This window comes from Myxocyprinus asiaticus, chromosome 22, assembly GCF_019703515.2.
Source record: "Myxocyprinus asiaticus isolate MX2 ecotype Aquarium Trade chromosome 22, UBuf_Myxa_2, whole genome shotgun sequence".
Classification (NCBI taxonomy): domain Eukaryota; kingdom Metazoa; phylum Chordata; class Actinopteri; order Cypriniformes; family Catostomidae; genus Myxocyprinus; species Myxocyprinus asiaticus.
Genome location: NC_059365.1, coordinates 21,710,704 through 21,771,651, shown reverse-complemented (window position 1 = coordinate 21,771,651; position 60,948 = coordinate 21,710,704). Strand labels below are relative to the sequence as shown.

Genomic DNA, 60,948 nt, shown 5'->3' with positions numbered 1-60,948 from the left:
CAGATACTGAGAGTCTTAATTTATTCATTCATTTTTAGTCTCTTCTCTTATAGCACTGATATACTGTTCACATAATAGCACCACACATGTTTTATTAGTAGATTTATATTTAGAGTTCGGTTTGCAAACGTGACAAGGGACTTTTATATCATGTATTCGATCTCTGGCTTCACACTGATAAGTTTACCCATGAGTCTCTGCTGTGCTGCGGCTCATTCAAACATGGAGGAGGATGAGAGAAGAAAGTCGGAAAGTGAGCCCCGGTCAGACAGTCATCAGCCGGCACTTCCACACACATCTGACCAGCAAACCACAAACGAGATCTGCGGTCAAAACTCAGACACTGACGAAGAAGATCTCGAAACAAAACTGGACATCAGTTCGGATAGGTTTGACCCACTGCTTGCCTTGTATTCCCCACAAGTGCCTTTACCTTACCCGAACATCAAGTGCTTTAACAACATCGCCGAATACGAGAGCTTTATGAAAGGTGGTCGAGGCAGGGCCAAACCTGAAAATGTGGAGAAAAGATTAAGAAAAGCACAGAAAGGTAAACCAGACCTGGAGAGGATAGAGAGACTGAAGAAACTCATGGTGAACAACCCGGTTGAGGAGGGAGAGGGCAGCGGGGTGAAACGACGTCCTCGACAGCGAAGAGTTCCCAAAAATGTGCTTACAAGAATGCCACGTATGTTTAACTCTTTATTCAGTCCAAATTTGTGTGTTAGGTCTTTTAAAGGGACAGTTCACCCAAAAATGAAAATTCTCCCAACACTTTACTCACCCTCACGTTGTTCCAAACCCAGATTTTCTTCTGTGGAACACAAATGTAAACATTAAGAATGTTAACGCTGCTGTTTATTATTATTATTATTAAATGAAAATGTTTAATCAAAACAGTGTTTAAACAAATTAATATCTAAAACTTTAATCAAATGAAAATATGAAAATAAAATTAAAAAATTGCAATTTTGTTTTTGGTATACTTTCAAAAGAAGGAGGTGCAACACTCACTCTTTAAGCAAAAATAGAGCTACAGTTTTATTTGATTAAAAATACACAACATTTTGGTCATTTGACATCAAGAGGAATTTACACAAACAGCATTTTAAAAAACTTTCCCAATTACAAACCGGTGTGTCCCTCTAATTGGAGGAGTGTCTTTGAAATAGCTGGATAATCCGCTCTCCCACTTCAGCGTCTAGTGACCAACAATTTAGTTTTTGGTCAAAATGCTGCACAACAGAGCTTCACGGTATAAATTCAGTACACCTGTTTTTGTTATATTGCTTACATATAATAATAATAATAATAATAATAATAATAATTTATTATTATAAATAATGAAATGAATAAATAATGATTATAATTAAACAATTTATTATTAAATTATTGTTATTAGTAGTGTTATTGCTATTACTTTGCAAATTACATTTTTCTATACAGTAGTAATTTTTTTTCTGTCACAGTGTCTTTAATTCCACAAATCCAGTTAAACAGATTTATTTTTTGTGTTTTAGTTTTATATTTTAGTGTTTTTGATGGTAGTTTTTAATAAGCTCCGCATTCCAAATGAAATACTCAAGAGCTGAAATCTCACTGGAGAAGGAATTCACAGCTGCTCAAACACTAAACACACTGGTGTGTGTGTGTGTGTGTGTGTGTGTGTGTGTGTGTGTGTGTGTGTGTGTGTGTGTGTGTGTGTGTGAAGTATGACCAGACAGATAGCAGAGTGGCACCTCTTGTTCATTCATGAAGTGCGCAGCGCATGCAGACTGTATATTACTTACTTAAATGATATTCCTCTGCTGTTTAAAGTTCAAACTTGGCCATATCAAGATTTTAATTTGATTGTCAAATTTTCAATGGTTTCATCTAAAAAAGATCACATCCTTTAAAATTTTGCTAATAGCACTTTACTGGAGTATGGTGCTGAAATTATTAACAAGATGATATCTTACCGTTTTAAAATTGAGTTTTGCAATATTTTGTTAGTACCGGTTTACTGTGCAACCCTAGTTTGGAACATGGTGAGTAAATGAGGACAAAATATTAATTTTTTTGGGTGAACTATCCCTTTAAGTAATAGGTGACCCAAGAATTGCATCTAGGTAGGCAGCTCATTAGGTTTTGAGACATGACATACTTCTTTTGCAGTGCTTGCAGGCAGTCCATTAGGGGAGCTCAACAGGTGTGTCCAGGAGAAAATCAGAGTCAAAGTTCACATCCGAACATTTAAAGGGCTCCGGGGAGTTTGTTCTGGCTTTGTGGTGGCATTTGATAAGTTCTGGAACCTGGTAAATAAAGCAAACTTACTTATGACCATGACTTATAACCATTTCTTATCATCAGTATTTAAATGTTTATTCTCTCTTTTATTCTACTGCTCCTTTTGGTGCCAGGCAATGGTGGATGTGGATGAAACGTACAGGGAGCCCCTATTGGGACAGGCTCTCTACCATGAGAAAGCACTTACTGTCACAAGGGTAACCTTTCTTTCACTTCATTTAAGTTAAAACATGTTCATACAATAATGTTATTTATTTTTGTTCTTTTAGTCTTTAGATAAATTAATATAGGTCTAATCTTAAGATATAGTATAAACATTTAGGTTATTCAAAAAAAACAAAACTTTTTTTTGTCACTCACTTTGTGTTTTATTGTATTTTTGCTTTTAAAGATTGATTCTTTGCTCAAAAATGTTATTGTAATTAGAATGATTTTTAAATTGATTTGCTGTTTCTCTCACAGTTGTTTGAAAAGCTTAAAGTGCAAGAGACTGTTGCTCTCAGTGCGGTTGAGAGAAAGGCAGAGGAGAACCCTTCAAAGCCAGACCACCATGGTAGCGCGTCTCAATATCACTCCAGAGAAAGAACCAGGAGAAGCACTGACCCCACATATACCCAGGAAAGATCCACTCTCTCCAGGAAAAGCCAGTTAGTCAAGAGTACATCAAAAGTGACACAAAAATCTGATATCAAGCCTAAGGTGGAGTACGGAAGAGTACACACACGTCATGTCAATCAGCTTTTTGTACGAGGGGAAAATGTTCTTCTCGTAAATATGCAAAAGGACTAAAGGCTTCTTGGATAAAATGTTAGTCATCTTTTTAGTGAGCATCCAGAAAGGATTTACAATGAGGTCTATTTCTGTATCATATTGATATGTATATCATCAGGTGGCAAGAATATATCTGAGTAAATAAACTATTTTTAATTGTGATTGTTGATTGTGTTTCTACTCAACACACGCACCATTTGTTTTCTTCAAATTACCACTAGGGGGGAGTAAGACACCAATACTTACTTGCATTCTCTCTCTCTCTCTCTCTCTCTCCTGTACATTTTACTGTTCTGTCCAGTGGAAAATGGCAATGTGATTACTACAAATATTCTCTTCACTCTTGTTAAAATAACAGTAAATCTATTAGTCCCACTGAAACTCTATGGCATCCGTCACTAAACACACTTTTTTTTTATTTATTTTTTTTTAATGTCAGACCGTTTAAACTGAAATATTGGGGGGAGGGATCTGTTAGCAATTTCCCTTTTTCTTTTTCCATGTTAAAAATGACAATTAGGTCTCAATGGATTTCATAAAGCTTTATAAATCAGATAATCAAACTTTTTTTAAAGTTGGGAAATGCATGTGGCACTTTGTCTTGACATTTGGTTTAACAATTATTCTCCTTATTTAATATATTAGTCATAAATGCATTATTTACAGTTTAAAGAACCAATTTATATTCTCTTCAAATAGAGGTCTCACTGGGTTATACACAGTCACACATCCATATACTGTATAATGCTATATATATATATATATATACATCACACACACACACACACACACACACACACACACACACAGTACTGTGCAAAAGTTTTAGGCACTTAAGATGTTTCACAAAAACATTTGTCTTAAGATGGTTATTTATATCTTCAACTTTAGTGTGTCAATAGGAAAAATAAATTTTAGACTCCCAAACATTCCTTTTGCAAATAGAAAAGATTAGAATAGAAGAAACAGATGGCATTGCCCCCACAGAACATTGAGTCAGTCTGGGATTACATAAATGGAAGCAACTGAGACAGCCTAAACAGACAGAAGAACTGTGGCCAATTCTCCAAGAAGCTTGGAACATCCTATCTGCCAACAACCAAGAAAAACTGTGTCCAGGTGTACCTAGGAGAATTGGGGCTGTTTTAAAACAAATATTGATTTAGCTTTTTTATGTTTACTGGACTTTGTATGATGATAATTGATAAAGGAAAACTATTTATGTAATTATTTTTGAAGACATCCTCACTATGCAACATATTTCACAAGTGCCAAAAACTTTTGCACAGTACTGTGTGTGTGTGTGTGTGTATATATATAATTTTTTTTTTTTAATTATTTCTACACTTTCTCTACACTTTTTCTTACACCTTCCACAATTCTTAATAAAATTAGAGTACAGATACTTATGATTTAGTTAAACATGAACTGCTATTCAAATCGCTGTAGTTGTGTTTGTCTTTAAATATTTATATGGTGAAAATGAAATCCAACATTATAACATGCAAATTAATGAGAGGTGAAAAAGGTGAGAAAGTCATAGCAGGTATTCTAGATATACTGTATATTTGTTGTTGATTTGTTGGTTGTATTTAATGCTTTTTTGTTGCATTTTAAGCTTTTAAAGTGTTCAAGCTTAAAGTAACCCTTTCAAGTGATTTTAATAAGGAAAACGTAGAACATTTTACCAAACTATTTGGGCAAATTAGTTTAAAGGCAAGTAAAAAAAGAAACGTTCTCTCACTTTCAACTGCTTTTATTTTCAGCAAACTTAACGTGTGTAACAAGGAAGGACACCGGGAACTGGATTCTTCAAACAGAGGTAGGGAATTTTTAATTGACCACTTCTCTGTTTTACAGCTTTACAATAACTCATCAGCTTCACAATAAAGTTCTCGACCCAGTCTCTCTCTCCCTATCTGGCGCTGGCATGGTCCTTTTATGCCGCTCTCCCTAATCTCACTACAATTAGAGACAGGTGTTAGTCATAATTTGGCTCAGGTGTATGCACCCTTACCACTCTCTCTCTCCCTCGACGGACACTCGACCACGCCCCCGCTGCCACATATCCCCACCGCCCGACTCAGTCCAGGGAGACATCCGGACTGCCTACCACTTCCCCACCATTTCTGGACAGGAAGCTGGCGACAGCCATCTGCGCTCCCATTCTGTGGACCACCTTGAATTTAAAGGGCTGGAGTGCCAGATACCACCGGGTGATCTGTGTGTTGGTATTCTTCATGCAGTGGAGCCATTGGAGTTGGGCAGAGAGTGAAGGCCCGCCCCAGCAGGTAGTAACAGAGAATGAGGACTGCCCACTTGATGGCCAGACACTCCTTTCCTACAATGCTGTACTTTGTTTCCCTCAAGGAGAGCTTGCGGCTGATGTACAGCACTGGGCGCTCCTCCCCCTCCACCACCTGCGAGAGTACAGCCCTCAGTCCCCTGTCTGAAGCGTCCATCTGCAATACAAAAGGGAGAGAGAAATTAGGTGCATGTAAAAGCGCCCCCCCGCAAAGTGCGGCTTTAACCTGCGTAAATGCCTGTTAGCACTGCTCCGTCCACTGGACCGGGTCTGGAGCTCCCTTTTTAGTGAGATCAGTCAGCGGACTGGTGATGTCTGAATAGTTTGGCATAAATCTCCTATAATAGCCAGCCAGCCCCAGGAACTGTCTCACCTCCTTTTTGGTCTTGGGTCTCGGACAGGTCGCAATCGTTGCCGTCTTGTCAATTTGGGGACGCACCTGCCCGTAGCCCAAGTGGAACCCCAGATACCGTACCTCAACCCACCAAATCGCACACTTCTTAGGGTTTGCTGTGAGCATAGCCCATCGCAGTGACCTCAGATCCGCCCTCAGATGTTGCATATGCCGCTGTCAATCATTGCTATAAATGATGATGTCATCCAAATAGACAGCGGCGTAAGCCGAATGCGGTCTGAGGATTCGGTCCATGAGGCGCTGAAACGTGGCAGGGGCCCCAAACAAACTGAATAGAAGTGTCACAAATTGGTGTAATCCGAACGGAGTGGAGAAAGCCATTTTTTCATGGGAAATTGGTGTCAAGGGGATCTGCCAATAACCCTTTGTCAAATCCAGTGTCAAGTAAAAACGAGTAGTGCCCAACCGATCGAGCAACTCATCAATATGAGGCATTGGGTAGGCATCAAATTTAGACACCGCGTTGATTTTTCTGTAATCCACACAGAACTGTACAGACCTGTCGCTCTTAGGCACCAGAACAACCGGGCTGGACTAGCCGCTGTGGGATTCCTCTATTACTCCCTTATCGAGCATTGCATCCAATTCTTCCTGAACTATTTTTTTTTTTATGTTCGGGTAATCGGTAGGGACGGGTACGTACCACCACCCCCAGCTCGGTTTTGATGTGGTGTTGGATGAGGTTCGTGCGACCCGGTAGAGTGGAAAACACATCTGAGAATTCTTGTTGTAGTTTGGCAACCTCTGCGAGATGGTACGGTGAGAGGTGGTCTCCACAAGTGACCTGATTGTGTTTTGTGTTTACCTCCGGCCCGAGCTCTGCCCTCTCCGGAACTACCATAGCCAATGTCATAGGGGCCGCCTCCCTCCATAATTTCAGGAGGTTAAGGTGATAAATTTGACATGTGCCCCCTCTATCGGTTCGCTTTACCTCATAATCGAGACCCTCCACTCGTAGTGTGACCTCAAAGTGTCCTTGCCACTTGGCGAGTAATATGGAGCTCGATGTGGGGAGTAATACAAGTACCTTATCTCCCGGTGCAAATTCCCTTAGCCGAGTTCCCGTTATACAGTCGGCTCTGTCGTTCTTGAGCTTGGAGCAAATTCTTCTGTGTTAGTTGCCCCAGGGTGTGGAGTTTTGCTCTAAGATCAAGAATGTATTGAATTTCATTCTTACTGTTTGAAGGTCCCTCCTCCCAAGCTTGCGTATGACATCAAGCACGCCGTGCGGGCACCGCCCATATAGCATATAGAATGGGGGAAACCCCGTGGAGGCTTGCAGGACCTCTCGTACTGCAAATAATAGGGGATCAAGCCATTTGTCCCAATTCCTAGCATCCTCATGCACAAACTTACAAATCATATTCTTAAGGGTTTTATTAAATCGCTCCACCAGGCCATCTGTCTGTGGATGGTAAATGCTGGTGCATAAAGCTTGCATAGTGTCCGTGACATAAAGGTTGTGCCCTGATCGGTGAGGATTTCTTTCGGAATCCCCACCCGGGAGATTATTTTGAAGAGTGCCTCCACAACACTGCATGCTGAGATGTTGTGCAGAGGCACTGCTTCCGTATATTGCGTTTCATAGTCCACTAGGACAAATACAAAGCGATGTCCACGTGCTGACCGCTCTAATGGCCCAACAAGGTCCATGCCAATTCTCTCAAAGGGGACCTCGATCAGCGGAATGGGGCACAAAGGTGCTTTTGGGGTGGCCGGTGGATTCACCAACTGACATTCACGGCATGCTGCACACCACCTGTGAACATCGCCGCCAATGCCCGGCCAGTAAAAACAGGCTATTAGTCGGTTCAGTGTCTTTCTTTCCTCTAAGTGACCCACCATCGGATTATAATGAGTGTAGTATTAAGCGCTGGGTTGTATCTTCCTTTGTTTGAGCATCCTGCGTCACTCTATACAACCGCTCATTTATAATTGCGAAATAGGGATATGAAAGTGCGACATTAGACTGGAGTTGTTGACCATCGATCACTCTCACTTGGTCAAAGGCGTGCTTGAGGGTTTCGTCTCGCAACTGCTCCAAAGGGAAATCCCCTTTGGGAAATCCCCCAAGGATGGGAGGGGCTGCAGCCTCTCTCCCCCTCACATCATCCTGACATGGAGCTGACGAAGATGGCCCCGGCTCCGCCTCCCCTGCCAGAGCATCGCACATTTCACATCTCATCGCTTTTGTGCAGGACCCATCCACGCATATTCCCTTTAATACATTTCTAAATTCAGGCCAATTAGTCCCCAAAACCAGCGGATGGGTGAGGCAGGAACTAACCACGGCCTCCACTCTATGTTTTGTTCCCCGGAATTTAATCACAAGTGTCACCACAGGGTAGTTGTGAATATCCCCATGCACACACTTCACCCTCACCTTTTTAGCTGTGCCCAAAGCCTCGTGTTGAACCAAGCATTGGTGGATAGTGGTCTGGTTACAACCTGTGTCCACCAAGGCTTGATGTGTACTCCCCTTGATTCTTACCAGTATCCTGTACCCTCCAGCCCGATCGGGGGCAGCCTGTGGTGCGTCGGGGATCCGGACTACAGTTCCCAGCTCCATTACAGGACACTGATCCCGGAAGTGTTCTGGATCCCCGCAGTGCCAGCAGGCCGGCCCAGGCACTACACTCGCACTTGTGGGGGCATGTACATCCGCCTGAGGGGGAGAGTGGGTAGACCCTGAAGTCGCCGGGAAAGGGCAAGTGAGGAGCCAGCTTCGGCGGTGGGTTTCCACGCCTCCGGGGTGAAGGAACAGGGCCTGGGGAGAGGACAGAGTGAGAGGGGAGTTGGAAGAGACGGGAGAAAACACAGGGGAGGGGAGAAAGAGAGGGAGGGCTCTCCGCACTTGGGCACGCTGCCATATGGTCCTCCGGCAGCTGAACCGCTTCCTCCAGCGATGCGGGGTGATGGCATTGGACCCACTCCACCGTCCCTTCTGGAAGCCGACGGATCAGCTGTTCCAGCACCACTTGGTCGACCACTCCCTCAACGTCGTGGTCCCCCACCCACAGCCATTTCTGGCAGGCATCACGGAGCCGCTGAGAAAAGGCAAACGGGTGACCGGCCCCTTCCAACTTCATCGAGCGGAACAGTTGACGGTATTGCTCTGGGCTCCGACCGACCCGCTGCAGGATGGTCTTCCTCAGATCACCGTAGACCAGGAGATTAGCCTCCGGCAGATGTTGTGCTGCAAGCTGGGCTTCCCCAGACAGCAGAGAGATAAGCTGGGCCGCCCACTGAGCATGCGGCCAGCCCCAGATTTCAGTGGTTCGCTCAAATATGTCAAGGAAGGCCTCAGGGTCATCTTCCGTCCCCATCTTCAACAGCGTGGGTGGGGGCAGGGGGCTGCTGTTGTCCGGGGTCGCTGCCGGGGCTTTCTCCTGGGTGAGGAGGCTCCGAATGACCTGCCGGTCTTCTGCCTGAACTCTAAGGACCTCATGGAAGCAGCGTTCCTGATTTTGACGGAGTTCAAGCAGAGCCTGTTGGTGGGTGTGATGTAGGTCGGCGAGGGACTTGATGATGTCGGTCAATGGGAAAGACTCCATGGGGCGTACAGTCTTCAAATCAGATCCCGGGTTTCGGAACCAGTGTAACAAGGAAGGACACCGGGAACTGGATTCTTCAAACAGAGGTAGGGAACTTTTAATTTGACCACTTCTCTGGTTTACAGCTTCACAATAACTCATCAGCTTTACAATAACTCATCAACTTCACAATAAAGTTCTCGACCCAGTCTCTCTCTCCCAATCTGGCACTGGCATGGTCCTTTTATGCCACTCTCCCCAATCTCACTACAATTAGAGACAGGTGTTAGTCATAATTTGGCTCAGGTGTATGCACCCTTACCGCTCTCTCCCTCCCTCGACGGACGCTCGACCACGCCCCTACTGCCACAATGTGTAAATATTTGTATGAACATAAAAGATTCAACAACTAAGACATAAACTGAACAAGTTTCACAGACTAACAGAAATGGAATAATGTGTCCCTGAACAAAGGGGGGGTCAAAATCAAAAGTAACAGTCAGTATCTGGTGTGGCCAGCAGTTGCATTAAGTACTGCAGTGCATCTCCTCCTCATGGCCTGCACCGGATTTGCCATTTCTTGCTGTGAGATGTTACCCCACTCTTCCACCAAGGCACTTGCAAGTTCCCAGACATTTCTGGGGGGAATGGCCCTAGCCCTCACCCTCCAATCCAACAGGTCCCAGACGTGCTCAATGGGATTGAGATCCAGGCTCTTCACTGGCCATGGCAGAACACTGACATTCCTGTCTTGCCGGAAATCACGCACAGAACAAGCAGTATGGCTGGTGGCATTGTCATGCTGGAGGGTCATGTCAAGATGAGCCTGCAGGAAGGGTACTACATGGAGGAGGATGTCTTCCCTGTAACGCACAGCGTTGAGATTGCCTGCAATGACAACAAGCTCAGTCCGATGATGCTGTGACACACCACCCCAGACCATGACAGACCCTCCACCTCCAAATCGATTCCGCTCCAGAGTACAGGCCTCGGTGTAATGCTCATTCCTTCGACGATAAACGCGAGTCCGACCATCACCCCTGGTGAGACAAAACTGCGACTCGTCAGTGAAGAGCACTTTTTGCCAGTCCTGTCTGGTCCAGCAAAGGTGGGTTTGTGCCCGTAGGCGACGTTGTTGCCAGTGATGTCTGGTAAGGACCTGCTTTACAACAGGCCTACAAGCCCTCAGTCCAGCCTCTCTCAGCCTATTGTGGACAGTCTGAGCACTGATGGAGGGATTGTGCATTCCCGGTGTAACTCGGGCAGTTGTTGTTGCCATCCTGTACCTGTCCCGCAGGTGTGATATTCGGATGTACCGATCCTGTGCAGGTGTTGTTACACATGGTCTGCCACTGCGAGGACAATCAGCTGTTATTCCTGTCTCCCTGTAGCGCTGTCTTAGGCGTCTCACAGTATGGACATTGCAATTTATTGCCCTGGCCACATCTGCAGTCCTCATGCCTCCATGCAGCATGCCTAAGGCATGTTCACGCAGATGAGCAGGGACCCTGGGCATCTTTCTTTTGGTGTTTTTCAGAGTCAGTAGAAAGGTCTCTTTAGTGTCCTAAGTTTCTATAACTGTGACCTTAATTGCCTACTGTCTGTAAGCTGTTAGTGTCTTAACGACTGTTCCACAGGTACATGTTCATTAATTGTTTATGGTTCATTGAACAAGCATGGACAACATTGTTTAAACCCTTTACAGTAAATATCTTTAAAGTTATTTGGATTTTTACAAAATTATCTTTAAAATACAGTGTCTTGAAAAAGGGACATTTCTTTTTTTGCAGAGTTTATTTTGAATCTCTGAATTAGTTTGCTTTTCAACACTAGTAAAGACTCCTTTCTACAATACTAGAAATTTAAAATGTCTTTCTAAGTTGGTTCTAAACAACCAACATGGTGTCTTCTTAGGAGGACATTCTCAATTACTTGTCTTTTCTTTGTAACCATGCATGCTTAAACCACTAATTACGTGCAAAAGTCCTGCGTTTTGTTGCATATTCATAAAATGACCAGCTTGCAATAGCTATGAGAATGCATGTGTCCAGATGGAAGATTTCCTAAGATAGTGTCTCCTCTCAATAGCCACAGCAGGCTAAGAGCACACACATAGTATGTTACAGAATATCTAGAATGATTAGGTTCTTAAAAAAATAAATAAATGGACAACACAGACACTGGAACAGTTGCCAGTGCCCTTTTTCTTCATTAAGCACAAGTTCCTTATTAGCCAAAAGAGACTTATTCATTTTACACCAATAAAAAAAGTTGAGTGAAGGATCCAGTGCAAATAGGACATGTGGCTGTACTGCTTTCATCCTATTAATGCATGCAAATGTTTAGAGTCAGGTCCAAGGAGGTCTATGAAAACTGACAATATGAGATTGATTAGAATAGATAAAAGCAAGCATCACAGTGACAATGGAAATCAACTCTTTATTGTCATTCATAAAAGATCATAAGTACAATCAAGTCATTGTATGAAATTGAAAACATATTAAACATTCTCAATGGAAGAATTTTTTGTTGCTTGCTGTATATTTGCATAAACATATAGTGTTTCCAGTAACACTCCCTCAACCTTAACCACTCAATAGTTGAGATCCTAACAGACTTGACTACAAAAATCTAAATAAACCCTTCAGAAAAGAAAAAAGACAGGAAGAATTTGGTCATTCTGCATGTAAAAAGCCTCAGAATGCGAGGGGGAGGTTTAGTAAGCGTCAGTGCACACTGTGGATAGAAAGAGATGATCTTGACAATACAGTGATGGTCCTCTGGATACGGAATCAAACTCTGAATGACACAGTGTTACCTGGGCATTTCAAATTCACTGGTTTCAGCACATAGCCTCACCCTATACACTCAGCATGAGCAGACCTGCATAAAAATACGAACCCATATTAGGTTCAAAAAGTAGTCGTCCAAACTCTTCAATATAAAGTAACCATGCAAAAACATAAAAAAAGTGTGCATATATGTACGTCACTGGATACATATTTTCTTTAACAGTACCTTTAATAAATACTGTACTTTTTATTTTCTCTTGGAAGAAAAATTCAGGGAAAAAAGGCAACAGACTGGCAGGAACCATGTGTTCTAAAGGCATTGCAAAATCACATCCCCTGTCTTAGACAGACTTGCAAATCAGATATCCAAGAAAGGCCACAATGGTTTTAATTTGGAATTGTCATTCTATCATCTTGATGTTCAAGTAATTCATTTCACTTGAGAGAATGATTATTTGCATAAAAACCATAATCAAATACAAAACGACAAGTGATCACAGGGTGTACTCCACTGAAAAATCCTCATGTTCATAATTTGTTAATAATCTTGTAACTCAATAACTTATTGCCTACGTGCAAAAATATTTACAGGTTATTTTAAGGCATAGAGGCAAGCTCATTCTATGAATTCATAATTATGATCTGTCAACAGCATTAGGAACCCAAACACTTGTTGGGTTCATTTAAGAACATTAAGTTGTGTGAGTGGGTAAAGTCTATACAGTCAACTGTAGCAATTCATTGTCATCACATTCCTTAATGCACTTCTACAGATAGAATTGTTGTTACACTTAAAGCAAAATCCCAATGCCATAGAAATGTGAGCTGTGCAGATGCAATGACTGACATGATTTTCAGAACAAACCAGCCACCCTCAATAGGGCTCCATGGTACAGCTGATCAGAAGAACATAGAAAATAATATAATCATCCAGTTGTACATCATTTGATATAAGTATTTCCTGTGTGTCTTTATTAGGCATCTTTCAAGTAGTCTTTGTCTTGTATCTCCTTCATAGCTTCTTCATGGTCATACCTCCAGAAGGACTGTTCACTTAACTCTCTCTGCAATTCATTTCCCAAAGTTGGCAAAATCTGCAAAGGCATCTTGCTTAGGTTGCCCCACTGCAGGGCTCATCCCCATGACTGGCATTCCCGTACCCATGCCCATGTTTCCTGGCATTCCCATGGCAACTGTAGACATGTTCATATTCATTCCCATCATACCCTGGTTGAGTGGCATTCCTCCTATGGGTGGCATGCCCATAGCATTACCTGCCATGGCAGGCTGCATTCCCATGTTCATTCCTCCCATCATGGCATTGGCGGGTGGTCTGACCATTGTCGGGGTGGCTTGCATGCCCAGGTTCATTCCAGTGAAGCCTTGAGTTATCATATTGACTGGGGTCTGAACTCCTATTGCAAAATAAAGAGAGAAACACTTGTTTTTTATTATGAAGAAGGAAGAAATTGCGTAAGTAGGATTGAATCAAGTGCTCACGAAAGATATGCGTCTTAAGATGTTTTTTGAAAATAGTTAGAGAATCAGCTGCTTGGGTGGAGTTCGGAAGGTCGTTCCACCATCGAGGAACGGTGGAAGTGAAAGTCAGAGAAGGTGATTTTGTGCCTCTGTGAGATGGCACCATGAGGCACCGTTCGCAAGTTTCTGGAGGGCAAATAGACTTGTTAGTGAGTGTAGATAGGGGGACGCTCTCATGCACATTGAAAACCAAATGCGCCACCCTGTCTGGATTAATTGCAGAGGTTTGATTGTACAAGCAGGATAGTCCTGCCAGAAGAGCATTGCAATGGTCATGTCTAGATATGACAAGAGCTTGGACAAGTAGTTGTGTAGCATGATCAGATAGGAAAGGTCTGATCTAACTTATGTTGTACAGTGCAAATCTGCATGATCGGGCTGTCCTTGCAATGTGGTCTGTGAAGTTTAACTGGTCATCAAGCACAACCCCAAGATTTCTGCTTGTCCTGGATGGTGTGATTGTTGACGAATCTAGCTGAATGAAGTTATTTTGTATAGCTGGGCTTGCTGGAACAAAAAGAAGTTCAGTCTTAATTTGTCTTTTGAAATTAATGTAATCAGCTCTAAGCAGTCTTTAGAAAACAGACAGAAGATAATTTATAATGTTATACATTTATAAAGTCAAATTGAAAGTGTTAAATAAAATAAAAAATGGCAATCTAACTGATTACATGATATGCTGATTAAGAAAATTAAACAGAATTAAATATCATTATTTGCTGAATTAGGCCCCCAAATAAAGATAATTCTATATATAATAAAAAAAGTGATATGTATATATAATAATAATAAAAAATAAAAATAAATAGACCTTACGTTATTGTGGCAGATGAGTTCTCAATACCCAAAACTACTGATTATAATAGAAAATGTGTTTTTAGAAGTCAATATATTGTTTGGTTTATTCTCATATTAAATTTGCTAGTTAAATGTAGTAAAAAAAATAAATTAAAAATAAATCTAAAGAGCCCTGCGCTCTGCTCCGTCCAGCAGTCTTTGAACAGCTGTCGATTTGTTGCCTGTACTATGCGTTACTGTAGGAGTTGTTCTGACTGCAACTCGCAAAAACATGGAGGTGGTACTTTCTTGAATTGCTCTAATGGCAGAAATACAATCAGGGAGCATGATTAATTGTGTTAATGTTTTTTTTAATAGGTTATTTCTTTATTTAATCTCACTGAATTAATGTGTTAATTCGACAGCCTTACTGTATTATATTTAACATATTTATTCACATGCATTAACATGTTAATTGCCCTAGTAAAATATTACAATTAAAAAAAGAAATGAGAGGTTTTAAATTCTGATACTTATGGTCTTGATTTTGAAGAAATTTCTTTGATTTCTTCCTTAACATCCAGATTTAATGAACTTCAAATCTGCATCCATGCTTACCATGTTGCTGCATCATGTTGAGTGTGGGCTGAGAGGGTTTGGGTGGCTGCATGCCTGGGCCAAGATAGTCCAGGCTTATGTCTATGTTAGTATTAGACCAAGTGGAAGGCACAGAGGCTTTGGGATTAGGTTTCTGTGCCATTGGTTGCTGGGGCACCAGTGGGACCCCCATAGTCTGCAGTGGCTGCAAAAACCAAAGGAAAAACAATTCAGTTTGTACATCTACAACCAAACATATGAGATTGTACATCTGTGTATTAACAACTTTGTTACAATGATACTGTTTTGCTACAGTTCAAGCATGATAAAATTCTACAATGGCAATAAATGCTTGCCAATGGCAGAATGACACAAGTCAAAGAAGATGAAAGGCATTATTATTTCTCCAGAACATTCCACTGTGGTCATCAAGATTTAGGGTTATCAAGACTCTTGATTTATAAAAGACAGAAATATTGGATGAAAGGCATTGTCTTCTACTAAAATTATTTCAGCATGTTCAAATGCATCTCAAGCCCCTCTACTTATACCATGCTTTTATCTTAAGCCAAACAAAACTTGCCATTTTAAAGTAGGTCAGGATTTTAGCATGCAAATATTATCTTTGTGCAAGGCTTTGGTTTCAATTTAATGGTTTTCAAACTTAAACTTGTTCCTCCTCATTCTGCCATTCTGTGATGGGCGTCCCTAGGGGACACGGCTTGATGTGTAATGCGGAGGGGGTGGGTGGAAAATTGTGCCGATGCTGCGCGTTCACCCTTTCTCGTTTCACTTTCATGTTGCCTGCACTCTAAACCGCTGGCTCTGAACCTCGGCCAGAATTGTCTTTTCTTGCATAAATGGTGTTTAGTGTACAGTTCCACTTAGATGAGCTGTATTAAGTACTCCACAGATGGACAATCTGAATGAAAACCACATAATCTATTTAAAACACAGGCCATACATTGCTGCTTCATTTCTATTCTTTATTGTCTTTTAAATACAATATTGAGGCACAGGAATATGCTAAATTTAAAGTATATATAATAATGATATATAAGGAATTGCAACAGCACTAATTTTTAAGTTATGCTAAAACGATTTATAGTTAAATGGCTCTGCAAAACGGTCACACTAAAGTTTGACTCATTGATCATGCTTTTGCCGGACTGTAATGGGTTATTGGCTATAAAATAGGACAACTCTTCCATATGCCCCGCCCCAACTTCCTCAATGGTTTCAATAAGAAATATGGAAATAGGAAAGAAATTGCTTTCATCAAAGCCTTTCATGGGGTCTTAAAGTAGAAGAATATGTAGTAATAAGCACTCATTCTTTATAAATCTATAAGTAGATGTATAAAGAACATGCAGCCATGCTCATACACAGACTGAGGGAAAACTAATAAAGACAGTAGACACCTGTGATTTGGATGTTGGTAGGCCAGTGTTCTGTGTGGTTGTCATGGAGAAGTTCATGCTTTGGGAGGAGCTGATGCTAGTGGTCTGGGAGGAGCCCATGAGGTCAAAGAGGTCAGTGGATGGTACTGCGGAAGCAGAGGCAGGAGCAGAGTTGGCCTGTAGACCTGAAAAAAGGTCTATCCCTGCAGGTTTGACAGGCTGGGCTGCAGGCACGGCTGGCTGGGCAGTAGAAAAAGCATTCCAATCGTCAAAGTCTCCATTGCCACTAGATGCTGGGGCTGAGGAAAGACAAAAGGCTTCAATTAAAGTGCAAAGAGCAGCCCAAACTGTTGTCCTGTAAACAAAAGTGATGGAGAGTACAGGTAACACAGAAAGAAACTATAATAGTCATGAGGCCTTTTGATCAAAAGGATACTTTGTGCTTTAACTGCACAAAAGGCACAAACTGGCTTCATTTCAGGCTCTTTCATCGACCAGACCAAGTAATTGATGTGCATTTGATTCAAATGAGCTATAAAAAGTCACAGAATCATAAGAGAAATGGTTATGAAACCATCACGACTCTGAAGACATGCTGCATAAATATCAAAAGAATCTCAAACTCTGTCACTCCAACTCAGTCCCAGAAAAGTGAAGTGGCATGTCACACCCATCAAGAGCTGAAATGTGTCTGTGCTCATTAGCTTTTAAGCACAGCACCCTGCCATATGGCCTCCCTCCCTCTGACTATTTAAGAGTTTTCTGCATGGAGTTTTTCATAAACAGGCAGCTGAGGATGTCCTCTGGTCTAGCAGAAAATACAAACAGCCTTCTGTTATATTTCCCAAATTAATATTCCAATTCTAATATCTATATAAAAACACAGATCACCACTTCCTTATGCTTCAATTTAATTTAAATTTAAATTACCAAGTTTCTTTTTTTTATCACTTATTTTTGGCAACTGTAAAAATCTAGATTTTTCTATTGGTTCTGCAATGTTTCAAATAATAGAAGTTACTACATATGAGAAGAGGTAAAAGTGAAGTGTTTCAGGTTTGAATTTTGACCTGGTGGTATTTTGAGAGGTTACATAAACATACCGGTTGTTGATGGAAGAGTGGCTGCAGCTGCAGGAGAAGAGAAATCAGCAAAACCTCCAATCAGATCAGAGCTTAAGCCTAAAAACAGGGAAAACAGAGAGAGAGAGAGAGAGAGAGAGAGAGAGAGAGAGCGAGCGAGAGAGAGATTCACAAATTTGACAACCTAGATTGGCCAAGCATATTGTTCAAATATGTCCTCAGAAAAAGACAAAAATTCAGAACACTGGCACTCAATTCCAAAATCCAGTGTGCTGCTTACGTAGGCAGCATTTTAAACATTTGACGTGAAGTGTAGCCTAGTAAGAAAAACTATATAACAAAATTAACAGAAATTTCAGTGAGTCTTTATTTTTTCAACCTGTTTCTGGACTTCATACCTCTTTTTTTGTGTACTTCAGTTGTAATAGGATATCAGTCTTATGACTGTGAGTGAATACATACACGTTCAACGCATGCGCACTACTACTGCTTTGTGATACTCTTTTAGTACAGTCAACGACAGGCATGTACATAGACAATGCGAACAGACAGGGACTGTCCGTGTGTCGGAAAAGGATATATCTGCAGGCCAAGCTCCAAACCGCCAACAAAGACATATAGAGCCCCTAACCCAACCCTTACCCTAACCGTGGGTGGGGTGTAGCCTCCTTTTAGAGTGGGCCCAACCCCATTGAGGAGTAACCCTTCCCCCATCTGGCGTTTTCCCACCCTCTTTTGTAGTTTCTGCCCTCGTTTGGAGATCTCCGGGCTGCAGCAATACATACTTGGAGTGTAGAGAAAATCTGGGCCGCGAGCAGACTGTGCTGATGACAAAATTCGTGTCACACATACTATGCATGTTCCAATCAGCAACACAGACAACTGAAGTGTACTTTGGCCTTTAGAGTGTCTGTGTTTGGGCTAATTCAAAGTAGTTTATGTGGTTTTCATTCAAAATCTGGTGAATTGCTCCTCCGGTTCCGAGTTCAATACATCTTATAAGCAAACCGAACTATCGGGCATCTACATCTGGCATGTAGTTTGTGTGTTGTGCTCACATATTAAGTCTATGACAGCTGAAAACAGCAGTGCTTCATCAGCCAGCGAGTGCAAAGTGTGTGTTACACAACAGAGCACCACTTACATATACAAGCACACTGCGCATGCAGACAATGTATTTATTTATTAAACACAGCCTTTTGAGATTTACAAAGATATTGTATGTCTTCAACAGAGTTTAAATAAAATGCACAAGTCATAGGACTACTTGAATGGTGCTTGACAGTAACGACCATGACTTACACAGAGTAACGAATTTGGATCGGGCTCGACAGACCAGTACCCGATCTGGTTAAAAACATCAATATCAGAGCTGATACCTATCCAGGTCGGATTGGATATTGGATCGGTGCATCCCTAAAAGTAGTATGTTTTCATTTGAAAAGGCATCGATTTTGCTGCAAATAAGCCTCTCATCCATACTGGAACATTTTTTTTTTTTATTTATTTTTTTTTTTTGGAGGAACAAAACAAAGACACTTTTGAAAATGTTCCCTAATACCGTGTACTGGAAAACGATGACGTTATAAAACTGAAAAGGGAGATTTTCAACAAAATGTATTAGTGTAGAAGTGGACTTACAGTAGGCAGCATTACATTGAGCTCAGAGGACAAAAATAAAAGACCAAGTGAAACAACTGATTTTTATAAACAGACTAGATTTCATTCATTATTGAAAAGTATTGGTAAAAACAGTTTAATTAAAAATGGTTTATTTCACCCAACATTGGTGTGTGCTATGCATTTTTAAGCTTTTTGGAGTATCATGTCATTAGCTTATGTCAAACTCTACTGGAATCGATTCTACTGAAATGAGCTGCTGCCACTGAAGAGGTTCCATTTCAGTCAGGATGTCTTAGAATGCAGCTTCCTATGTAAGCAGTAGATGGCAAGGCTTTGGAAGGTTTTGGAAAAGAGTCAGAAATAAGAAACATCTGTTTGTGTCTGTAAGGGACACACACTGGTCATGTTAAATTCAAGCAGCCTGTGGCTGGAGTTATGTGGAGGACATATGCAGCTGTTTGGCTGGTAGAGGAAGAGAGAGCTGGACCGTAAGGAGAAGGAGCTATGCATCTGCTCAGCACTACACACCCACCAGGGACCAATTTAACATCTGGCCCCAGTAACTAAATGGCTACAATAGCCGACAGAAGCACAGGAGAGCACATATACTAAACTTCACTGTGGCCACAGGGCCCTAAAAACCACAACGCCAAACTAATTGCAGGAGAATCCTAAAGCTTTCTGCTGCTTTCACTAATCTTCTCAACCCTTCCTCTTCTCTCCCTACATCAATTATTTAGGGTTTAGCCTTCAGTATCACTTCTCTCTAAACAGGTTCCAAACTGAGCTGTTCTCAATGAGGTTGTGACAGCTGTTGAAGTAGTGCTGAACCACCAAGCAAATAAATGAGATTTAAATCAGATTTTGACTGATGAGACCCTCCTCTGATTGTATATAACATGTGTTTGTGTGTGTGTGTTTTAAATCAACTTCAAGAATTTAGGTTAAAATGTATATGTAAAGTGCATATATTAACTGGTCAGGTCACTATTTCTTGAATGTTTTTCCATTGTTTATAATCACCATATTGCCTTCACTAGTTAATTTTAAATGGTCCTACATTGAGACAAATTAATTTAAAAAAAGCACAAATAATGCACGTAGTCTCCATAAATTAATAGGCATGAATAACAATTACAAAAAATAGTTGTAGATGGAGTACAGTGTCACGCATGTCAACTTAGCTCAATTTTAATTTTCCTTCCACCAAGATTGTCAACTTTGTGGAGTAATCCAACAGAATTGTTTCACTATTGTCACCTTTGGAGGCTGGCTGAGCGGGTGCAGGATCTGCTGAGAACAAGTCCACCAGACCAGCACTGGGTTGGCTCACTGCTGATGTGGTCTACAGCAACAAAGAGGACAAACTGAAACCACTGCAAACACCTGCCACATGAAGGCAGTAAAGAGTTCACATTTAAATCAGCACTGCCTCTCCTTGACTTTGAATAATAGGCCTAATCTCTCAGTACAAATACCACATAGGTTTAACTATACAGGAAAAAAGACGTCAAGGAGTGGGCATTGTTTCTAGCGTTCTTAGCTTTGATACCTGGTTGGTGTTTGTGTTGGTGGAGGGTTTATCGCCAACATAATTTGCAGCTGCTCCCAGATCTATCGTTTTGGAGGGGGTGCCTCCTCTCTTTCGAGTCGCAGTGGTCTCTGTGGCTTGGACAATCTGTACACTTTTTGTTCTCACCATCTCTTCATCATCTTTAAATTCGGATTTCACAGACTTCCCGTTTCGTGCTGCCTGATTTCGGTCCTCCTCTGCGTCACTATACAGAGAAGAGAAACATAAGCTTGTGCAAGCCCTGGTTTACACATCAGATGACTAAAAATGTTTTCCTTACTTTGGGAATAAGTAAACTAGGACAAAATAATGTGACAAAACAATCAGTTCATGAGCATGCAAATAAACAGTCGCCAATGATTTTTGTTCTTATAATTAGTTATACTATTTATGCACTTTGTGTTTCAGAGTGTTTTGAGATTTGTAGGAGATGATCTCAAATAGTAAGGTGAAACGGCATGGGGGTCCTGACCTGAATCTGTCAGGTGAATCGTCCCTGTCTTTTTTGCGGAACATATTGATGGTGTCATCAATGGTACTCCCAATCTTGTCGCTGATTTCACCAAGTTTCTCACTGAATGGGAAAGCCCCCTTGCTTTTGTCCCAGTCGTCATCCCATTTAGAGTGCGAGTCTTTGAAATCAAACCTATCCTCCGCTGGAGAGCATATAAACAGGAAAGGAAGTTTACTATGGAGATATTCCAAGCTCAAGCATTGCTTCTTTTAACTCCTAAAATACAGTCAACATGAAATGCTGTTCACAACCCATTATACTTCCATAATGAAAAAAATAAATAAAAAAAAATAAAAAAGGGGGAATTTTTCCATATTTTTGATTTTTATTTTGTTGTCTCTATTTGACAACTGAAGAAAAAACATTTTGAAGAAAAACTATGAATAACATGCATTAATCATTCACAATAAGGAACCTGGAAGTTTTAAGAAAGTAAATAAGGTGAATTACAATTTCATGTTGATATTTATGACTAAATAAATGAAGCAAAAAAATACTGTACTCGTGAATTGCTGAAAAACATATGTTATGTTAATTATAAAAGTTGTCAATGAACAGAGAATTGAGATGAGTCTGTGATGTTTCTGAACCTACAGAATGGTTTCCAAACCTCTAAGGTTTAAGCTGGCCCATTCTTCAAAGTATCAACTAAGAACTGGGGATACATCATTAAATAAAGCTCTATGTAGCCAGCTCAAAAAAATTATATAATGATGCAAATCAAGTTTCAAGCTTTCTTGCTTAAACTGCTAACACTTAGACACAACATACCAATAAAATTTGAAAAAAGCAATTTTTAAGTTCTTTTTTTTCCAAATCAAGAACATCATATACATAATTTATGCTGTCATGTGGCAAGGAATAAACAGCCATGCAAAGTATCGAAACAAAACTACAGTTCACTAATCGGCAATGCAAACCCTCCAGGGATAATATCAGCGGAAATGAAACAGGGGATCTCCTTAATATCACATATAACATTATAACCCAGTGTTTGTTTACCGAGAAGCCTGACTGGATAAAGACTTAGAAAAATAGTTATGAATATTGACTAATTTTTGTCATATTCCTTTAAAAATATGAAGGAATATCATCTGACTAATGCATCTCATGGAAACATAAAGTGGACAGTATGTGTATAGAGAGCAAGAGAAAAAGAGTAAGTTTAGTACATACAGTATCTGAAGCCCCCCATAGTATCAGAAGACACTCCAATGTATTTGTCCCTGTTTTTCTTGGCCTTCTTCCTCTCTTCTCTTAATTTGTCATCATCCTGGACTAACTCTATCAGCTCCTTCACTTTCTGGCGCACATTGATGCCCTGGTCTTTCCCGTTTTCATCTGGAACATAAACATCATACATTCATTACTGATCAGCATCTGAGAGATCTCAAGAGTAGAAAAGAATGATTTTGCTATTGCCTCTGTTCTGCTGACTCACCTACACAATGATAGCTCTCAATAGACCGCAGATCATACAGGTGTTCTCTTGCGCTAGTGACCACCCTTTCGGATCCATTTCTGATCAGGTAAGCCAGCAGCAGTAAAGACTGAGGTGGAGAGGGCAGTTCAGGACACATTACAGCACAACTAAACTATCTGAATCCTATACAGCTGATATTAGGACTCAAAACTTATATTTAGAGTCAAACCAGTGTAAATATCCCTTTAGTACCTTCAATTAAAAAAAACATACCTTGTAAACTCGTCTCCAGTTTTTCTTGTTGTCTTTCAGCATTCTGGTCCACAGCATGTTCATTAGCTCTGGAAACTGCTCGTACATGAATGTGGACCTGAAATGAATTAGAAGGTTGCCAAACGGTATCTTAGCAGGCTCACTGTATCACAAGTATGCATAACAATTGACAGTTAAAGAGGAGAGATAAAAGTTCACAGAAAGAATGCTGTGAAATCAAACCCCCCTTCACTTACCTGGCAATCTCTCCCATTAACTGTCCAGAGGGTCCCCATGGGTCGTCGTTTGTGGCTTCTCGAACTTTAGACTCAGTTTCTGTATAGTTCATCACGACATTGGTTCTGAAAGAAAGATTAAAACCTTAAAAATATATTTAATTATTCTACATCTTTCAATATCAACAAGAGCCTTTAATAGCAAGAAGATTAAAAATGACCCACAAATTAAAAGAATTACTGAGTAGCATAAAGGTTAATAAAAACATGACAGATAATTCAGTTCTAAAATTCATGCAATAAATGGAGGTCAATAGTTTGAATAGTTTGTGTAAGAGTTGATTCTGTATTACAGAAGTTTTAAGAAAAGTTGCACAAGATGGAAATGATAATAATCTCTCAGTTAGGCCTATAGGCAATGGTTCTACATAAAAATACAGAAGATTTGTGCAATATGAGAGAGAAATTTGAAGTTTTTTTTATGGAATGTGTATGGTTAGCTACTCCCCACAGCCAAGTTTGTTTGACTGTGCAACTGATAGAAATATATTTGTAATTACCCAGTGTTTGGGTCATTTTTGACCCGAGAGAGGTAGACAATAATTTTTAAATACCACATAGGTTTTAGTACAGGAACCAAACTTTGTGACTTTGTTAAGACTATCAAAATACAAATAATATTTTCCCCCCAGATTTAAAAAATAAAATTAAGAGATACAACCATTTAAAAAAATGTTTTACATCATATTAATATTATATTAATTAATAACTTAATAACTTTGAACAACTTTTAATTAATAACTTTTATATTTGTTAGTTAACATGCCAAATATATCAATCTTTTTACATGTATGAACAGTTAAGAACTTATTGATGGGGGGCCTGAGTAGCTCAGGGAGTATTGATGCTGACTACCAACCCTGGAGTCGTGAGTTCGAATCCAGGGCGTTCTGAATGATTGGCCCGGTTGCTAGGGTAGAGTCACATGGGGTAACCTCCTCGTGGTCACGATTAGTTGTTCTCGCTCTCAATGGGGCGCGTGGTAAGTTGTGGGTGGATCGCGGAGAGTAGCATGTGCCTCCACATGCTGTGAGTCTCTGCGGTGTCATGCACAGCGAGCCACATGATAAGATGCGCAAACTGACTGTCTCAGAAGCGGAGGCATCTGAGACTTGTCCTCTGCCACCCGGATTGAAGTGAGTAACCGCGCCACCACGAGGACCTACTAAGTAGCAGGAATTGGGCATTCCAAATTGGGAGAAAAGGGGATAATAAAAAAAAATTATAAAAAAGAACTTATTAATGACTTACAATATACACTGATCAGCCACAACATTAAAACCACCGACAGGTGAAGTGAAAAACATCTATTATCTTGTTTCAATGGCACCTGTCAAAGGGTGGGATTTATTAGGCAGTAAGTGAACAGTCAGTTCTTGAATTTTATGTGTTGGAAGCAGGAAACATGGGCAAACGAAAGGATCCGAGCAACTTTGACAAGGGCCAAATTGTGATGGCTAGACGACTGTGTCAGCGCATCTCCAAAACAGCAGGTCTTGTGGGGTGTTCCCAGTATGCAGTGGTTAGTACCTACCAAAAGTGGTCCAAGGAAGGACAACTGGTGAACTGGCGACAGGGTCATGGGCGCCCAAGGCTCATTGATGCGTGTGGGGAGCAAATGCTAACCCGTCTGGTCCGATCCCACAGATGAGCTAATGTAGTACAAAATTCCCATGCTGACCCCTGTCCACAGCCGAAAGTGACTACAATGGGCACGTAAGTGTCAGAACTGGACCATGGAGCAGTGGAAGAAGGTGGCCTGGTCTGATAAATCACATTTTCTTTTAGATCATGTGGATGGCTGGATGCGTGTGCGTCATTTACCTGGGGAAGAAATGGCAGCAGGATGCACCATGGGAAGGCAGGCCGGCGGAGGCAGTGTGATGCTCTGGGCACCTTGGGTCCGGCCATTCATGTGGATGTTACTTTGACACGTACTACCTACCGAAAGATTGTTGCAGACCATGTACACCCCTTCATGGCAAAGGTATTCCCTTAAGGCAGTGGCCTCTCTCAGCAGGATTATGCGCCATGCCACACTGCACAAATTGATACAGGAATGGTTTTTGGAACATGACAAAGAGTTCAAGGTGTTGACTTGGCCTCCAAATTCCCCAGATCTCAATCCGATTGAGCATCTATGGGATGAGTTGGACCAACAAGTCCGATCCATGGAGGCCCCACCTCGCAACTTACAGGACTTGTAGGATCTGCTGCTAACGTCTTGGTGCCAGATACCACAGGACACCTTCAGAGGTCTTGTGGAGTCGATGCCTCGATGAGGCAGAGCTGTTTTGGCGGCACAAGGGGGACCTACACTATATTAAGCAGGTGGTTTTAATGCTGTGGCTGATTGGTGTAGGTTTAGATGAAAACTATCAGGTTATGAATGATTTATAAGCTTTAATTCAGGTCAAAATTGACCCGCAAATTCAAAAGGTATATGCAGATTCTGAACGCATAGGAAGGTTAAAGGTGCACTCAGTAATTTTTTCCTCATTAAAAAACTCCTAAAGACATGAATTTTACTTTTGCAATATATGTAGGAAATCATGACCACTCACATTAAAATGAAGACTCCAGTCATATCAGTAACCTTATAAAAGCTGTTTTATTCTACATGGAGAGGGTCCGCACATGGGGACTGCCATGTTAGAATCACATGACCAGCCGAACACTACTCGCTTAATCTCACTAATCATCCTGTTATTTGACACTTTCACTCATTGATTAAAGTAATCATGGCTGACTGTGAATACTACATTTCTACAACAGCATCTGAAACTGAAAACTATTGATTTTAATTGCATCCAAGTCGCTAGGTGTCAGTGTAAATCCAAGATGGCACAAAGACAAAAGTTACTTAGTGAATCTTTAAAAAAAACTTTTTTTTTTTTTTTTTAAATATAACTAAAATGCCTTAAGACTATGTGGTGTCCCAATTCTGTTCTAGTATGAGGGTCATTACAAGCCATATCAACCAAATGATGTTGGGGCACTGAACTAATTTCCTACTGAACATAAAATCCCCTGAGGTTACATCACTCTTTTTCCTTTACTAACAAATTAGAAAAAGAAACACTTCAGAACAGTTATTCAAATAACTGCTCAACACCATCAGAAATCTCTGACACCCCCTTTAAATACCGGACAGAAGTAATCTGCAAGGTAGGCCATCAAAAGCCATTATTAAGTGAAACCAGTTTAGCACTAGAGGGACATAACCAGAGTGACAATAAAGACACATGAGAACTCAGTAGATGGGTGGGGTGTAGGACAAACTCACTGAGAATTGAGGTTGGATCAAACTTAAGTGCACTAGGCAGTCCTGAGTCTTTCCTGCTCTAAAATATTTGTGGTTTTAATAGAAAAAAATTTATTGCCAAAAAAAAAAAAAAAAAAGGGGGTCTTCATCTTTTAATAAAATTAGTTGTAGTTGAAGATAAGACAATAATATAGGCTAGACAATGACAGAATCATTATGGTGAAACAGATAGCTTGTCCCATAAACAAACATCCAGACATGTATATCGACCAGGTTTAAAGGGGACAAAATAGGTCAGGTATCTGTTCGCGTGTACTTGCAGGCTACATTTTCTTTTTCTAAAAGATCTGGAATGAACAGGAATTTGTGTTTTGCTTATAAACAACACACCAGACCAGTTAGCTGCATTATCGGGATGAACAGCTTGGTGGTGATGCAGGCTGCTTTTATTTAATTTTTTTTTCTTCCTAAGAGGTACTGGTGAGATACTACATACTGTTAGGCTATCTGATATCTGTCACTTTCGATAAATACTATCTGAAGTCTGCCTGTGACATCTCAGGACTGTTTCTCATCATCTTGAGACAGGCTGTTCATTAATTTATTTGCATGAGGCGAAATTCCCCTCACTTATTAAGCCCCCCATGGCTGCACTGAGGCCCACTTGGCAAGGCGGCTGTTAAAAGGTCAGACTTCTGGAGATGGGAGCAAAATGCAAAACTGAGTTTTGCTCCCAAAACAAAACTGACGGACTAAATTTCTTAAGCTTGCTACATTTCTTTCTTGCTTTGTAAAAGCAGGAAATGACAGTGGTTTTTTGGTTTTTTTTTTTTTTTACAGGTCACGATACGAGCTTGTGTTCTTGATCTTTTTCTTATTCATCACCTCATCTTGTTTATAAAGCAATTTGATTCTCCAGGGATTAAATGTAGCCGCTTATTAACAGGCTCGACCCCTAAACATCATAGAGCATATACACAACATTGTTAACCCACTGAGTTTCACATAGTTTCATAGCTAAACAAGTGGGCAGACTACACAATTTCAGAGACTTGTGATTGAGCAATATCCACCTAAATGTTTGTGCAAAGTCATATTTATGAATTGAAAACTTAACAGTATTGTAGGTAATGGACAAGGTAGCCATATATTCTCATAGCAATAGAAAATTCAGGTTAAGAGCTGCAAAATAAAGGCTACCAATTAATCAAAACAATATTTTAATGGGGGCCTGGGTAGCACAGCGAGTATTGATGCTGACTACCACCCCTAGATTTCGAATCCAGGGCGTGCTGAGTGACTCCAGCCAGGTCTCCTAAGCAACCAAATTGGCCCGGTTGCTAGGGAGGGTAGAGTCACATGTGGTAACCTCCTTGTGGACGCTATAATTTGGTTCGCTCTCGGTGGGGCGCGTGGCGAGTTGTGCGTGGATGCCGTGGAGAATAGCGTGAAGCCTCCACATGCGCTATGTCTCCACGGTAACGCGCTCAACAAGCCACGTGATAAAATGCGTAGATTGACGGTCTCAGACGCGGAGGCAACTGAGATTCGTCCTCCACCCAGATTGAGGCGAGTCACTATGCCACCATGAGGACTTTAGAGCACATTGGGAATTGGGCATTCCAAATTGGGGAGAACAAAAGGGGAGAAAATAAAAAAACAAAAAAACAAAAACAAATAATATATATATTTTAATTAGTTTTCGGCTTTAATGTGAAGTGAACAGCTATAGGAAAATGTCAAAACAAAACAACACACTATGTTGTGATTAAACGTAGTGAGTAACAAGCAAATCTGTGAAAGAGATAAGGCCGATCTCTAAAGAGAAATAAAAAGAGAGGTGAAGTCTGTAACTACAGTATGACCGTCAGTTCATTTCAAGATGGGATTTAACTTGTCCTTGACTTTGGCAGTGCTTAAGATAAACTCTATTATGAACTGCCGTAATTTCCCACCAGACAACCCTGTAAAGATATTCATTAGATTAGACAATAGTTGACATTGTACATAGCAGCCGGAAGAGGGTTTGAGATACATGTTTCTATTAGCCGGAAGAGGGTTTAATATGTTTCTAACAGCAGCATCGATACCAGCTGTTTCCATGAAACTAAATAGGCTCCATAATGCCAACTCCTCAACCGTCATTATACGCACAGCCTTGTAACAAGTTAACAACCAGAAAGTGTAAACAAATTGCCAATTAGTCAGCCAGAACCAGCTCACAAATGTGAACAATGACTCATTTTTCATAACTGGCTGACAGGTTAGCTTGAATAAAGGGTATGACTGTAAAAGTTATTGCCACACCGATACCTAGTCAATGTTAAATTTATCTTCTTTTAAAGTGATTTTCTCACGCAGAAAGGTAAAAAAAAATAATAAATAAATAAATAAAAAATATGTTTTGACAGCCGACACAAGTTTAGCAACTGTCAGGATTAGCCAACGAGTGGTAAGGAAATGAACTTTAAGGACAGACTTTGTCTTGAAAACAGAATTATGCCGCAGCATACACGTGGAAAACGTCTGATAAAGTAATATAGCCGATTAAGACGACTGTTTCTGTATAATCTGGCGAAACAAGTAACTTTTCGGGGGTCAACAAAGCTGTAGTTAGCCAGTGTGCTAGCTCCTGCCTCGGGAGTGCGATGTGACGTCAGCGTGTGCGTACGTGTCTCTTTTTCAACAGGTATGAGCCAGGACACCGAAATACTCTTAAAAACCTTCACAATACTCACGCTTTATCAACCAGCTCCCTCACTTTCCACATGTTCAACATCTTGGCTCTGTCGCTGGGGCTTTCGGTCGCGAAAACAGGTGTTCCAGCCCTTGAAGTCCGCTGGTCGTGCCAGTCGAGCTGTCACAAAACCCAAATCATGAACTCTGAGGAGTTTACGCTGCTTCAGACAGTGGTGGAGGAGCGCATGGCCACAACAGGTTACTACGGAAATGCGCTGTCACTTACGGAAATTTCGTAGTCTGCCTCAGCAAAACAACGCATCCTTGATGAAGATGTGACAAAAGCCACATTAAAGTAACCTACAAAATAAAAATGTAATGTGAATAAATTGTATAAATGTGAGAGATACCTCTGGACGTGTTTTAAATTGTAGCTAAATAAAAAAATAAAAATAAAAACAACACTGGAAACCGACAAAAAGCTATAAAAAATAAGAATATAAACCCATACATTTAAATGGTTACACTTTACAATTAATTGACGTTAGTTAGAACGTTAGTTAAAATAATAATAATAATACGTTTAATTTATATAGCACCTTTCCAGAGCTCAAGGACGCTTAAATTATAAATAATAATAGTAATAATAATAATAATAATAATAAACTAATATTAAACAGTACAGCACTTTACTTACTTACTTAATTAATTAATTAATCTTGGTTCATGTTAAAGGGATAGTTTATCCAAAAGTGAAAATTCTCTCATCATTTACTCCCATTTACTCATGCCATCCCAGATGTGTATGACTTTCTTTCTTCTGCAGAACACAAACAAAGATTTGTAGAAGGATATCTCAGCTCTGTAGGTCCTTGCATTGCAAGTGAATGGTGACCAGACCTTTGTAGCTCCAAAAATCACATAAAGGAAACATAAAAGTAATCCATAAGACTCAAGTGGTTAAATTCATATCTTCAGAAGTGATATGATAATTGTGGGTGAGAAACAGATCAATATATAAGTCCTTTTTTACTCTTAATCTCCACGTTAACTTTCACTTTCAGATGTAAGTGAAACTAAACAGGCAGCACATGTGACATTCAGATGTAAAAGTGAAAGTGGAGATTTAGAGTAAAAATAAATGTTAAAATTTTTTTTTATCTGTTTCTCACCTACACCCATTATATCACTTTTGAAGACATGGATTTAACCACTGGAGTCATAGCCTATGCATTACTGCTATGTTTTCTTTATGTGATTCTAGGAGCTTCAAAGGTCTGGTCACCATTCACTTGCGTTATTAGGACCAACAGAGCTGAAATATTCTTCTAAAAATATCTGTTCCTGTTTTGCAGAAGAAAGAAAGTCATACACATCTGGGATGGCATGAGGGTAAGTAATTGATGAGAGAATTTTCATTTTTGTGTGAACTATCTCTTAAATTTCAACAAATATTAAGACATTTTAAAACTAAAAGATGTATGCCTATATGGTAACATTAATTAATACATTATGAACTAACACAAATTAACAAATAACTGCTTTATTTTCATAAATTAACATTAACCAAGAAGATTAATAAATGCTGTTAGTCCATGAAACCCAATGCATTTACAAATGTTTAAGGAATATTCTGGGTTCAATACAAGTTCTTCTTCTGTTAAAAAGTGTGTATTATTTTAGTTTTAAAAATTTTAAATCGCTGTTTTTATAGTGGACTACTAAATTACCAGGATTACAGGGTTTATGGTGTTGTGTCGTTATGGCAACAAAGTTGTAAAATTACATAAAACTTTTCACAGATAAAGTTAGTAAGCTATTTTATCACACTAAAATCATGATAACACTCATATTGTTTATGTCTTGTTGCTTTTCTTTTGAAGCATTGAGTGTTTTTATGCATTGGCCCTATTTACTTCCATTGTAAGTACTTAACTGTAACCCAGATAAAAAAATCAAAACCCAGTTCTTTTTTATTTTTATTTTTTTTAATGAATAACAAGTCTAAATACATTTTTGGGATGATCAGCATTATGTCACAAATGCTGTCGATTGAGCTTAACTTGTACTGAACCCAGAATATTCATTTAACAAATAGAACCTTATTATAAAGTGTTACAATTTAAATCAGATAGGTTGAGTGCCACTGCCAAGTTCAATCAGTCACATCCGCCTTGGACAAGAATGAGACAGTTACATGGGAGAAAGCAGTAAGTTTCTGGGTGTCAGCTCCAATAGCCAGTCCATTTCTCAGGAGTTGAAACGTCAAGACTATGTGTGTTCTGGTGGATGAGCCATCTTAGTGATGGGTGAAAATGGAGGCCCTTCCACAAACGACAGCCCCCTGGGATAAGGGAGAATCTCTCCTGAAAAACAAGCATTATGGGCTTCTTGCACACTTTTACAAAATAAATAAATAATTGAAAAAAAACAAACAAAAAAAAAACAACAATCATGAACAACACAGGAAGCTGACAAAAAGAGCCTATTTTACAAAAATATAGCATGACAAGAGACAGCACTTAACGTCCCCAAATGCACTACACCCATGGGAACTGCTTCAATTACTGCTGCAAGTTCAGTGAAGAAAGCCATAGACAATCTGACTGCAAAGATCAAGTCTTTGAAGGAAACATATTCAGTAAATAATCTTTCAGAAAACATTTTGCTTCTGCATTAAGATGTGTCTTTTATAGAAAGGTATTAAATAAACAACATTAAGTGCCCAAAAAGCATTATATAGTAAGTGTCTTAGGCCATAGGATGGATATATTCTCAAATCAGCAGTTGTATAAGAAAAAAAAAACAACTTTACTGTGAGCATCAAAAGGATATACAGAGCTTTGATCAAACATGACAAAGCTGGAAAATATTGATTTATAGTTTAGTTGAACTCTCTCAAGGGGGTAAAATATTAATTGTTGAATAGCATATGTTATGTATGAATTTATTCATCTCTCCTTTATAAAAATGACAAAGGTCAATGTATTTGTAATAATAATGTAAAGCATATACTACATTTATTTTGAACACAAATAGATGAAATTTAGAAGAAAATTAGAATTTATTATGGAAAATAAAATGTACATAGGCTACTGAGAAATGTAATTTCAGTCACAGAACAATGTGTGGGTGGATATGTTAAGGTTGTCTAGATTTTATTTTGGTTTTATATATGAGGAAAGTAGGCCCTATAGCCTACTAACGGAAAAAAGTACACTGGAAATGTAAATTACATGGACTTCAAAGTAATATCTACAAGGGAGATCTTTTGGCTAATGTAAAGACCACATTGTCCAAATGGTCCCTGAAATAAAGCGGAATATTTTTAGCCTTCCTTGCTGAAATATTTGGGATCTTATGTTCCAAAATCAACATTCAGATTTTTAGAAAGAACGATTTGTGCTGATAAAATTGTGTCTAATTGTTTGCCAAAAATAAATTGAGAAATAATATTCTTGTCATCAGTATCCAAAACAACAAATTAAAACAAATAAATAAAGCAACCTGAATAAAGTGAGCAAGGCAGTAAAAATGCACAGGAAAATCACAATCAAACAAAAGTTCTACTTTTACCCGCTGGTTAATTATATCACATTTTTGGGTAATTAGTTGTCCATCAGTTGTTATCATGATCAAAACAAAACTTTCAGTAGGGGGCACTGTTGCACTACGTAAGTAATTTCCTCTCTTTTCCTCCTTATCATCATTTAAAACCTTAATCATTTTCAGTTTGGATGCTAGTTAACTATGCTATGCAAACACCATTAACTGGTACAATAATAGTCTACCTATTATAAAATAGTATATAACTAGCACAGCTTTTGCAGAATTTGGCAAGAAACTGTACTAAACTATTACAATGAGGTTTTAAACTGTTCTATATAAACCACATTCTTAACAGCATTGCACATCTGTACACTTAGCTCTGTCTCAGCATCACACACACACACACACACACCACACACACACACACACAGTGCATCCTGAAAAGCAGAAGTGACCTGTCATGCAGATAGGGGTCAGATGATGGATGACGTGTGGGTGGTTCTATCGCTTGGGAAAAAGACCCTGGGGCTGACTGTGGCCTGTGCATGGGCCAACAATAACATCCTTAAATAAAAAAGCATGAAAAGAGTTCCCCATATCCCATAGCCAGTCCACAGATTGTGAAGCTGTACAAAATGGAGCAAGAGCTGTAAAATGAGAGCAAATGCCACAAACAAGGAACATTGTTTTGTAATGGTATTGTTAAAAAAGGGAAAAACCCAACTATGCTGTGATTCTGAAAATTGGAAACATGTGTGGTGAATAAAATAAATAAAAATGTCAGATTTCCCACTCCCACTTTGGGATATGATGTTCTGACCCCATTTTTCATGGGAAAGGCTACAGCATAAACTGCATTTTCTTTAGTAATTGTGGAAATTAACATGCGATTATTGTCCCATGGTCTTCCTTTATTCAAGTTTTCTAGTTTTATTGTCATTCCAGCCAACATATAAGTATACAGTGGAACGAAATGGCGATTTACCAGGTCTGCAGTGCAAAGTTACAGACAAAACAAGGTACACTTCACAAACATAATAAACAATAAACAAGAGCTTAAGAAACAAACACTATGAGTAATATAAATCTGTATGTACATAAGTACATATGCATATACAGTATACATGCAATGTAGACAAACCGTACTGTAAACACTGTCCATACTCTCTAGACAATATACACTGAAACATAATAAATACAATGAAAGTAGAGGGGGAACACACAGTGTCCACTCAAATACTGGTGGTGGCAGCAGCAGCAGCATATGGTATATATACCAGTATATGATATACAATAAAGTGTAAAGTGTTGTGCAAAAGGCTGAAAGTAGTGCAACATTTTCTTTCAGTTAGCTTTAAGTTGTTTTCCTGGAGGTGGTAGGAGGTGTCAGGGTGATGAGGAGCCTGACAGCCTGAGGGAAAAAGCTGTTGCAGAGACTTTGTGTTGTGGGATGGGTGGGAGGGGTGCACTATGATGCTGTGGGCCTTGTGCAGACAGCGTTGCAACGGGTTGTTAGAATGCTCTCAATGGTTCCTCTGTAGAACGTGGTGAGGATGGTGTTTTTTGGATTGGGGGGGGGGGGTTGCCTTTTTCATTCGCCATAGAAAGCGAAGAGGTAAGTGAAAAGCTAACCCTAACACTATTAAAGGGTTTACTGGCCTCCTGTGACGGCAACCTACACTGATTACCCCAACTGCATTTTGCTTATCAAAATGTATTCAGGGGAGAGTACACTAGTGGGAGAGAAATCAAATGTTGCATTTCAATAATATCACACTTTAACAGTACAAGAAATATGCTTAAATTGCATGTTAAGCATCCTGTTTTATTTAATCAAAATGTAAACTGTCTTACTGTCAACAAACACATGGCCTACTGATTGTTGTAAACTACAGTATTTACAAGCACTTACAGATACAGAAAAACATCAAGCCCTGGCAGAGAAAGAGTTAAAAAGTGTATTAATCCAATTCCCAACATGCTCCTGTCATTTTTGTGCCCTAACACATTGTGTTCTAAAGCTGAAAGCATCTGCTCTTTTATGGGCAAATTAAATTAGTAATTAAGCTGAATAAAAAAAGAGGAGTTAACATCTGGAGTCGTTACATGTTAATGTGATAAACTGAAAAAAGGTAAGATAGGAGAATATGGCGGCGTAAAATTTTCAAGGACATTGAGCTCACAGAGACTTTTTTACATGCTAAGTTAATTCAACCTCTTGGTATTCTACGAGAGAAAGGGTTAAGAGAATGTATTTTTCCATAATAATGCAAAAAAAAAAAAAAAAAAAAGACAGAGCACTTTAAAAAAATGCTCTCTCATGTTCTAAATGAAGGCCTATCACTAATTACGAAATATTATTTTTATGAAAACTGGCAAAAGTCTATGGGATATGGATATGGAATCACTTTCCTTCTCACACCCTGATTGACTACAAAACAACAGACTGTGATATTGTTGGCATGAAGAGAAGGAATGATTCCATAGCAGAAAAACTGAGGGGAATTGAGATAAGATGAGTAAACAAGACCCAGCTGTGGAAAGGTATTACTGGCAAGACCCCAGTGAGGTTGGGGTGTTGGGGAGGGTTACTACTACATCCACAACCATTCCTTAATTAGTCCATAAGGTGGTATAAGACATATACAACAATGAATGGATAATGTATTTTATCCTTAAGCATTAATCAAAAACAAGTGAATAGAACGAAGGGAAAATAAGGGTTCTATCAGCAATCTGAAACACGCAAAAATATATACAAAATACATTTTATATGGTCAAAAAGGTTTTTAAGGTTTTGTGCAATGCTCTATAGTGAACAGAAAGTAAATACAGAGTTAGAAACGAGTAAAATTACACACACAGGAAAAGAGCGGATGATGTCACTTGAATCGTTTTGGTTTCACATAAACAGTAACATTTTATTGAGCCAGAGAAATAAAGATAGTCAACTGCAGTTATAGGAAACAAGGGTTCACTGAGCAAGTTTACTAGAGATTTTGTGCCAGACTACAATTAGAAATGTTCTCTACACGGAAAATATTTTAAAAGCGAGTGTGAAGTACATGGGGGGCTTTATGCATGAATAGATTATGTTTATTTAGTATAAATTCACATATAAAATGTGTTGTTGGAAGGCTTCATTAAATCTGAATACCGTAGCCACTTTCCTCATTGTTGGCATCGTAAATGAAGCCTTCAATTCGTAATGCAGCTGCTAATAAGAATATAAAATAATCATTTTCTGCATTGAGCCTCTGGATCTCTTCAGTAGCAACTGAGTAGCCAAAATAAATATGATATGCATTGATTGTTAAATATGATATGCATGGACAAGGACAGACATTGGTAACACTTTATATTAATGTACCCTTTTTAAAGTTATTATAAAGGGGTTTATTAATGACTAATAATTCATTTACAAATGCATTGTAAATCATTGATATGTAGTTATAACAACATGCATAAAAAGCATCACTTTCATGTAATACCTGCCAAATAGTGAGCCGTTTTGCCTCACATGTAATAACACTTATTCAACATTAGTAACCTATGAAAATGTACCTGAATGTAAAATAGAAACCTGTCAAGCATTCCTTAAGGGGTTGTCAAGTCTAGAAACCTTCACAGATACATAAAAGTTCAGTATGGTTTAATGGTCATCAGGCTGTATTATATGATATATGCTGTGAATGACCTAAAAGTGTTTTTGCAGAGGACGTTATGTAACTAAGACTAGGTAAATCCATTCTTTTGACACCAATGTGAAAAGGAAAGTGACAGCACAAGTGAGGCAAGACATTACAGTAATTAATGTAAACACAAAGCGGACTGTAGCAATATGACATTATCCATCCTTCTAATCTCACTAAAATAGTCTATTTTGCTACATTTAAACATAAATCGTGAATTAGAGTGGTATTTTATGTTCTTGATTAATATAAGTATGAATAAGTGTATGAACTATGTATTTATTACATGATCAATTTAAAATGCTCTCTATTTGGCAAATAATGGATGAAAGTTGCCCTTATATGCATGTTAGTATAACTACATATAAATGATTTATAATGCATAGGTTTATTAGTCATTAATGAACCCTTTTATAAATCCTTAACAAAGGGAACATTAATGTAAAGTATCATCCAGATATTCAATATCCATATAGCCTAATGTTTGTCCCACATCTGTGTACTGTATGTTTTGTTTTTTGTGAAAAGACCACACTCTTGCAGTGGATTGCTCTTTACGCTTACAAGATGTACTGAAAAAACAGAGTGGCATTTAGCCTTAGTCATTACACAGAAAAAGTTGTGTTGATAAGTTCCATGTTTAGATTGAAGTCAAGACCAAACTGTGGATGCACCAAGTCTTGCACCAACTCAATACTTCCTGCATGAAAACAAAGATCAAGAACAGAATTCTCCTCATTATAAATCAAAGACTATGAATATTTGGATTCACATTGCATTGTTTGAAGCAGGTAGGGTGATGTTCACTGTGATTCTAAGCACACCACATCACTGGCCTCCATTACAGATCAAAAAATAGTCATACAAAGTGTTCAGATAATTTAGCTCACATTTAATGTGGTCAGGTGAAGTGTATTTCCCCCCATTCTCCAACTTTTCTCCAACCCTTTCAACACATCCCTTCACTGGTCTTCATTTCCCTCACAAACTTATGAAAACTTTCTGAGATGATTAACACAGACTTAATGACCTGCAAAAACAACAACAGCAGCTCGTGAGTTTCTTCAATTTGCCGTTGCCCACCTCCCTCCCCCGTATAAGGGAACAATATACCCCTGCCTTGCTCTCATAAGGATTCATTACCCTGCTCTGAGATTTCCAGGCCAAGCGAGGGAAGCGTTATTTCCCCTGTGTTGGCTCTCACACTGGCAGGGCCATTACTCTTAACACTCCTGCAAAGGGGCTAATGGGGCAGCTTTACTGACAGAGAAGGGGAAAGGAAGGAGGAGAGGGAGGGGGTGGGAGAGAAGGGGCTGAGATGATATTGTAATCAGAGAGGGAAGGGATTTGGGAATTCCAAAACGCATGGAAGAAGTGAGAATAAGAAGTAAAATTATGTAATTTGTTCACAAACTTGGTACAAAATTACAGATCTTGATGAAAAATGAGCTAATGAGGCAAACCATCCCTTCATTTGTGCTTGTGATTATGAAGAACATTAATACTGTGTAATTTAGTTCTGTAATGTGGATGCTATAATGTGGATGCATATGAGTATACTGTCTATATCATCAAGTCTCTGGCTTAATGTTGAATGGAAGATGGTGCTAAAAGTGAATGGGAAAGTAAAAAGTTTCCAGTGTAAGCAGGCCCTATGTATTCCAGTACTGTATATGAAGGCCGTACTGACCACGCTACAGTGAGCAGCTCCTGCTGCCAATATCCAAAACCAACTACAGGCCTAACCAGACAGCAAGGCAATTACAAGGACAATTAAACTCCAACGTTGAGATATAAAATTGGTGAGGACCCCAAGCCACTGCAAGCATCCCGAAGAATGAAGAGAGAATTAATTCTGGAGGTCAGTAGTCTGACTACGTCAAATAACAAAAGTGTATGTGAGTTTTAGAGCAAGACCAGGAAGAAGGTTGATAGAGGTGCAGAATTTAAATGCGATTAGATAAATAAATGAAACCCAAAAGATGAGGAGTTAAATGATGTAGAATTTATTCACTGTTCTGACTACATACAAAAGAATGCATAGGTGACAAAAGGATGCTGGGATATGGTAGACTTATGACAGTTAAGTGTAATGGTGGCCAGCTGATAGATAGCTGTGCAATTTGTATAAACCTCACTCTCCTGACCTCAAGAGGTGCACTAGCGCCTGATGTTTGGGACTGTAGCCTTTTGCCTCCTTGTTAGCGCACCCACCTTCCATGCCGGAGATGCCGGTTCCAGTCCCGTACGGAGCAGATAGAACAGGAGCGTCACATAAGCAGGGAAGTTGGACATTTCCAAATTCACAAATTAACTTTTGCTGTTATTTTCTGTTCATTATTGACCCGTTTAAGAGTTAAAAACTATAAAAAAATAAATCATAATCTTTTCTCCACAATAATAAATAATTGAATTCATAAAATGTTGTATTAAAGTTTTAAGATTCTTGTTTATATTTATGGAAAGTCAGGTTCAGGACAGTCTCATGACCAAAATGTACCGACTTCTTGCCTGCATCATCAAAATGTCATTGTCATGCCATTCTCACCTCAGTTCAGATGATTCCATCACAGGCTCGGCAATCTTCTGATTTATTGTGCATTTTTAATATAAATTTAGTTACATTATACAATCATATTCATATTTTACATCCCCTTACTCAGTGGCTCTCAACCATTTTGACTCCAAGGCCCCCAATTGTCTGAGAAAATATTCAAAGGCCCCCAATGTAAGCTATTAGATATTTATATTATAAGATATATCTAGTATAAGATATTTCCTTTAAACTTGTGATTCCAGAAATGTCTAGAACTGTATACTATTTATAAAAAGCAAGCTGTTGAAGGGAGTTATTACATTTTTAGCATTTTCTGTAAATTAAATTATAATAATTATACAAAAATGATAATAATCTATCATATTTTAAATAATTTTAAGAGATCTTGAGGCCCCCTGGAAGTGGGCTGAAGCCTTCTAGTGGATCCCGACCCCCGGCTGAGAACCACTGCCCTAACCCAACCCTAAACCTAACCACTAATATAACCAGAATATACACTGATCAGCCACAACATTAAAACCACCTGCCTAATATTGTGTAGGTCCCCCTCGTGCCAACAAAACAGTGCCAACCCGCATCTCAGAATAGCATTCTGAGATGTGTTCTAGTTATCTCAGTTACCGTAGACCTTGTCAGTTCGAACCAGTCTGGCCATTCTCTGTTGACCTCTCTCATCAACAAGGCGTTTCCGTCCGCAGAACTGGCACTCACTGGATGTTTTTTGTTTTTGGCACCATTCAGAGTAAATTCTAGAGACTGTTGTGTGTGAAAATTCCAGGAGATCAGCAGTTACAGAAATACTCAAACAAGTCCGTCTGGCACCAACAATCATCCATGCGATTATCTAATCATCCAATCGTGTGGCAACAGTGCAGTGCATAAAATCAGGCAAATACGGGTCAGGAAATTCAGTTAATGTTCACATCAACCAACAGAATGGGGAAAAAACTTGATCTCAGTGATTTCGACCATGGCTTGATTGCTGGTGCCAGATGGGCTTGTTTGAGTATTTCTGTAACTGATTATCTAGTGGGATTTTCAAGCACAACAGTCACTAGAATTTACTCAGAAAGGTGCCAAAAACAACAAACAGCCAGTGAGCGGCAGTTCTGTGAATGGAAACGCCTTGTTGATGAGAGAGGTCAACAGAGAATGGTCAGACTGGTTCGAACTGACATAGTCAGTAACCGCTCTGTACAATTGTGGTGAGAAGAATATCATCTCACAATGCTATTCTGAGATGCGGGTTGGCACTGCTTTGGCGGCACGAGGGGGACCTACACAATACTAGGCAGGTGGTTGTAATGTTGTGGCTGATCGGTTTATAACCAAATCTGAAAGACAGGCAGATACAAGTACAGTCACAATAACTTACCAATCTTAAATTTTTCTCAAATCATGATCATGCCTAGAAACTGCAATGGCAATATGTACAGTGAAAAAGGAGTTATATTTGGGTCTGTTTTCACCCAAAACTAACTTGATCACTTTAAAAGACATTGATTAAACCACTGGAGTTGTATGAATTACTTTTATGCTGACTTTATCTCCTATTTGGAGCTTCAACACCATTCACTTGCAAATTGTATGGATCTACAGAGCTGAGATATTCTTCTAAAAAATATTTGTTTGTGTTCTGCAGAAGAAAGAATGTCATACACATCTGGGATGGCATGAGGGTAAGTAATTGATGAGAGAATTTTCATTTTTGGGTGAACTATCCCTTTAAGTGAGGAATGTCTTATTATAATCTCACAAAAAAATGTGAATAAAATGTAATTCCAAACTTTTTCCAACTGTTTTTGATGTTCTAGATGTTCTTTTTATCTCTTTTATGTAAAATATGTTTCTGGGAAATAAGGCAAGAGACTAATATTGTTTAAGTCCTCTGGTCCCTAGGTGCATAATGCCATCTCCCACAATGCATTGCTTAGCACGGTGCCCTTGACTTCCCCCAGTCCATAGTCTCAGCCAATCAGCCACCTCCTCCAGGGACTAAACCTCATTAACTGCTTACAGAAAGATATTCTCTATTTAATTGCTCCTCTTAATAGACCTGAGGAGCATGGGGGAGTGACAGCTGTACACACACACACACACACACACACACACACACACTCTCTCTCTCTCTCTCTCTCTCTCTCTCTCTCTATCATACACAAAAACACTGCAAATGCAGACACATTTACAAACTCTTTAAAAAAATAACAATATTTAAACACTAACACCTGAGATTATATTGTATAAGATAGGAAAGGTAAAGGAGAGAGAGAGTGAATGAGATTTAGGACATTTCAACATCAAAGTCATCAAAGTCTCAACATGTCTCGACCCTTCATCACCATGAACACAACGTCCCACATGTGTTATGAGCATGTGCGCTACACACAGCACCATGGTTCCAACATGCATTACATTGTTTAGATAAATCGAAATGCATTTTTGGCCCTGGAAACATCAAGTTTTTGCGGTGCTGTTTATAGAGATGATCCCAACTTAGTCCTTCTCACAGGAAATGTTCTATATCCAGTAGGTATATGTTGTTTTTCACCCATGCTTAATACAGTCTTTGACCTGAGAAACAGTTTTTTTTCTCTCTGCTCTATGGGTGGTGTTTATGTTGATATTCCTATACTGAAGGTGCTAAGGTGTACAGTATGTTACATTCGCATACGAATGCTGATGCACAATAGCTCAGCCCATGCTACAACCTTCACACTCTCATGGGTGTCCTGAAACATCCCCGGACATCTAAAGCATGCTCAAAGACATGCTAACATGCAATTATAACCTCCTGAGACCCGAGCGTGACTGCTGTGTGAATTTCCCATTTCCCTTTTTGATTTGTATCTAATAGCACCTAATAAACATGCAAACAAATCTAGAGCAAATCGTTTTCCTAAAAATTGATGGCAACATATGTGGACAGCGGGATTAAGTTGTGACATTTTTAATAAAACCAAGCTTTAGGAAGTCAGATTTTTTTTTACTCAAATTGTTTATTATGTTTCCAGGAGTGTTGGTTATTCATGTTTTTGAGACGTGGCAGACATTACATCAGAAATTAGCATAAATAATTCTGATTCAAAGTAATGGCCAGCATCATCCAATCATTACCGACCATGTTAAAATAAAATTATACATTATACATTTTGAATCTATGTACTGATTACCATTGTCCCATCATGTCTGCTAAACATGTTGTATGGTCCAAATGTCATCTGCAGCCTGAAACTGAACTTTTGATAGGAAGTTTGGATTGAATGCACTTAGCTGCATAGAGAGCTATAGGATGCTCCCTTGCTCCCTATTTAGTGAATGACATAACCTCCAGTATATTTGTCTGTCTGTCTGTACTGGTCTCAGAACAGTTCACCTTGTTTTCATCCTAACTCCATATAAAGCATCTGAAAGCAAAATTTTTCCGCTTTTGGACGAACCCATTGATTCTCAATGTGATTGGCTCCTAATCTATAGAATAGTCTCCCTAACACTGTTTGGGATGCAGACACACTCACTCAGTTTAAGTCTAGACTAAAGACTAATTTATCCATCAACTCACAATTAGGCTGCTTTAGATGGGTCTGCCGGAACCAGAAATATTTCTCAGAAACATTTCTCATAATTTATAACTCTGCAATAAACTGAATGGCATCTATGCTAATATTATTCTATTTGTTTCCCTGTCTAAATATCCCGAGGTTACCAGAGTCGGCCAAATCCAGCTCTATTCCTGCTTGGTGTCGGACTCCACTGCTATGTGCTGCTGAGTGATGACGACAAACTACAACTAGCCAGATATCATTTCAGTCTTTTACAATGGACTTCAGAGGATGAACTGATGCCAATTCTAACTGTAAGACATTGGATACTTCATATGCTACTGCCTGAAACTTGGATTTAGGATGGACCCCACCGAACCTCACCAAAATGACCTGCTGGTTTAACTGTGATGCACCTCATTGATCCCTGCCTGCATCACCTTTATTTATTGATGGACTACACTCTTGAAATGGAAAACATAGGTTATGTTCAGACTGCAGGAAAATCTGATTTTTTCTCAAATCAGATCTGTTCAGGCAGACTGTCTGAACTATTAATTGCAAGTGATCAAATCAGATTTGCATGTTCAGACATAACCAACCTATCAGCATGGGTTGCTTTGGTAACGACATAGGCATACCCACGTGACGATGCTTTCAAAACAGATGCGGGAAAAATGGAGGTGCATTATCTCGCTCTCCAAATAAGCGCACTGTCCAGTCGCGGTGCAGAACAGACTGGAAAATATTGTGATGTTCCGTGCTGCAGTCACCGATTTTTGATGTCATCGCTGTGTGTAGGGTTAAGTGTGACGCAAAAGACCATTTGAAATCCGATTTGAGCAGCCAGAGTGTCCGGACTGAGATGCGTCTGAAAAAATCAGATTTCAATTGCATTTGAAACTACCTCCCAATGTGGTTTGAATCAGATTCGGAAAAATCATGTGTTTTTTTGCAGTCCAGACTATCAAAAACTCATCTGGATACAATCTGGATATGCAGAAAATCAGATTTTTAGTGGCAGTCTGAACAAGGCCTTAGACTATCAATTAATTGCCAAAAAAATAAAAATAAAAAAAAAATCTTCATCAGCCAACTAACAAAGGACAATGCATCTATGTGAACTTCTGCAGGATGAACTTCAAAGATATTAGTCATTAATCTTACAGTTCATACAAAATCTTTGTTTAAACACTGGCCCTTAACACTTACTTTGTTTACTTATTTTAAACCATGACTTGCACTGCACACAAATAACTAATATTGGCATTATATTCATGCTGTTTAGCCAGAGGGTAACTGGTCCCCACAGTAAGTCTGGTTTCTCGCAAGGTTATTTTTCTCCATTAACCAACATCTTATGGAGTTTTGTGTTCCTTGCAACAGTCACCGTCGGCTTGTTCAATGGGGTTCTAAAAACAATTATTATTTAATTATTTAATTATTTATTTTTATATACAATTTACAATCATATTTAATCAAATTACACAATGATGACTCTAAGACTTTATAGATATTACAGTTTCATTTTCTGTTAATGCATGATTTTCTGTAAAGCTGCTTTGAAAAGATGTGAGTTGTGAAAAGTGCTATACAGATAAAAATGACTTGACAATGCACAGTGACTATAGGTTTTCTAAGGAAAACAAAATGGCTAAAGTACACAGTAGTGTACATTGTGTTTAGCAGCGTGACGTTTTGCGATAAATTGCTCAAATTTAAAAAAATGGCATATAGGATGAAACTAGATGACTTGAAAGTTTAACCCTTTACTTACAGCACAGAGTCTCCTGAACTGAGATCAGTCGGTTTAAATGAATTAAATTATGCGTTGTGTATAGTGACACCAAAATACACCATCCACGCATGTGTACGTGGGGCCGCACGAGGATAAAGAAACACTGAATATTATTTTAAACTACATACACACTTAGAAATGAATGTTGAAGGGCGAAGATCATAAAGAAAAGCTGTCTTCTGGGTTTTTATTTTTTAAGTAAATACCTTAAATGAACCAAGAAAAATTACAACAAAAATAATTTATTTTGAATGGGAAAGAGCTTTGACATTATGATTCCTTTTGTGTTCCATGGGCAATATGTTTTGAGCCACATGAGATTATGACAACATTTTCAGTTTAAAGGAAATGATCTCCAGAAGATGCAACTCGAATGGAATGACCAAACCAACATGAACCAAAGACATGTGAATGGGTGATTTCTGACACAGCATTTACACTGCAGAAAAACATTGTCTTAGTACTCTTGTCTAGATTTCCAGCACAACAACTGTGCAACTTAATTATCAAAGATATATATTATTATTTTAAATTACAATCCAGCAAATCTGAGGGGGCATGTTGATTAGGAATGACTGTAGTGCTCTCCACAAACCATAATCCTAAATTCTACACAGGCCCCATTTGGCAGTCACGCAGTTAACCCCATCCCTCCTGATTTGCATGAGGAGATACAGGGGAGATGTGGGAAATAAGTTATTGTAGAGGGAAAAACTGGAGAGGAGAGCTGCATTGTCTCCTTGCACTGATTGTTTTTCTGTACTCACAATGAAGCTGTGAGTCAGCCTGGCAGTCAACGCCAAGGTCAGACCTGAGGAGAGGCAGGGCACTGGAGGCACAGGATATGTTAAATGTGCTCATTTTAACCACAGTGTACTGCCTCTCTCGAGCACAGATGGGCGGTGACATACAGAGAGAGTGTACAAAGGGCTGGAGGAAGCAGAGCTGTCTGGGCGTAAAGGTATGTAATTATGTCTGTATACATATGAATACATATCATGATACCATGGAGGGTAAAAGGTATACACAGAGGTCCGGGCCTTTTTACCTGCACATACATTTTTCACCCACATTGACTCACCCGCTGGCACACATTTGCTGACAGGTTCACCTTTGTGATCTTGGCTTCAGGCACTGCAGTTGCTATTAGTAGAAGGTGTTGCAATTAATGAAGAAGCATCCAATATTTGGCATTTGTTTAATCAAGCATGCTTATTTATGCTTACTAACGTAAAAAATAAATAAAAAATAAATAAATAAAGTGAAATGCATTCTTTTAAGACTACAACAGTTTGGTTTAATTCAAGTCAAAAACATTATTTAAAATGTCTGAATGCCTGAATGCAATAGGTTACACCAACAAAGCTAATTTTAAGGGTTAGATCAGGTAGAAATAGCTGCTTAAGGTAAAAATTGCAGGTCACAGTGCATAGCAGTAGCACCAGAGATATGTTTAAATATATTGTAGCGACCCATCCACACACATACACACACTCTTCATGACACTGTGCAGACGTCACTCACAATATCACGTTCCTATTTTGTTGGTGGGAGGGGTGCCTTAGAGAGGAGGAGGTAAGAGGGGGGAGGAGGAAAAAGATGTGTTCCGGCACTCCTTCTAACCCGTGTATTTGTTTGATGCTTGAGTTCAGAATAAACATTCAAAAAAGCAAGTTAATCCTTTCGTCTGCCTCCTGACTGCACGTGCACACCAGTAAACTGTAGTAAATGCTACAATTGGTGTCAGAAGTGGGATCTCGGCTCACCGTTGCTTTAAGTTGACGGTCTCCGCGCTGAGTTTCAAATGGTGGACAACATCGCTGGAAGTCTGAACATCTTCTTGGAATATACTCCTCCTAATGCGCCAATAATCAGAGTTAATCAAAACTCTTTTCTCCTTACCATAACCAAGTGGTAAGGCGAAAAGAGGAAATGCCGATTAGAATGAATGAGCCACACACCCCATCATGGCCAGAGAGATGTGCGAGTTCAAATGTAAACAAACAAGATGGCAGTGCCCATAGACACCATGTGTGGGCTGCGGACAAATAACCCATTATCAGAGCTAGAGAACATAATTGCTAAGACTGTGGAAGATGTGGTGATGCATCGGCTGGAATCAATATTACAGATTACAGTAAGATAAATCACTGAAGCTGGATGGTGTAAGTAATGTGAGGGACAAAGAACCCCGATATGTGTGTGATGCTGATCAATGGGTGGGAACTGAAGTTGATGATGCAACAGAGGGTGCTTGTGGCTACCATACTCATACAGCTGACATTAGAACACCACCCCCGACCCAGTTCATTGAAGAAGGAAGGGGCATGATTGGTTGCGTGAATGTTAATATGCCACCATTAAACCCTCAACAAGAGGTGAACAGACCATTAAAGATGGATGTTAAGGAACATGTCATAGCTTACTACAGCCAGAGCTTCTCAAAGCTAGAACGGAACTATTGTGTGACTTGCCAGGAGCTTCTGGAAGTAGTGGAGGCCACCAAGCACTTTCGGCACCATCTGTGCTGCCTCTCCTTCACCATTCATACAGATCATGCTGCACTGGCATGGCTTCTGTCCTTTCAGGAACCAGAAGGGCAGGTTGCCCGTTGGATTGAACAGTTGCAGGCTTTCCAGTATAGTATCCAGCATTGAGAAGGGCAGAGTCACTCTAATGCTGATAGTTTATCTTGTCAGCCCTGTGGCCCAGAGTAGTCACTGCGAAAGAACCGAGGCACGGTCGAAAGAAGGGCAGCCACTGGACTCAACCAGGTGTTCAGCCCTGTTGCCTGGGGATACTGCCCAGTGGAGAGAACACCAGGACACGGATCCAGATGTTAGAGTCATCATTAAATGGTTGGAGAGAGGTGCATGACCTACTTGGGATGGTGCAGTGCGCTTTTCTCCCACAGTCAAAGGTCTGTGGTTCCAGTGGCTGGGAGTGGAACTCAGAGATGGAATTCTGAAGAGGTGCTGGGTAGAACTGGCCACAGGTGAGGCCCGGTGTCAACTAGTCATCCCCAGGGTCCTGAGGGATCAGGAACTAGATCAGCATCATGGCGAAAGGGGTGTAGGCCATTTAGGGGTCACAAAAACTCCGACATTCATTCTACTGGGGTCAAATGCGAAGAGACGTCGAGGACCACTGTTACCGTTGTGATACCTGCATAGCAAGGGAGGGCCCTCCAGGTCAGTCTCCTGCCCCCTTACAGCAGCACTTAGTCAGTGCCCCAATGGACAGGATAGCAGTGGATGTGCTTGGCCCCCTGCCGCAGACTGAAATGGGTTGTCGGTTTGTCTTAGTTGCACTGTCCAATGCCTTGGTTGAAGGGTTCTTTAGCCGATTTGGTTTGCCATCTGTACTCCATTCTGACCAAGGGCAGAACTTTGAATTGAGTGTCTTTGCTGAAATGTGTGAAAGGTTGGGGATAAAGAAAACCAGGACTACCCCCCTTCATCCTCAGAGCGATGGCCTGGCCGAAAGGTTTATACGCACTCTAAGTGCCCAGTTGGCCCTTATGACCAGTCAAGATCAAAAGGACTGGGACATCCAGCTTCCCCTGGTGACCATGGTAAGAGTCAACGGGATGTACTCCAGCACTTCTGATGTTGGGTTGAGAACTCCGAACCCCACCTGAGATGGCATCTGGGAGGGTTTCCGATGGTCCCGAGGCTCCAGCATGTCTCAAGTAAGCCCGCAAGCTGCAAGACAGACTTAGAATGGCCCACCGCTTTGCTAGACAACTAGCTGAGAGTGCAAGGGTCAGACAGAGAAGAGCATATGATGTCCATGTGAAGGGGCAGGATTTTGTAGCTGGGGACCTTGTTTGGGTCTACGGACCGAAGTGGATCAAAGGCCGTTGCCCAAAGCTCGACAGTAAATGGATTGGACATTGTTATGTCTTGAGCCAGCTCAGAGAGGTTGTCTACAGAGTGCGGCTGGCCCTGTGGGGTCATAAAGTTGTCATACATCGGGATAGGATGGCTCCCTATCGAGGGAAGGGACTACCTGCTTTTGGCAGACACACACCATTGCCTCAACGATTACCTGCCTGCCACAACCAGGACCTGGTGGTTACTCTACTGGGGGCTGTGGTGCCTCCTTCCACTCCATTGGTTGCTCATCCAGTTCAGTGTAGCGACCTGTCCACACACATACACTCTTCATGACACTGTGCAGACATCACTCACAATTTCACGTTCCTATTTTGTTGGGGGGAGGAGTGCCTTAGAGAGGAGGAAGTAAGAGGGGGGAGGAGGGAAAAAAGAGAGAGACCTGTTTTGTTGTGTTCCGGCACTCCTAACCCGGGTTTTTGTTTGATGCTTGAGTTCAGAATAAATATTCAAAAAAGCAAATCAATCCTGCCTCCTGACTGCATGCACATACCAGTAAACTGTAGTAAACAATACAATATTTTATACATATACAGTAAATATGTGTGGCATTTTCACATATTTATATGAATATATGGTCTCTAAAAGCAGGTTTTCAGTACATTCCATTTCAATATAGCCTTTTATTTTCTTTATCAGACCATATATAAGTTGCATTTCCTCATCTCATCTTGAAAATATCACAGTTTTTATTCTACATACTAACATATCACAAAGTCATTTGTCTTATATCACTCCCAACTCCATGTTACATGCCAATAGCCTGAGATGTGACAAAAACTTGGCTTTGTTTGGGATTTTTTCTGCTGAGAGTAAAAATACAAAGAAATAAAATAATAATTGACGTTTTATGGCTTCAAGTCCATGTCTTGTAGCTTTGAAACCACTCAAAGTTCACAAAATTATCTTTTAACATATTAATCATAAATGTGCTTTGGTCATCAACACAGGAGAGAAAAATACACTTATCAAGCAATCAGAAAATAGAAATAGTCTGTCAGAAATAGAGCCATTTAAAAGTACTGGACAGAGCCTTTTACAGAATCCTATTGTCAGAGTTCAGCCACTTATGTTGATTGTGTTTTGTTGTCTTTGCGGCTGAGCTCTGACACTATTATTTCGTCCATGTGAGAGTGCATGGCTCGTCCTTTTGGCGTTGTCATGCATTCTCTTGTTTTGTTGGCTATTGGCACGAGTGCATTGCTCTTGTGTCATTCTTGCGGCATGCACTATTGTCAATTGTTTTGTGTTTGTCTCTCGCGACCTCGGGCGCTCTTCGCGTTGAGCTCGTTTTGTGCTGCGCGTTTGAGTCGCAATCCGTTGTCATGTTGTGCTGGGGTTCGGCCGCTTCGGTCTTGGTGCCTGTTTATTTGTGGCCGAACCCTCGCACAAACGTCCCATCTTGTCTGTCGTTTGGCATGAGCGCACGTCGCCTTTGTCTCTGGCTATATGCGCTCGTGTCATTCGGGTATCTGTGTCTGTGAGAGCGCGTGGCTTTGTTTAGTTTCTGTATTGCCAAGTATCCCTCAGTCTTACGCCACACCCCGCCTCCTTGTCTGCTCATTATTTGTTTATTGGTTTCGCCTGTCCCTCGTTTACCTGTTTGATTTCTCGTTGTCCTGTGTTGGATTGTTTCATTCGTTGGTTGGTTCCCTTCCCTGTCAGTTTTGGTCTTCATGTATTTATTTCATTTGGTTTTGTTTGAGTTCCTTTCTCCCTTGAGAGAGTTTGTATTATGTTTTGTTTTCTATTTTAAATAAAAGCTCATTGATGCCATCTGCACTTGGGTCCTTCCTTAAAACACCTCACTCCGTGACACCTACATTATGAATAAAGAAACTTTGGCTTTTGCTTTGATTTTCAGTGATCAGATCCAATTGATCTCTGTTTTGCTTCCCAATCAGGTATAGGGTGCAACTGGGCCTTAAGATTAGCATTTTTTGTGTCTGGTCACAATGCATCAAGATATACAAACAGCTTTAGAGACCACTCTAAATTTGTCTTAAATCAGCATCTCAACATGTATGGCAGCCATTCCATTCCAGTGTCTGTTGAATTCCAACACAAGCACATCTCATTCTAATTAATGAGGTACTGATTAGGTGATCATCTGAGCCAAATCTTATTTAATGAGGAAAAGTATAAAAACCATTGCTGTGGTCATCACTATCCTCTTGCAATAGAACTAGCTGGATAGCAAAAACAGTGCTAATATAATTGGAATCTAAAAATAACTATTGAATATGACAAAAGTATTGAAGAGAAAAGTTTTCAGTGAGGAAAAGAATGGTTCAATTCTGGCTTTACTGGCGGGGATGGTTTGAAAAACAGGCTCCTAGGGGCAGGGCTGAAGTTGTGCATAGCTAGAAAAAACGCCCTTCATCAATGAGAAGCAAAGAAGAGCCAGGCTGAGGTTTGCAAAAGACCAAAAGGATTTGAATGTAGAGAACAGTAATAAGGTCATCTTCTCTGATGAGTCCAGTTTTCAGCTTTGCCCAACATCAGGTCATCTAATGGTTAGATGGAGACCTGGAGAGGCCTTCAAGCCACAGTGTCTCACACCCACTGTGAAATTTGGTGGTGGATCGGTGATGATCTGGGGGTGCTCCAGCAAGGCTGGAATCGGGCAGATTCCTCATTGTGAAGGATGCATAAATCAAGCCACATACAAGGATATCCTGGAAGAAAACTTGCTTCCTTCTGCTTTGACAATGTTCCCCAACTCTGAGGATTGGAGTTTCCAGCAGGACAATGCTCCATGCCACACAAACAGGTCAATCAAGGTGTGGATGGAGGAGCACCAGATCAAGACCCTGTCATGGCCAGCCCAATCTCCAGACCTGAACCCCATTGAAAACCTCTGGAATGTGACCAAGAGGAAGATGGATGGTCACAAGCCATCAAACAAAGCCAAGCTGCTTAAATTTTTGTGCCAGGAGTGGCATAAAATCACCCAACAGCAATGTGAAAGAATGGTAGAGCGCATGCCAAGATGCATGAAAGCTATGATTGAAAATCAGGGTTATTCCACCAAATATTGATTTCTGAACTCTTCCTAAGTTAAAACATTAGCATTGTGTTGTTTAAAAATGAATTTGAACTTGTTTTCTTTGCATTATTTGAGGTCTGAAAACACGGCATCTTTTTTTGTTATTTTGACCAGTTGTCATTTTCTGCAAATGAATGCTCTAAATGACAATATTATTATTTGGAATTTGGGAAGAATGCTGTCAGTAGTTTATAGAATAAAACAAAAAGTTTCATTTTACTCAAACAGATACCTATAAATAGTAAATCCAGAGAAACTGATAATTTTGCAGTGGTCTCTTAATTTTTTCCAGAGCTGTGTGTGTGTGTGTGTGTGTGTGTGTGTGTGTGTGTGTGTATATATATATATTTCTTTTCTTTTTATTGAATATTTATGGAGCAACATATATGTTTGAAAAGAAATAATTATTCATAAATCATTTTTAACTAAGGTGGTGAGAGAGCCTTTTACCCCACACACTGGAAAAAAAGGGAAAGCAGCTCTATTGAAAATACTAAACCAGTACACTTGAAATCAACTTAATAGATTTTTGTATGAGGTCAGAACATAATTATATTGCGTAAAGTCCAAGTGATATTTAACACAGTCATCAAAAAGTGATATCACATTGCTATGAAATGGTCAAATGGATTCAGACTCTGTGTGATTTTCTTTTTTTTACTGCTTTCTCAATTAACTTATTTAAAATGAGCTAATGCAACACAATTCTTTAGCAATTGGTCTAAATTTGATTTCATTGTGCACAATCCATCTATGTTCACTTAATCAAATTGTGTTGAGACTATGTGGATAATATTTATTGCATAAACATATTACTGGAACCAGACAGGGTTTGCATGGGACTGGATTGGAAGAGTACATTTTAAAATGAAGGGTAACTTTAATGTATTTATACACAAAATGAAACAAGTAGGAGACTTGTTAGTGTTAAGGTTCGGTTATGTTGGGATTTAGAGGAGTTTCTGTCACGTTTAATTTTTTTGCTGGTAACCATTGTGGATAAGAGTGGAGCTAATGGTTCAGTTGAGGTTGAATACATTACTACTGACAAATAAGTGATTGCTTTTTTCATCAAGCAAGAGCAAGAGGGATTATCAGTATAATGATCGATTGGTGATCTGTAAACTCTCAGTAATACCATACTTATGATACAGTACAGAAAGAGTATATATTATTCTAAAGTGTTGTTTGCAAGCTAGCCACAAGCTGCAAGTTTCAAAAAGAGTTATTTGAACAGATCAAGTTTAAATTAGGTTAACTCAATTTATTTATGTTTTTGCTACACAAAGTATTAGAGTCTAGCCTACTTTTTTAAGTTGACATCAAAGAAACTAATTTTCATTGTGTGAAACCAATGCCAACAATTGAATTAAGTTCAACCAACATTTTTTTAGTGCACTTGAGGTAAAAGGTCCTTAGGAGGGTTATAGTGAAATTGTGTAGATATAAGGGCAATAGTTTTATTGCAAAATTTGTTAATTAATGCAAACTATTTTGAGACAGCAACATTATTCAAAATAACTACTTGCACAATTTCCTGTTAATTTTAAACACATTTGGCATTTAATGACGTCTCAAGTATTCTATAAAAAATGAATCTCTATTGTGATTGGATCAGTCAATTTTCCTATCAGTCTATTACCCCCACTTAAAAAAAACCAATGTGTTTTACAGGAGCCTTTAGCCCCTGCAACAGGTTGGCATTTTACCCCAAATACCACCCTTTCACATATTGGACAGTTATTAAAAAATGTTTGATTTAATGACATTGAACAAAACTGAAAATTATAAATTAGTATTTTGTATCAAAATAAATGTTTATTTCAGGGATTTTCATTAGCTACATAAATTTGCAACATTTTAAAAATATTAAAAATGAGGTCAAATTGCCTCAAAATCAATCTTTAGACACCACACGCAAATATCTCATCAGGAACATTTTGCAGTGCATATGACAAAGAGGTGTTTAGGAAAGTGAATTGGTAGTTTTTGTTGCTATTTAGTGTTTTGGGAGAAAATAAAATAAAATGTGCCTTTAGTCCCGTTGTACCCTAGATAGCATAACCTTTAAGAAATCAAAATAGGACTCTGCACCTGTGGCACCTAGCACTTAAATTAAGCAGCTGGTAAATAAAAAATAATAAAATTAAAAAAATGATTTCAATCAGCTCACTGAAAAGGTGACCAAATGTATCATGTTTGGGGCAGAAAAATGTACCTCATATTCAGTCATTGTCACAACAGACAGAACAACAACAGAAAGTGACAAAACTCTCCTCCCATGACACTGCACAGTATGATGCGCAAGTTGTTTGTGACAGGTTGCTGTAATCTCGGGAGATTACTTGGTATAGTGATAATAATTACAAAACCCATCATGAACAATTATGTGAATGCACTCTGCATCAAAAAGCCAGTAAGTCTGTGATCCATGGGAAATTCAGTCAAGTCACTTTTCTTCTGGGCGTTTGTAAACACTCAGCATTTGATAAGACCCTTGAGAGACGTCTATGCTTGAATGACCACTGAATTTGAATATTTTATGACAGGATTGGATAATCTTTTTTGGAAGCCCATAAGACTGTCAACACAAACAAACATTTTTTTTGAAGGTTGTGATAAACAAAGGCAGTGGAAAACTAGAGCTCATGAGATTGTAGATGCCGACAAAAATCCACAGACATACAGAGAAATATAATGCTCATACACATACAGGTTTACTATCCTTGGGACATTTGATCACAACAATAACCTCCACACACAAACAAAAACTACTTCCAGAACTCAGATTCAGAAAGCATCAAAGTAACCTTTTCTACTTCACAAATCTACAAGATTCTTCAAGATTTTATTAAATGACTAATGCATACAGTAACTAAGTAATATGGATAGCAAAGTTAAATGAGTAAATATCAGTAAACATCTATTGTTATATGTGTCAAGCTTTTGTCACAGCACTAATGGAGAGATTTAGAACATGAGTAAGAGGTGGTGACCTGCCACACATGCATGTCTGAAAGCAGGTTGAATACAGCCCCACAAGCTGCTCCATATCCATTTACATAATTTACCCATTGCACCCATATGCTTGCAAGAAAAACGCCATTGTTCCTGCAAGGGCAGTCTGAACACTCCTTCTGTGTTCCAGTGTTTCGAGAACACACAGAGAGAGCCTGCCCAGTCATGATTAGCTATTCTACTACTCCTCCCAAACAGCAGCCCAGCTAATGCTGGTTTTGTCTGTTTGAATTACCGAGGAACTGGCCCCTAAATGCCACTGATAAGTATACAAGTGCAAAATCGGATCAGCAGCTCTCACACACACTCTAAGTCTCTTCTTTCTCTCCTTTCGTTCCTCAGCTGGGACTCAGGGCCTCCAAACAAGTGTCGTCCCCGGTGGCAGCTGGTGGCAAAGAGCTCAGTGGTTGTAACTGCTCAAAGAAGGGTGACTGGGACAGGCTCCAGCCACTGAGAGGGAATCAATACCCACGGTTTCATAAAGCAGCACAGACTAGCCCTGTTGAAAAAGGAACACCATTACAGAAAGACCAAAGTATACAGCCAAGATGGCTTAAATGAGTGAATCTGAAGGTTCACACAGGCTCAAATTTCTAAATCTGGACAATATGCAAAACACTAAATAGTTATCACAATATGCCTTTTTCACTTGAATTATATATATATATATATATATATATATATATATATATATATATATATATATATATATATATATATATATATATTTGAATTTTATCCCCTAAAAACTGAATTAAAATTAAACACACACACACACACACACACACACACACACACACACACACACACACACACACACACACACTGCTCTGACCAACTTCTTTTATCATTCTCCATCTCATTCTTTGTGACCCTAGGGTGACATGATTTCATAAAGCCAAAAGAGGGCAGCATAGAACTACGTATCCTGTATTAACCCTGTCTTTCAACGTCAGCTCATGCAATCTCGCCAATTGAGCGCTCGAGTAAAACTGAGGTGGTTCGTCAATGGCTTTCACTGGATAAATTGGTTTGAATTGTGATTGTATCTGACACTTCACAACATACTTCAACAAAAATGTTTATGGGAATTTGTAGTTATGTTCATAATGCAAATACATGAAAAGAATATAGAAAAATATGATAATATATTATATGCGTTATTGATTACAGACAGACAAGACGACGGACGGACGGACAGATAGATAGATAGATAGATAGATAGATAGAGCCTATTTGTCATTTTCAGCACATGATGGTCAGAGCAGTATGATGTTTCAGAGCAAACATAACTAAAAAGACACTTTTTAAAAATGCATTATTTCACTATGGAAATAATTGTTTAGACAATAAACAAATCGTAGCATTGAATTTCCTCTTTATCACTGAGTGACTTCAATACAAGTTAAGCTCAGTCAACAACATTTGTGGCATATATAAAGCTAAACCAGTTATTATTGTTTATTTATCATTTGAGAATCATTTTCTTTTTTACAGTAATAATATGACTTACAGATCTAACATTTGTTCTTATTTTAGTGGAGACATTATTCTACTCCTGATTTTTGAGCAACACTTTCAATATGAATATATTTAATACTATGAAAATAAATCCCCTCTCAGCATAATGCCACGTCCTGATGAGGGCTTCTGAGGCTCATGAGGGGGCAGGGGTCATAAAATCTGTGGCTCCTGTAGATGACAAATCAGTTCAGATGTAAACATTATTCTGGAGACATTTATAGACCACGCTGTGTGGCAGCCTGTTTATGTTCCCTCCGTATAGTAAGCAGAGAAGTCATATTTGACTTGCATGCAGCACAATATCATACAATTTTAATGAATCTTAAGTATCAAATTTTTCTCCACATTCTTCTCGCAACAAAACAGCTTAATACGCATCAGTGGCACTTGTTGGTTTGTGGTGACATTTTTATAATTCCATTTACAGACAACAGACCTTTTTTTAGTTGAAAAATGTAGCAATCATGCCATGGCATAATCACTGGCATTTTACATTGCTGACAGATTTTAAGTGCCCATGCACTGCCAGAGTGACAAATATATTCAGGTATATATACATTTGGATACATATACACACATGCATATTTGCAGACACTTAACTCATTGTCAGTTTGACTCACACTGCCAAAAAGTTTATTTTGAAATCTCTTGATAAGCACTGAATAGCAGTTGTAGGTTTTGTCCTGTGAGATATCAAAGAAACCAAAACCTGGGGTCTCAGACCATGTGTTCTTTTACAATTTATGCGAAAAACTGTCCATACCAAAGAGCAGGGTTAACAGGTTGTCTCGTGTACCTCCAAGGCACAGGTAGAGACTGCACAGTTATAGAATCGTAGGACTGTTTTTCAGTTGTGTCAGCCAACAGGGGATAGCAATAGGACAAATGCCCCTTCAAAAATAGCAGGGGGCAGCTGGTGTGTGCAGTCTTTCAGCAGACCCCTCCTGGGCCAGGACATGGAGGCTGGTACATTAACTCTGGTCCTGTACGGCCTCACCTCAACTTTGGGCCAATGCTTTAAAGGTTTATGTGGACCCCAAGGTTTCACCCAACCATCTTCCATTACTGCTCTGCAACAGTATGGGTTACAAAATCGCTCCCAGTTGACAAGGAGGAGTGCTCGTGTACCCACAGTGAGATATGGAAATCATTTACGCCCATTAGCTCCCCTACCCCAACATGCTCCAGCGAGCCAGGGCAGCACTCATAATGTATTAATGCTTACTAATTCATTTGATATGCCCTTACAACTCTGTCCCTGAGTCCCACCTGCATTTAGTGTTGTGGTAACAATGTTTATAGCCATATTGTGTGGTTAGGTATTAAAATGCTTTTGAAGAGCCTTTAATATGTATGTCACAGAATTTAAAACTGACTTTTATACACATTAGATTATTTTTCACAGCTTGTGAAAATATTTACATTTTATAATATTCAAACTGTTTTCCAAGTTCCGTACATATACTAACACAAACTTTTGTAAGGTTCCTGTGATTGGTGAACTTCACATGTAGGCAGAAATGAGGCCAACCCTAACGCCCCTATCAGGCTAATTGAGACACATATTTCCTTAACAGTTGTGTGTTCTCAAGCTGCCAGCAGATGTCCCCTGGTACTGGGTTTCATTGTGTTTGACAGGTCGGCTATTCACCTGTCAGTCAGAGTAGAACTGAGCTGTTCTTCATACTCCCTCCCCTCTTCATTTGTGTCCTCACTGTGGGCCAGCTATGAAGAACCACTTTTTTTTTAACTTTGTTTGGAATAGTGAAGCCACATGTGTCTTTCTGCTACTGACAAACTATGTGCAAGTGGTGACTGAGGCCTCATGACAAAGACATTACCCAAAAGACCCCATACTTCAGATCCGTCAGCCAATGTCATCGTAATGTGTTTCAAACCAGCTGTCTCTCTTATGCTGCTGCAAGAACTGGAGAGAAAAAAATTGAAAAAAGCATGAATATCATAAGACCCCCATGCTGGGATTGGCTTTATCCCATTATTATAAGTTTGCAAATAAATCTCACCAAAATGTAACTTTCTCTTCATGTGCTGGGAATTGCCTGATACAATGTTACATCATACAGCTCTTGTTACGCTTTGGAATTATTGTAGTGGCAGAGAAGGTAAACTTTATTTTAAACTTTATCTCAAAGCCCTAATTTTAAACCAGCACATTTCTAGGCACAGGCCAAGTTTAAACAAATCATTCACCCAAAAAAGAATTATTTTTTTTGTACTCACACGCATGTTGTCCACCAACCTGTGAGAGTGAGAGAGTGAGAGTGAGAGAGAGAGTGAGAGTGAGAGAGTGAAAGAGAGAGAGAGAGAGAGAGTGAGAGAGAGAGAGAAAGAGAGAGAGAGAGAATTTTGGAAGAATCTTCACAAAGATTATTTCCGATTGTGGTGAAGTGGAGGTGCGGGTTTATGACAAAAATATTGATCTTAAACTTTTGTAATTTGACTACGCCACCCCAGGAATTACACCCAGGGAAATATGAAAGAAAACCCAGAATTCAAACTAGGTCACACAGGTTCATTTCAATAAAGAGGGCAAGAGACATGGATCATGTAGAAAAATAATGACACTTTATTTGTACAATGCAAAAATATTTTAAAAATGCAACACACTAAGATTCACACTCATTCACTGATAAGTCTTCTATGCCTTGACACATCAAAATCCAACAAGGGATCCAGGAAGAACAAATACATATAAATACATATAAAAGAGCTATCCTCTTTCAAAAAAAAATATATATATATATTTCTCAAATTACAAGAAAACTTTAACCAAAATATACAAAAACACAGGGCTGGGGCTTACCAGCAGAAAGGAGAGTGACAGGGAAGCTATCCTAAAAAACACTCCCACTCACACACACCACCGTGCACTTCTCACAGCACAACACTCAAGAAAGTGTTACACAGCACACGAAGAGAGGAAACGCCACCACCAACAGGAGAGAAAGCCTTTCTGCTAAGGATCCCAACTCCTGAAACAAACCAAACACACGATGAGTAGAGTTTCAAGACTCAACTTGTTCAGTACAGAGTTAAATATACAGCCATCCCAAAAATAAGGGAAAAGAACTGTGAACCAGAAATATTACATGGCAGAATGACAGGTTAGGCACACATGAAACCCACATCTGCCATGCACGCGCACGCACACACACACACACACTCACACACACACACACACACACACACACACACACACACACACACACACACCACACACACACAACTGAATTTAACAAAATGAAACAATTAAACGAAAATCCAATCACAAGAAAATAAAAATACACAAAAAGAGAATAGGCGTTGTTCACTAAAACCCAAAATGACACTCAATTGGCTGCATGCAGGTGGCCATCAGTAGTTTGACTGCATGAACGGTCCCGGTCAAGAACTGGATCGATAAAATGCACATAAATGTCCGCTTCTCCCAGAGCAGCAAACAATGAAACAATTCTTCTGACAAATGAAGTTCAGCTGTAGTAAACGATCATGGAGCAAAACAGCAACTATCCTAATAATTATTTTGCTGGCAGCGGCATAGCAACAGAAGGGGATCCCGTACACCATACAAATGAGCCTAGAAAAGATATATCCAGTGACTGATGCCTATAAAAATTGAATGCCTCAACCCCAACAGAAAAACCAAAAGCACTTACCGGGCAATGTAATCCTTCACGGGTAAATGTTCCCAGAATCTATTCACACCGTCGATTCACTGATGTACTTGAGATCACACACTACTGGGAGTATAAAAAAATCACTATGCCCCCATAAGAGAAAAATAACCTACACCACTGGCCCAATACAAAGACAACTTATAAACATACCTGAGAGGCGAGCAGTCGGCGAAACACGCTGATGAAAGTGCAAGGGGATCCAAACTCTAACATAAAAGCAAATCATTAATACCACAGCAACAAAGTTCTTTTTAGCCAAACTGCTAATTGCTAATAACAACAGCACATACCTTCCACTACCGTCGGAAACAAGGAAGTAGTGGGGGAAGTAGGACGTGACGCATCCCAAGCTACAGCCAACCGGCTCTAAATAGGTGGCAACCCCTGCTGATAGGAGGTCACTGACGTCACTCAATAATTTTGACCAATTACCTAGTTCTGCCACAATCCACCCCCCACTTTCGCATTGTCGACCCGACGATGGATCAGCTAGACATGACCTTCAAGCCTCAATTCCAAGGCTGGAACCAGGCAAAAACCGCACTGGACACAGTACCTCCTCCCTGCATCCCTGCCTCCACTGATCGTGGGAGGTGGTGCACATTAGAGTGCTGACCAGCCATACTCCTTCCCGTCCGTCTCACCACACTCGCACTTATAGAAGGAGAACTAGGGCGAGAAACATTTGCTATAGATCACAAGTGCATTTCCACCTCAGGAATCCCTATTGCCATACGGGCCTCATCACATGGTGCCTCCTCCCTGCACTGAGGAGCAGAAGGCGTTACGTCTTGGGGTACTTGCCTAACACCAACTTGGGGTGTCTCAGGCACTAAGACAAACAAATCCTCCTCATCTGGCTCCTCCTCTTCTAGAGGCCCCACGGATTCAACCACTAGCCAGTCCACCAAACTGGTGGCGTGGTTCCTGCAGATTCGTGTTTTCAATAAAGAGCGATGCACATGTCTCAGCTTGCTTAAATCCTCTATATGCGCAACAGTGTACACAACACCACCTTCTTTAGGCACTTTTACGATCTGTTACACCACTGAACTGCACAGGTCCTGGATTTTGTGTTGACCTTTCACGCTATAATCACGGAGATATACCAGCTGACCCTCATTCAATGATGTCTCTCGTACCTGCATATCGTGATGGACCTTCCGGCGATCCGCCACAGTCCTCAAGCACTCACGAGCCCCCTTAAAAGCAACCTGCAGCCTATTTTGATGTTCCAGGACCCACCTATGTATGCTACCCGCCAATGGTTCTTGAATTCTACCAAGCAAGAAATCCACTGGGAGTCTAGGCTCCTGACCAAACATCAGGAAGTACGCAAACTCCCCAGTCGCTTGGTAGGGGGTTGTGTTATAAGAAGAGAGTACCTGTGGCAAGCAAAGTGCCCAATCCCCTTTTTGAGAAGCCAGCAGAGTGCGCAAAAGGTGATGCTGGGTCCTATTGAACCGCTTGACTTCTCAACCCCATATAGATGACAAAGCT

General features: G+C 39.7%; 2 protein-coding genes across 4 annotated transcripts; one reads left to right on the top strand and one right to left on the bottom strand.

Annotated features, from left to right (window-relative positions):
• Positions 1–213: 213 nt before the first annotated feature.
• lsm11 (LSM11, U7 small nuclear RNA associated) lies at positions 214–3,210 on the top strand. The gene is made up of 4 exons (XM_051649646.1): positions 214–688; positions 2,158–2,297; positions 2,403–2,486; positions 2,752–3,210. The coding sequence occupies exons 1-4, from the start codon at positions 223–225 to the stop codon at positions 3,076–3,078; spliced, it is 1,017 nt and encodes a 338-aa protein (XP_051505606.1). The 5' UTR covers positions 214–222; the 3' UTR covers positions 3,079–3,210.
• Positions 3,211–11,735: 8,525 nt separating this feature from the next.
• Positions 11,736–29,380, bottom strand: LOC127412908 (clathrin interactor 1-like). 3 transcript variants are annotated; one of them, XM_051649623.1, is made up of 12 exons: positions 29,185–29,378; positions 23,143–23,247; positions 22,907–23,003; positions 22,652–22,760; positions 22,387–22,551; positions 21,169–21,352; positions 20,676–20,901; positions 20,384–20,468; positions 17,522–17,599; positions 16,440–16,717; positions 15,040–15,223; positions 11,736–13,520 (listed from the first exon to the last, which is right to left on the bottom strand). In XM_051649623.1, exons 1-12 carry the CDS (start codon positions 29,223–29,225, stop codon positions 13,177–13,179), a joined length of 1,896 nt encoding a protein of 631 aa, XP_051505583.1. In that variant the 5' UTR covers positions 29,226–29,378; the 3' UTR covers positions 11,736–13,176. The 3 variants fall into 3 exon arrangements, with proteins under 3 accessions (XP_051505583.1, XP_051505584.1, XP_051505585.1); XM_051649624.1 differs by lacking the exon at positions 11,736–13,520 and adding an exon at positions 13,748–14,151 and having other exon boundaries at positions 29,185–29,380; XM_051649625.1 differs by lacking the exon at positions 11,736–13,520 and adding an exon at positions 14,015–14,740 and having other exon boundaries at positions 29,185–29,379.
• Positions 29,381–60,948: the final 31,568 nt, after the last annotated feature.

Coding starts and splice junctions, on each gene's coding strand:
- lsm11 (XM_051649646.1), top strand. CDS start 223: ATGGAGGAGGATGAGAGAAGAAAGTCGGAAAGTGAGCCCCGGTCAGAC. Junction 689..2,157: donor TGTGCTTACAAGAATGCCAC/GTATGTTTAACT, acceptor CTTCTTTTGCAG/TGCTTGCAGGCAGTCCATTA. Junction 2,298..2,402: donor TTGATAAGTTCTGGAACCTG/GTAAATAAAGCA, acceptor TTTTGGTGCCAG/GCAATGGTGGATGTGGATGA.
- LOC127412908 (XM_051649623.1), bottom strand. CDS start 29,225: ATGTTGAACATGTGGAAAGTGAGGGAGCTGGTTGATAAAGC. Junction 22,761..22,906: donor ACTGGAGACGAGTTTACAAG/GTATGTTTTTTT, acceptor TCTCCACCTCAG/TCTTTACTGCTGCTGGCTTA. Junction 16,718..17,521: donor CACTCTTCCATCAACAACCG/GTATGTTTATGT, acceptor GTCTTTCCTCAG/CCCCAGCATCTAGTGGCAAT.